Source organism: Anomaloglossus baeobatrachus, chromosome 5 (genome assembly GCF_048569485.1).
Source record: "Anomaloglossus baeobatrachus isolate aAnoBae1 chromosome 5, aAnoBae1.hap1, whole genome shotgun sequence".
In the NCBI taxonomy this organism is placed as follows: domain Eukaryota; kingdom Metazoa; phylum Chordata; class Amphibia; order Anura; family Aromobatidae; genus Anomaloglossus; species Anomaloglossus baeobatrachus.
In genome coordinates this window covers 333,591,075-333,659,892 of record NC_134357.1, presented here as the reverse complement: position 1 = coordinate 333,659,892, position 68,818 = coordinate 333,591,075, and the positions used below count along the sequence as shown (strand labels likewise).

The 68,818-nt window shown below is 47.1% G+C and overlaps 1 protein-coding gene and 1 long non-coding RNA gene across 2 annotated transcripts; one reads left to right on the top strand and one right to left on the bottom strand.

Moving 5' to 3' along the window:
• Nucleotides 1–10,988: 10,988 nt before the first annotated feature.
• TGIF2 (TGFB induced factor homeobox 2) lies at nucleotides 10,989–16,045 on the bottom strand. Its single transcript, XM_075347548.1, has 3 exons — nucleotides 16,005–16,045; nucleotides 12,591–12,823; nucleotides 10,989–12,185 (listed from the first exon to the last, which is right to left on the bottom strand). The coding sequence occupies exons 2-3, from the start codon at nucleotides 12,813–12,815 to the stop codon at nucleotides 11,493–11,495; spliced, it is 918 nt and encodes a 305-aa protein (XP_075203663.1). The 5' UTR covers nucleotides 12,816–12,823; nucleotides 16,005–16,045; the 3' UTR covers nucleotides 10,989–11,492.
• Nucleotides 16,046–16,473: 428 nt separating this feature from the next.
• Nucleotides 16,474–63,897, top strand: LOC142310081 (uncharacterized). The gene is made up of 3 exons (XR_012754080.1): nucleotides 16,474–16,577; nucleotides 58,319–58,469; nucleotides 63,819–63,897. It is a non-coding gene; the product is annotated as an uncharacterized LOC142310081 (long non-coding RNA).
• The last annotated feature ends 4,921 nt before the right edge of the window (nucleotides 63,898–68,818 follow it).

The window sequence follows — 68,818 nt, the reverse complement described above, 5'->3', positions numbered from 1 at the left end:
TGTGGTAGCCCCCACACCACACACTGGTCCTCCCCCTGCAGCACCCTGCTCTCTGCTTATCCCTGCAGAGGGCAACAGATCCCAGCTCACAGGCTGGTTACTTGTAGAGGCATTGTCACACCTTTCTCTGACCCCCTCCCCTGTCACAGCTGCAGCTGTGTGTGTGTCTATGGTGTCTATGCAAGCAGAAATATCAGAGTTCACTCCCTCCTCCCTTACATCATTCATAGATAACACATTAACATTGTCCGGAGGCATGTCAGTACTGGCTGAAGGTTCAGCCCTTGGTTGGGGCCCAAACTGGGAGGTTATCTGCCCCAAATCTGTCCCAAGTAGCACGTTTGCAGGGATCCGATCAGTTACCCCCACCTCCCTCACCCCCCGCCCTGCGCCCCAGTCCACATAAATGTCAGCAACAGGCAGCGCCGGGTCAGTGCCTCCAATCCCGGAGACAGCGAGGGTTTTTCCAGGGATCAAGTCTTGGGGGGACACCATCTCAGGCCGCACCAGAGTCACCTCCGAGGCGCTGTCTCGCAGTCCTATGGTCACAGACTGGCCGACGGTGACAGGTTGGAAGCTGTCCAGGGACCTACCACCACCCCCACCCACACAATACACCTTGGGCGGCCCTTGGGACGGGGACGGAGCCGGGGCCTTGGGACGCTGAGGGCACATGGCCTTGAAGTGTCCAGGTAGGTTGCACTGGTGGCACCGTCTTGGTTCCGCCACGGGCCTGGAGAGGGGAGTTGAGGGGGACACCCCCTGCAGTCTAGGGGCAGGTGGGGCAGTCGCCGAATTCATCTTACCCCCTCTCCAGGTGCTGCTGGTGGCCGCTCTCCTGGCCTCAGGGGCCCGGTTGTTGGTGTAGTCATCGGCAAGGGCAGCTGTAGCCGTGGACCCCTTTGGCTTCTGGTCTCGGATGAACTGGCGGAGATCCTCAGGGCAGTTCCACAAGAGTTGCTCCGTGATGAACAAGTCCAGGATCTCCGGTCCGGTGGAAAGCTGCAGGCCTTGGGTCCAGTGGTCGGCAGCTCGGGCAAGTGCCCGCCTGTGGTCAGCCCAGGAGTCCTTTGGTCCCTTCTGTAGGCTCCGGAACTTCTTGCGGTAGGACTCTGGAGTGAGGTTGTACTGTTGGATCAGGGCCCGCTTGATGGTGTCGTAGCCCTGATCTGCCTCAGCAGGCAAGTCCCCAAGGACATCCAGGGCCTTACCCCTTAAACGGGGGGTCAGGTATTTGGCCCACTGGTCCTTGTCCAGATGGTGCTGCAAGCAAGTCCGTTCAAAAGCAGTCAAGAAAGAGTCCAAGTCTCCATCCTTCTCCAGCACTGGGAAGTCCTCAACACGGACCTTTGGAAGTTTGGTGTCTTGAAGGTCACGTGTGGCTGATGAGGGCCGGAGCTGAGCTAGCTGCAGCTGGTAGTCACGCTCTGCCTGGCGCTCTTCACGCGCTGCCTGCCGCTCCGCAGCCTCAGCCTCACGCGCTGCTTGCCGCTCTGCCCTGCGCTCTGCCAGGAGTCCCTTGTAGCCCTCCTGGTCTCCAGCCTGGAGAAGGGCCATAGCCATTTGAAGAAGGCTATCCGAGCCTCCCAGGCTCGGTGGAATGGCACGTGGTGATCTGCGGCCCGCTGCGGAGCCTGGTGATTCACTGTCCATTGCAGAGCGGAGGGCTGGCATCTGGCTCGTTGAGGAACCTTGGGTGAGCTCCTCCTCATCTTGTCCAGCAGTGCCAGGTTGCGCAATGTCCTCGGCAGAACGGTTTTCTGGCGTCGAGCTCCTGGAGGACTCGTGGGCAACCTCCTCATTGCTGTCCACAGCACCGTCCTCCCTCTCTTCGGCTCCTGCCTTAGCATTGGCCAGTTGCATAGCTCTGCTCCTGGTGCCATCAGCCATTCTTGCAGACTTTTGGTCACTGACACAGAACTGACACCTGATGCCTCCACACACCTTACAGTATCTGCACTCTGACACTCTAGTGTTGAGCTAGTCTGAAGACCCCAGCAGCCACAGCTGCTGCAGGCAGTCTTTAGTGTCTGGGAGTATGGGTCTCACACTCACACACACTATTATCTCGATCCCACCGCTATGCCACCAATATGTCACAAACCACCGGGGGGGTCACTCAGAAATCCCCCGCGCTGGCTACCAGTACGTCACAATCGGGGGGTAACAAGTGGGGGTCACCCCTCCTTTATACCTCCCGACCGACAGACAGATCACGTGATGCGCTCTCTAGCGCCCCTCTTATAGTCAGGCCAATTATGGAATTGCCCGACGATAAGCAAGGAGGCCGCTATACTACTTATGCCGATTATTGAAGGGTCCCCGGTGAGAGTAGGGTATATATTCCCCCGACCTCCGCGGGCGGAATATATAAAACCTCCCTGAATCTCACTGGCCTCCCCACAATAATCCTTGGCACAACTCGCTGCCACCAACCGATTTACGGTAACTATTAGCCGAACACACAGACGTGGGATTCAAGATCGAGATAACAGAACAGCCCAAGATTAATTATATAATTTAATCAGCCTAAAGCACACTAGAACTACAATATATACAATAGGGAATCTACAGAATATACATATGTCAGAGTACAGTTACAATCAAAGCATGGGTTACAAACAGGCATACACAGTTCCAGCAGTTACCTTGTTGCGTCTGGCCACAGGGGGGCGCTGTAGACCAGGTTTCCAGGAACTCCCTCACAGGTCTTTCCCAACCAGGCCCCCGAGCAGAAGAACACTGGAAAATGGCCGAAGTAGGGTTATCAACCTGGGCAGATCCAGGTCCCCTCCTACCTTAGTGACCTCACAGGGAAGCACTGCCACTCCCCCTGCATGGATCAGAATTATCCAGCAAAGGGGATATTGGCCATAACTTTGCCTGGGAGCGTCGTAGGCGGACGCCAATGCTCTCATTGCATTGTAACAGTTATGAATTTAGCTACAGAACGAGGGGACTCATGACCTGTCTGCCAGTTCCCCATTGGCTGATATCACGCCTGGGGCATTTCCCAATGTCCTGCTCCCATAAAAAGGGGGTGCCGGCATCGTCCACATGCGGAGACACCATTTTTATGGTTGCCATATTTATCGGAAATATGGCTTGCGAGATATGAACCATTTTTTACTGGAGTCGTTCTGTCTGGCTATTTCCATAGCCTTGCTAACTAGCTAGCAGCCCCCACTACAGGGTCACGGCAGGGAGTCATCCTGTGTCCATTGTCCCTAAGCCACCTAATTTCCATATCACAGGACATGGCCATGGGATTTGTTGCTAAACCAGTTGTGTGAAGGAAAGGGGGGGTGACACCAGGAGAGGGCTTCCTGACATACTTGAATATCATGATTTATCGTCATATCTCCGGATTTGCCTCACAGTTACCAGCCTCCGCAGCTCTCACGCTGCCAGTGCTGGCTCCTGCTCCCTGCACACGCTAAGCTAAGCGGTGTGCGCTGGTAACTAAGGTAAACATCGGGTAACCATACCCGATGTTTACCTTAGTTACCAGTGTCCGCAGCTTCCAGACGCCGGCTCCGTGCAAGCGCAGCGTCGCTTGCACGTCGCTGCTGGCTGGGGGCTGGTCACTGGTCGCTGGTGAGATCTGCCTGTTTGACAGCTCACCAGCGACCATGTAGCGATGCAGCAGCGATCCTGACAGGTCAGATCGCTGGTGGGATCGCTGCTGCGTCGCTAAAGTGTGACGGTACCCTAAGTGTCCTGGTATGCTAGTGTGTGTGTACTGACTGGCACAGTCATGTAGGACCCGAGCTGTTGCTGTGTTGTTATCTTATTTTGTGACACCTGGTTACTGCAAGGGAGTCACATAGGTCAGTGTGACTCTGCCCTTAGGTGTAAAGGGCACTATTTTGGTGGCAAGACTGTTAAAAAGGCATAAAAATTAAAAAAAATTCCAGTTTAAAAATTGCTAATTCTAAAGTGGTGCTTTAAAGGGTTATTCCCATCTCAAAGCTCCTGTCCCAATATGCAGTTGGAGTAATAATAATATTAATAATAATATTAGCAAATACCTTCAATTAGAAATGTAGTATAGTTCTGCTGATATAGCCAAGTCTCTTACCTCATGTACAGGGCATTGCAGCTTCGGTATCCATGGCTGTGTCTACTCATATAGTGCTTTAGTTGCTTGTGGTTGTATGGATACCTAAGCTGCAATGTCCTGCACATGAGGTAAGAAACATCGCTATATCAGGACAACTTACCACATTTATAATTGGAGGTATGTGCTACTATTAATGGGATAGGATCTTTGAGATGGGAATAGGCCTTTAACAATTTTTTATCACATGACTATTATAAGAGTATACAAATTCAGTATGAAAATTGCTAGTTTTATGCAATTTAAGAAATGTCCCATTTTTTTAAGAACTAAACACAAATTGTACCCACCACTAACAACAATGTGTCACGAAAAATGATTCTCAGAATCACTGTGATTGGGAAAAGCATTCAAGTTCTCATCAAATAAAGAGACACAGGTCAGAATTGAATAATGGGGCTGTTAGTAAGGTGAAAACAGGCTTCTTCAGTAAGATCGAACACCATTTTTAGTTATATAAAGTTATTTTTTTCTTTTGTACTGGTTCTTCATGTTACTTATATTTTGGCAAGTAAGGTGCAGGTAAGGTATGGGGAAAATTTGAACTAAGAAGAGGCTGTAAAACCCAATGGTGGTGAACGTTTGTGGTCATTCGGGAGTGAGGATCTTCAATATTGCTATATAGTGAGGAGTAATTTTTCTGTAGACAAGTAAAATGATTAGCACATTATTAAATGAGATCAAGTTGTCTCAAGGGTATAATAACCACTTAAGACCCTGTGCGCACTAGAAAATGGAATTTTCTTAAGAAAATTCCACAGGCTCTGAAAGATTACCGCTCTCGCGGTAAGAAAAATGCACCTGATAACCGCATGCGGTTTTACCGCGGTTTGCCGCGGGTTAGTACATGTGTTTTAACTCATTATATGCAATAAAGCACATTGAAGAAAAAAAAAAGTGTCATTTTCTTCTGATAGATAGATAGATAATAGGTGGATGGATAGAAAGATAGATAATAGAGGGACAGATAGATAGATAGATAGATAGATAGCATGATAGATAGAGGGATAGCTATAGATAGATAGCGGTATAGATAGTGGGATAGATAGATAGATAGTGGGATAGATAGCATCATAGATAACGGGATAGATATAGATAGATAGATAGATAGATAGATAGAGGGATAGATAGACAGATAGATAGATAGATAGAGAGAGGGATAGATAGAGGATAGATAGATAGTGGGATAGATAGATAGAGTGATAGATAGAGGGATAGATAATTATAGTATTTTTCCAAAAATAAGACACTGTCTTATATTTTTTTTGCCTCCCAAAAAAGCACTAGGACTTATCGTTGGAGGTCTTATTCTTGGAGAAACACGGTTGGGGGGTAACTTTACCCCCAAAAAAGCAAGCCCCCCCACTTCCCAGGAGACTCATACTCACCAGACCCAGACGTCTGCGTGGCTCCCAGGTCCTCTTGTGATCTCCGGTAGTTGCTGCACGCCGTTCTCCCCTGCTGCTGGCTGACACGCTAACACACAAAGCCGATCGCAGACAAACACAGCAAATCACACACACAGCCGATCGCAGACACACACAGCCGATCGCAGACACACAGCAGATCGCAGACACACACAGCAAATCACACACACAACCGATTGCAGACACACACAGCAGATCACAGAAACACACAGTAAATCACACATACAGCAGATCCCAGACACACACAGCAAATAACACACACAGATCGCAAACACACACAGCCAATCACACACACATCAGATCGTAGAGACACACAGCAGATCACACACACAACCGATTGCAGACACACACAGCAGATCGCAGACACACACAGCAAATCACACATACAGCAGATCCCAGACACACACAGCAAATCACACACACAGCAGATCCCAGATACACACAGCAAATCACACACACAGCAGATCGCAAACACACACAGCAAATCACACATACAGCAGATCCCAGACACACACAGCAAATCACACACACAGCAGATCCCAGATACACACAGCAAATCACACACACAGCAGATCGCAAACACACACAGCAAATCACACACACATCAGATCGTAGAGACACACAGCAGATCACATGCACACCAGATCGCAGACACACACAGCAGATCGCAGACACACACAGCAAATCGCAGACACACAGCCGATCAGACACACACAACAAATCACACAAACAGCAGATCCCAGATACACACAGCAAATCACACACAGCAGATCGCAAACACACACAGCAAATCACACACACATCAGATCGTAGAGACACAGATCACACGCACAGCAGATCGCAGACACACACAGCAGATCGCAGACACACAGCAAATCGCAGACACACACAGCCGATCACAGACACACACAAATCACACACACAGCAGATCCCAGACACACACAGCAAATCACACACACAATAGATCCCAGACACACACAGCAAATCACACACACAGCAGATCGCAGACACACACAGCAAATCACACACAGCAGATCACAAACACACACAGCCAATCCCAGACACACACAGCCGATCACACGCACAGCAGATCGCAGACACACACAGCAGATCGGAGACACATACAGCCGACCGCAGATACATACAGCAGATCGCAGACACACACAGCCGATCGCAGACACACACAGCAGATCGCAGACACATACAGCCCAATCGCAGACACATACATCTGATCGCAGACACAGCCGATCGCAGACACACATATCAGATCGCACACACACAGCAGATCACATACATAGCCGATCGCACACACACGCACACATCACATCAAGCGCTTCCGGTTGCAGGGAATGATGAGAGCAAGTCATGTGTCCGGCTGTAGGTCCTGTTCTGCAAGTCCTTGCGCTCCACCGCGCAGCCTCTCAGGATTCTGCCGGCGAAAGGAGATCGGTGTCGCTGGATGTGGCGAGTGTGTATGCGATCCGATGCGTGTGCGATCCGATGTTTGTGTGTGAGATCGGATGCGTGTGTGTGAGATCTGATTGTGAGTGTGTGAGAGATCTGATGTGTGCAGGTGTGCGATCACGGCAGGTCAGGCCGCTCAGTGTCGGGTGAGTGATTGCGGGGTGCCGCTGTCTATAATGAAGTGTCCTGCAGTATCTTTATTTTTTAGCTGCACAGACACTTCATTACTGAACCGCGACTAGGGCTTATTTTCGGGGGGAGGGCTTTTTTTTTCTAAAAACACGGTAGATGGATAGATGGATGGATAGATAGATAATGAAGGGATAGATAGATAGAATGATAGATCGATAGAGGGATAGATAGATAAATAGAGGGATAAGTAGATAGATAGATAAGAGAGATATATATTAGCTTAATTTCTGTTTGTGTTCCCCCCCCCCCCCCAGTATTTCTTACACAGCAGTGACCCTGCAGCAGGGTCACTGCTGGTCGCTGACATCACTCTTAACTGCTGGTGAGGCCCTGAAGTTCTCGCGAGCGGTAATGTGTTGATATCACTGACCGTGAGAAATTACCTGGAGTTACCCCTGCAGTCTCATTACGAGGCTGCATTGAGTACTATGTGTCAGGCGCGGCTGGATCAGTCTGCAAGCATCGTGGGACCTCTGTGGATTATGCTGGAGCTGTGTTTGGGGGGGGGGTTAATAAAGTGGTGACAGAGGGGGCTTTTTGTGTTTTATTTCAAATAAAGGATATTTTCTGTGTGTCTTTATTTACTTTTCTTACAGGTTAATCATTGTGGGTGTCTCAGACGTTGACATGATTAACCTAGGACTTAGTGGCAGCTATGGGCTGTCATTAATTCCTTATTACCCAGATTGCCACTGCATCACGGCAATCTGGAAGAGCCGGTAACACGTCGGGACTGTCGCATCTAATGGATGCAACATTCTCGGGGCAGCGGCGGGCTGATATTTTTGGCTGAGGGCGGGGGGGCATTAACCATGGCCCTCGCCCTACCCAGCTTGACAATACCGGGTCTCCGCTGTGTGCTTACCTTGGACGGTAAAAATATGTGCGTTTGATTTCTATATGCATTGTATGTTTGTATGTGTGATATGTATGAGTGTGATATGTGTGTGTTTGCTCTGCTCAACTTCCGCTTCCTCTCCTAATAACATCACTTCCTTGCAAAATGCAGGGTTGTGATGAACATTATGTCTCGAAAAACGCGAGACACCGCGAGAATAGTGCTGGAAAACGCAATGAAACACATTTAATTTGCAGCCTGCATTATTCCATGACTACATTACAGTCAATGGAGTGAAACACCACAGGTACCTGCAGAAAAGAAGTGACATGTAATTCTTTTTGCTGCAGAAAACATGCAGCAAAACCTGGAGGTGACAAAAACCGCATTGTGCGTACAGCATTTTTTTTTACCATAGGTATTGCTGGGGAAGGACTGCAAAAAGGTTATGAACTTTTACTGCAGCAAAAGCGCGGTAAAAAACGCAGCGTGCGGACAGGGCCTAAGAGATTTCTGAATTTACGCTGCTATTTTGTAGCTGCCGTTTCAACAAAGGCTTTCTTTCTGTACACAGAGAATACTTTTTAATCATGCAAATCTTTATTTGAATCCAAATTAATTAAAACAAAAAAATACAAAACATTTCATTTAAGGGAGTACCAATTAGATGAAATTGGGCAGTAACACACATGTAACAATTACATTTACCAGCACACTAGCAAAATTCCTTCTCCGGGATCTACTATACACTAAATACTACATAAAGTCCGACTACATACGGTACATAAAAACGTTCAAATTTGATTTGTCTTATAAAGCTTAAACATTTAGTTTTTCAGTTATGCTATCGGGCACACTGCACAAAGTATGCTAGAAATTTTCATAATGAAAAGTAAATTTGGCAGAAAGGGCAAAGGTGTGCCTTAGTTTGGCAGTGAACTTCACGTTGGGAGGTAAGTGGGAAGAGGAAAGAATAAGGGATAAAGGAATGGAAAGGGTAAGGAAATAGGGGGCAATAAAAGAAGTTTGAACATTTAAGACACTTATTTTTTTTCCTTACAAATATATAGGAACCTAAACAACATTTTTTTTTATAAAGTGATAAGATTGTTCGTTTGTGTTTTCATACGTGCAAGACGCACAAATGAAAAATGTACATAAAAAAGTATTGGTATGCAAGATGTATAAATTGTACAAAAATTTGCTAAAAATTGCACAAATGAAAAATGTACATAAAAAAGTATTGGTATGCAAGATATAAAAATTCTACAAAAATTTGCTAAAAATTCGCAAAACCAGTAGGAAGCTGAAAAATTGAAGAACCTAGCTTACAAATAACATTTTATATATATATATATATATATATATATATATATATAGATATATATATATATATCTATATATCTCTCTATATATAGATATATATATATATATATATATAGATATATATATAAATAATCAAAAGGTGAAAAATTTGTTGTACCACTCACTGAGATGCATACTGCAGAGAGCAGTCGTGGTCACAAAAAAAAACAAGAACAAACCCAAAACTTTGGAAAAATAGGTTTGTGTAAATATTGCACCATCTACTGGTTATACCATTAAAGTAATCATAGAGGATAAATCTAATAATTTGCACACATTACTCGATATAAAATGTAAAAAAAAAAATTCTATTTTGACATTTTTTTTAGCCCTATAAGAAGTGAAGGCAGGCATCTCAGAAGCGAATGGAAAGTAATTTTAAATAATACTGTTTTTTCTATTCTTTATGGGATAAGTAGATTTGGGTCTGAATACCAATAGCATTGGAATATAAAAATCAAGGCAGTACTACTCTATCAATACTGAACACTTAAGAGGTTATAGAACAGCAATTTACATTCACATTTTAGAAAGAAAAGGAGAAAAAAAATCTGAACAAACAAAATCTAGAAGGAAGCTCTATTAATGAGAATGAGTCACCCCATAACCATCTAACACCTAATAATAACCAAACGGCAATGTATGACAGGGAGAAGGCTGGACCAAAGCCATGTGCAAGTGACCTACTCCTAAAGGCCGCTTTACACGCTACAACATCGCTAAAGCGTTCTCGGAGTCACGGATTTTGTGACACACATCCGGCCGCTTTAGCGATGTCGTTGTGTGTGACACCTATTAGCGATTTTGAATCATTGCAAAAACGTTCAAAATCGCTAATCGGTGACATGCCCCCCTATTCTCAATTATCGTTGCTGCTGCAATGACGTTGTTCATCGGTCCTGTGGCTGCACACATCGCTGTGTGTGACACCGCAGGAACGAGGAACCTCACCTTACCTGCGTCCCGCCTGCAATGAGGAAGGAAGGAGGTGGGCGGGATGTTCGTCCCGCTCATCTCCACCCCTCCGGTTCTATTGGGCGGCCGCTTAGTGACGTCGCTGTGACGCCAAACGAACCGCCCCCTTAGAAAGGTGGCGGATCGCTGGTCACAGCGACATCGCTAGGCAGGTAATGTAGTGTGACGGGTCCACTCGATTTTGTGCGCCACGGGCAACGATTTGCCCGTGTCGCACAAACGATGGGGGCGGGTACACACACTAGCGATATCGGTAACAATATCGCAGCGTGTAAAGCGGCCTTTAGGCTATGGGCGCACATTGCGTAATTTCATGCATTTACGCTGCGTATTGCACTGCAGCGTAAACGCATGTGCCCTGCGTCCCCTGCACAATCTATGAAGATTGTGCATAATCCAGCAGCATGTTGCGTTTGAGAGAGCAGCGATTTGCATACTGAAATTTTGATCCAAATCGCTGCGCTCAAAAAAGCAACATGTCACTTATTTTGTGCGCTTTAGATGCTGCTCCCACTCTGTCTATGGGAGAGGCAGCATCCCGAGCGCATGAAACGGCATCTATGCTGCAGACACACTGCATTCATTACGCAGTGTTCCTGCAGCGATTTGAAGCGCACATGCATTGCCAAATCGCTGCAGAATTTGCAGCATAGATACTACGCAACGTGCGCACATAGCCTAATGCAGTTAGTAATTTTACATTGCCCGATTAAAAAATTATCAATAAAGTGCAGAGGGGGGTAGCAGCATATTTGCAGAACACTATGCTGTAAGGGTTCATATAACATGGCCGCCCCACCTGCAGTGTTCCAAGGTGCCTATGCTCCATTATATAGATTCCAACCACAGAATAAGCAGCTGGGGATTGAATATGTAATGTAAACTGCAAGTACTTCAAGTCCATAAGAAAAAAAATATTTTTGACCTTCCATCCCATCTGCAAAAAGCCCTCACAGAAAAGATGAGTTTGTGCATTCTCTGCAGATAATAAAAGGAGTTTGTTCCATTTTAGTCCAGCCTGTCCTCAAAGGAATCAATATTCTTAAGAGAAAAGTCACAGGGAAAAAACCCAACAGGAAGCGGAGAGACTCCTTATGTAGAGGTAAAGGAATTACGGTTCCTCTGTATCACTCTTGTCATTGGGAGAGTACTCAACAATACCTTTTTCCTCTAATTTCAGTTTATGTAAAATTTTGGCACATACTTTCGCCAGGATAGCCAATGAGCCCTTTCTCCTTTTCTTTTTATCAGGCTCTGAACAAGTTTGTGCCACATCATCTGCAAAATTGAATTCTGGAGATGCCGAAAATTCTGGAGATATAGACCATTCAGGAGATGTTGACATATCTGGGAAGGTGAATATTTTTGGGTAGGTGAACATTTTTGGGTAGGTGAACATTTCTGGGGAGGTAGACATTTCCGGGGAGGTAGACATTTCCGGGGAGGTAGACATTTCCGGGGAGGTAGACATTTCCGGGGAGGTAGACATTTCTGCAGGTGAACACTTTGCTTTTATGCCAGGGGTCACTTTCGGCACTAAAACATCATGACTCACTGTAGTAACAGCATGAAAGGAATTTGGAATGGGGATTAGTACAGTGGGGACAACGAGAACACTAGGAATGGTTGGCTGTTCCACTTGCGTAATAGGTGAGAAGCCAGTTGTTTTATGCAGTCGTCGAGGAGGAGATTCAGGGCTCTTTTGTCCTTTTCGAGAGAGTGTATACTGACTTGGATCAATACCATCCTTTTCAAGCATCTGTGGCAAGGTCCGTCTCCGAGCATTGATAAACCAGTTGCAAACCTACAAGAGAAAAGAGGAACAAGATCAGTTAAACCATTCAACGATCCAACAATTAAGTGTTCCAGATGCCATTCTGTACAAGTCATGAGAGATCTAGAAAGCACTGCCAAGACTATAGAACATCCCCTTTACTGGAGTAAGGCAAAGCCCCCATCCTACATTGCAAAGGCAAGAGAGGCACTGTTTAAGGCAAAAATAATCTTTCTGCTACAAGGCCAAAATCTTGATGTTTTTAAAAGTACTGTCAGGTGACAGAAATCCATTCCAGCCCCCACCACTTTTGTCTCATGGTTAGCAGACTCTTAGGCACACAACTTCCTAACATTAGTTACAGAATGGTATCCGGGCCCCTAGAAAACAGTTTTCACTGTGACTATTGCTATACAGCTCCTTTTGAGGTTGTACCTGTAGTGACGTGAGGCCGGTCTGTGCAGCCAAGGTAGCTTTCTCTGCATCTGTCGGATATGCATTGAATCTGTGCCCATATAACCAGTCACGTAAGATTTTCACAGCCTCTTTCGGCAGATTTCCTCTGCGCTTCCTCTTACAACCGGCTACTTCCATGTCTACGCTGCTGTCATCGTCTTCAGGCTCACTGTCAGAAGAGACATGTTCCGGTCTTTCGGCCATAATTGGTCCTGTGGTGAGAAACATTGGTCAAACAAGGGAAGAAAAATAAACAGCATGAAAACTGTAGTTTATACAGTGCAGAAATGGTCAATCTACTAGGACTGAAAGACATTACTGCCCAAACACTAAAGTTCAGTTTATTTCTCAAAATGGCCACCCACAGGGAGTGGTGCGGGCCTTATTTACACAGAAAATGGTCATCCTATTTAGTATTATCTGTAAACTCTGGTAAGAAGCCTATTCACCTTAACACATTCCTCTTCTCACCTCTCCTCATTGGTAGCACCGTTCCCCATGCCAAATAGTGAGGATAGCTACTTGAAGAGGTTATTATAGGTTGCTTAGGTAGGACATATGGAGTCAATAGTCCAATATGCCGCACAAAAAAGACTTAGGCTATGTGCGCACTTGCGTAGTGTCCATGCTGAAAATTCTGCAGTGATTTGGCAGCTCATGTGCGCTTCAAATCGCTGCAGAAACACTGCGTAATGGATGCAGTGTGTCTGCAGAATAGATGCCGTTTCATGCGCTCGGGATGCTGCCTCTTCCATAGACAGAGTGGGAGCAGCATCCAAAGCGCACGATAGAAGTGACATGCTGCTTTTTTGAGCGCAGCGATTTGGATCAAAATTTCAGTATGAAAATCGCTGCACTCTCAAACGCAACGTGCAGATGGATTATGCAGTCTTCATAGATTGTGCTGGGAACGCAGGACACAAGCATTTACGCTGCAGTGCAATACGCAGAGAAATTACGCAATGTGCACACATAGCTGAAGGATGCGCCATTAATATTTGATAAATATGCGTCCTATCATGTGTATATACCATAAAACATGGGAATAACTGACTGGTCAAATTATTAGGGGAGAGAACTGTACAGACAGTTAAAGCGTAACCATCGTTTTAATTATTATTTAACAAATTATGAAAATTCTCAATTCTGAGGTAAAATCTGTATTCAGTGAAGACTTTCTCATTACTAAGATAGGAGATGGTAGTTTGCTGCTGATGAGATTCTATCTCCTCTTAGCTCCTCCCTCCTCTATTGACATAGAGTCTCATCAGTAGCATAGGCCATCTCCTATCTTAGTAATGAGAAAGTCTTCACTGAATACAGATTTTACCTCAGAATTGAGAATTTTGATAATGACTGATCAATGCTGGCAGAGAAAGAAGCACATTTGTCTCATAAGATGTGTACTATGGATTTATAAAATAAAAACCACAGTTATGCTTTAAACTTGCAGGAGTCCTAATGAGAAGCAGCTATATAGACATTTTCTCGCATTGCACTCCTCTATAATGTACGCCAGTGTGAGCGCGTCCTACGGGTTCACTTCACCTTGCATATAAAATGGACAAGTGCAATGGGAGAAAAAAATCTCATTGCATTCTGACTGATGAGTTACCGTAGTGCGGACCTGAGAGTGTACTGCACATGGTCACGTAAAAAAAAAAAAAAAAAAACTGTTTTGCCTAGCATCTGTATGACATGAGTTTGTTTTCTCATCAGCTATTATTCTACATTCATTTACAGGAGCGTTTACAGTGTCCTATGCTACAGAATCCTTAAATATTGTGATGGTCTGTGTGACGGCAGATTTTTTTCTCTCACACCCATAGACTTGCATTGGCGACTCTGGGCCAGATTACTCGTCCACTTACAACACGCTGTCATTTGTTCCTCAGACCGATTATAGCGGAGGGAAAAAACTCGCAGATCAGCACGGACTTACTGGTCCGAGTGCAATGAGGTTTTTTCCCTCACATCGCACTTGTCTGCTTTATACGCAAATGGGAGAGTGTTAAAACGGGTGAGACTCGCCATGCAAGTTTATAGGTGCAAGAAAAAAAAAAAAACGACGGCACACAGACCATCCGTTTTTATGGATACATTAGAATAGAACACTGTAAATTATTGTAACAGTTTCTAATAATAATAATAATAATAATAATAACAGTTTCTAATAATAGTTTCTGAGAAAAAAAATATGACATAAATGCTAGGCGTGAAAAAATAAATAAATTATATATATATATATATATATATATATATATATATATATATATATATATTGCGCACATGACATATGGAATACCAAACAGATTTCACTCCTGCAACTTTTCTGGATGAGAATGGGACCAATACTTTATACATAAATGGAAGTCAGCCCTAAATATATATTAAAATATATTCCCACCTGGCAGATTTGTTGTAAAAATTGTGTCCATTTAATTGAAAGAGGCTCGTATGACCCCTGTCATATAAACAGCACCAATATCTAGTTATATCATCTCTGCAACAAATCTTGTGATTTGGACCAAAGGAGAGATTATAATTACTATAATATAAAAATATACATAATAATAATTATTATTTTCAGTTTTATATCTATTATGTGCACATTATTTATTATAATATATGTAATAATAATACTTCCTTTGCTCCAAATGACAAGGATACATTAATCTTTATTAATTCAATAATAATAGTAATAATAATAATAATATGCACATAATACATTTGAAAGTAAAAATACATACAATACATATACAAATTAAATTTTATATATATATATATATATATATATATAACATGTAAAAGTGAAATAATACATATAAAAGTGAAATAACACAATAAATAGTAATACATATAAAAATGAAAATAAAACAGCATGAGGTTCTGGTCACTGTCACAGAATGGACATGGAGTAAAAACAAAAAAACTAAAAAAAAATGTAAATATATAATTAGAATGAAACTCATGGACAAAATGGTGACTGTGCTGAAGTAACTAAACAACCTTTGCATATAAGACAATAGGCTGAAGACCCCCAGTCTGTGTCTGATCAATGCAGAGAATAAAGGCTTCTCCCTCCAAAACAAGCAAGAAAAGAGCAAGGACCTTCCTACAAACTCAAGACAGAGCAATGGATGTCCCCCCCTAAAAAGATGGGGGAGGAGGGCTGAGTACTGCACAGGGCATGTGGGCACACAATATACACAGAATATACATCTGATGGGTCTATCTATGGTGGGAGCCGTCAGCCCAGATTTATCACCAGCACCACAGCAGCACAGCAGTACTTCAGCAATACAATACATGGGATGTAAAGCACATGGCGCTGTCCATACTCGGGGTATACTAGGGATCCATCACCCTTTGAAACCCCCTCCCTGTACTTACTGATCACCTCCACAGTATAGGGCCAATCTGCACTATGTGGGGGGCGGGATCCCCAGAACTGGCTCCTTCACAGTAAACTTTTCCCACTGACAGACTGTTTCTTTGTTTCAAAGAGAAACAGGAACTTGTAGAGTCTCCCTCCTCCTCCTCCTCTGCCTCCAGCTGTCACTTCAGACTCCAATAAAGCACAGCCCCCAATGTGCAGGGCAGGTAGGAGCCATCACGGGCCGGAGTTACTTGTGTGGTCTTTGTTCTATGGAGGACACTGGCCTCTGTAGTATCCTGTCACTACGTGCAGAGGGGCCGAGCACCATCTATTGTCCCCATCAGCCTCTCCACAATCACTGACAAGATGGCAGGAATAAGGAGAAGTCTCCCAACAAATCTCCAGCCCCAAAGCTGAGCAGTGACATTTCCACACGTGTTTCTCCCACTTCTCGGGATAACTTAGCACAGCTTACTATCACATTGGATGGAAGAAGTTCCATACTTACAGGTTAAGGCTCAGCAGCTGCTTCGGTCTCTGCGGTTGTTGGATCCTTGGTCCTGGTGGTCCTTGGTCCTGGGGGACAGGTGAGATCAGTCACGAATTGTGAGCGCTGTATTTTAGGGACGGTGGGTGACAGCTTTTATCTCCTTACTGCCCAGGTTGTGGGTGGGACAATGTTTGAATCCCGAGCTGTGATTGGCCGGCGCTCCGGGGGGGCTTGTGGTGTCAATTGTGCTGTTATTTGTTGTCTCCTGACTGAAACTTAATTCTAATGCAATTTAGATACAAGTAAAATATATCTTTGTACCGTGTTAGCCAGTAGAGATAAAAAAAATTGTTTAAAAGAACAGAGAGTCCTCAGTGGTTGATACCTTTTAATGGCTAACTGAAAAGATGGTAATAATTGCAAGCTTTCGAGACTACTCAGGTCTCTTCATCAGGCATGGTATAACACAAAATCTGAAGAGTCACGTATTTATACACAACAGGACTTAGAATAGTGCAGTAAAAAAAAAAAAAAAAAAGAACAAGTTATATGAAACAGAACTATCTCTATGGCAGGGGGACAAGCTGTTCTAGCCATAATGTTGTGTTATACCATGCCTGATGAAGAGACCTGAGTAGTCTCGAAAGCTTGCAATTATTACCATCTTTTCAGTTAGCCATTAAAAGGTATCAACCACTGAGGACTCTCTGTTCTTTTAAACAATTTTTTTTAATGCAATTTAGTCAGATAAGCTTCTATACAATTTAGCTGCACTGTCAGCCGCCAAGTCTTGTTATGCAAACAACACTTGGTGTCCTGTTCCCCACACTATTCTCTGTGCATACAGTGAGGGGGGCAGGGGCCGCCATTCCTGCATCCTAGGCATACGTGATTTTAAGACTTCTGACACCTCTGACACTTGTCCTGTGTGTGGCACACATGAGTCAAATGTGTGTTTACCATGAGATGCCGTCACTTTCCCTGTCATGGATACAGTATCTGTCAGGGTTATAGACACAGTCACTGGCACACAACCCTCCAAAATCCTCCTCAAAACTCGCAGAAAACGCTTCATGTTCGGCTTTACTTTGTTTTTTTTTTTTTTATTTTTTTGTCATTTATTTTCCTCATAAAAGACATCAAAAACAATTGGAGGGGGTAAAACTGTGTGACTTCCCAAATTAGGTACCCTCCAATTAACTTGCTACAATATTTTTTTCTAGCATATCATACATCTGTCCTTTTTGAGGGAAATTTTAAGTACCCATATAGAGTGTATTCAGACAGTGTATATATTTATATTTATCCTAAGAATTATTTATTTATATATATATATATATATATATATATATATATATATATATATATATATATATATATATATATATATATATATATATATACATAGTATTAATGTATATCTGTAGTACCCGGGCGTTGCCCAGGATAGTAACTGTCTCTTTGTCACTCTCCCTATCTGTCTGTCTGTCTTTCTGTGTGTGTGTGTGTCTCTGTGTGTGTCTGTCTTTGTCTGTGTGTCAGTCTCTATCCATGTCTGTCTGTCTGTCTGTCTGTGTCTATCTCTCTGTCTGTCTCTGTATCAGTCTCTCTGTCTGTCTCTCTATCTCTGTGTCTGTCTCGTTCCAGGTCTGTCTCTTTCCTTCTGTGTCTCTTTTCTCCCTCTCTCTCTGTCTCTTTCCATCCTCTGTCTCTTTCGCCCTCTGTCTCTTTTCCCCCTATGTCTCTTTTCCCCCTCTGTCTCTTTCCCCCTCTGTCTCTTTCCCCCTCTGTCTCTTTCCCCCTCTGTCTCTTTTGCTCCTCTGTCTCTTTGCCCTCTCTGTCTCTTTTCCCCTCTGTCTCTTTCCCCCTCTGTCTCTTTCTCCCTCTGTCTCTGTCTCTTTCCCCGTCTGTCTCTTTCTCCCTCTGTCTCTGTCTCTTTCCCCGTCTGTCTCTTTTCCCCTCTGTCTCTTTTCCCCTCTGTCTCTTTTCCCCGCTGTCTCTTTTGCTCCTCTGTCTCTTTGCCCTCTCTGTCTCTTTTCCCCTCTGTCTCTTTCCCCCTCTGTCTCTTTCTCCCTCTGTCTCTGTCTCTTTCCCCGTCTGTCTCTTTCTCCCTCTGTCTCTGTCTCTTTCCCCCTCTGTCTCTTTCCCCGTCTGTCTCTTTCTCCCTCTGTCTCTGTCTCTTTCCCCCTCTGTCTCTTTCTCCCTCTGTCTCTGTCTCTTTCCCCGTCTGTCTCTTTCTCCCTCTGTCTCTCTCTTTCCCCGTCTGTCTCTTTTCCCCTCTGTCTCTTTTCCCCTCTGTCTCTTTTCCCCTCTGTCTCTTTTCCCCCTCTGTCTCTTTCCCCCTCTGTCTCTTTTCCCCGCTGTCTCTTTTCCTCCTCTGTCTCTTTTCCCTCTCTGTCTCTTTCTCCCTCTGTCTTTTTCCCCCTCTGTCTCTTTTCCCCTCTGTCTCTTTTCCTCCTCTGTCTCTTCTCCCCCTCTGTCTCTTTTCCCTCTCTGTCTCCTTTCCCCTCTGTTTCCTTTCCCCTCTGTCTCTTTCACCCCCTCTGTCTCTTTTCCGCCTCTGTCTCTTTTCCCTCTCAGTCTCTTTCCCCCTCTGTCTCTTTCCCCCTCTGTCTCTTTTCCCCGCTGTCTCTTTTCCCTCTCTGTCTCCTTTCCCCTCTGTCTCCTTTCCCCTCTGTCTCTTTCACCCCCTCTGTCTCTTTTCTTCCTCTGTCTCTTTTCCCTCTCTGTCTCTTTTCCCCTCTGTCTCTTTCCCACTCTGTCTGTTTCCCCCTCTGTCTCTTTTCCCCGCTGTCTCTTTTCCTCCTCTGTCTCTTTTCCTTCTCTGTCTCTTTCCCCCTCTGTCTTATTCCCCCTCTGTCTCTTTTCCCTCTCTGTCTCTTTCCCCCTCTGTCTCTTTCTCCCTCTGTCTCTTTCTCCCTCTGTCTCTGTCTCTTTCCCCCTCTGTCTCTTTCCCTCTCTGTCTCTTTCCCTCTCTGTCTCTTTCACCCTCTGTCTCTTTCCCCCTGTCTCTTTTCCCCGACTGTCTCTTTCCCCCTCTGTCTCTCTCCCTCTCTGTCTCTTTTCCCCGACTGTCTCTTTCCCCCTGTCTCTTTTCCCCCTCTTTTCCTCCTCTGTCTCTTCTCCCTCTCTGTCTCTTTTCCCCTGTCTCTTTCCTCCTTTGTCTCTTTCCCCCTCTGTCTCTTTCCCCCTCTGTCTCTTTCCCTCTCTCTCTTTCCCCCCTCTGTCTCTTTCTCCCTCTGACTCTGTCTCTTTCCCCCTCTGTCTCTTTTCTCCCTCTGTCTCGTTTCCCCCTCTGTCTTTTTCCCTCGCTGTCTCTTTCCCCCTCTGTCTCTTTTCCCCACTCTCTCTTTCCCCCTCTGTCTCTTTCCCCTTCTGTCTCTTTTCCCCGCTGTCTCTTTTCCTCCTCTGTCTCTTTTCCCTCTCTGTCTCTTTTCCCTCTCTATCTCTGTCTCTTTCCCCCTCTGTCTCTTTTCCCTTTCTGTCTCTTTCCCCCTGTCTCTTTTCCCCCTCTTTTCCTCCTCTGTCTCTTCTCCCTCTCTGTCTCTTTTCCCCTGTCTCTTTCCTCCTTTGTCTCTTTCCCCCTCTGTCTCTTTTCCCCACTCTCTCTTTCCCCCTCTGTCTCTTTCCCCCTCTGTCTCTTTTCCCCTCTGTCTCTTTTCCTCCTCTGTCTCTTCTCCCTCTCTGTCTCTTTTCCCCTCTGTCTCTTTTCCTCCTCTGTCTCTTCTCCCTCTCTGTCTCTTTCCCCCTCTGTCTCTTCCCCCTCTGTCTCTTTTCCCCGCTGTCTCTTTCCCCCTCTGTCTCTTCCCCCTCTGTCTCTTTCCCCCTCTGTCTCTTTTCCCCTCTGTCTCCTTTCCCCTCTGTTTCCTTTCCCCTCTGTCTCTTCCCCCTCTGTCTCTTTCCCCCTCTGTCTCTTTTCCTCCTCTGTCTCTTTTCCCTCTCTGTCTCTTTCCCCCTCTGTCTCTTTCCCCCTCTGTCTTTTTCCCCCTCTGTCTCTTTTCCCTCTCTGTCTCATTCCCCCTCTGTCTCTTTCTCCCTCTGTCTCTGTCTCTTTCCCCCTCTGTCTCTTAAACCCCTCTGTCTCTTTTCCCCCTGTCTCTTTTCCTCCTCTGTCTCTTCTCCCTCTCTGTCTCTTTTCCCCTCTGTCTCTTTTCCTCCTCTGTCTCTTCTCCCTCTCTGTCTCTTTCCCCCTCTGTCTCTTCCCCCTCTGTCTCTTTTCCCCGCTGTCTCTTTCCCCCTCTGTCTCTTCCCCCTCTGTCTCTTTCCCCCTCTGTCTCTTTTCCCCTCTGTCTCCTTTCCCCTCTGTTTCCTTTCCCCTCTGTCTCTTTCACCCCCTCTGTCTCTTTTCCGCCTCTGTCTCTTTTCCCTCTCAGTCTCTTTCCCCCTCTGTCTCTTTCCCCCTCTGTCTCTTTTCCCCGCTGTCTCCTTTCCCCTCTGTCTCCTTTCTCCTCTGTCTCCTTTCCCCTCTGTCTCTTTCACCCCCTCTGTCTCTTTTCTTCCTCTGTCTCTTTTCCCTCTCTGTCTCTTTTCCCCTCTGTCTCTTTCCCACTCTGTCTGTTTCCCTCTCTGTCTCTTTCCCCCTCTGTCTCTTTTCCCCACTGTCTCTTTCCCCCTCTGTCTCTTTCCCCCTCTGTCTCTTTTCCCCGCTGTCTCTTTTCCTCCTCTGTCTCTTTTCCCTCTCTGTCTCTTTCCCCCTCTGTCTTTTTCCCCCTCTGTCTCTTTTCCCTCTCTGTCTCATTCCCCCTCTGTCTCTTTCTCCCTCTGTCTCTGTCTCTTTCCCCCTCTGTCTCTTAAACCCCTCTGTCTCTTTTCCCCCTGTCTCTTTTCCTCCTCTGTCTCTTTTCCCTCTCTGTTTCTTTTCCCCTCTCTCTCTTTCCCATTCTGTCTGTTTCCCTCTCTGTCTCTTTCCCCCTCTGTCTCTTTTCCCCACTGTCTCTTTCCCCCTCTGTCTCTTCCCCCCTCTGTCTCTTTTCCCCGCTGTCTCTTTTCCTCCTCTGTCTCTTTTCCCTCTCTGTCTCTTTCCCCTTCTGTCTCTTTCCCCCTCTGTCTCTTTTCCCTTTCTGTTTCTTTTCCCCTCTGTCTCTTTCCACCTCTGTCTCTTCCCCTCTCTGTCTCTTCCCCCTCTCTGTCTCTTACCCCCTCGGTCTCTCTCCCCCCTTTGTCTCTTTCTCCCTCTGTCTCTTTCCCCCTCTGTCTCTTTTCCCCTCTGTCTCTTTTCCTCCTCTGTCTCGTTTCCCTCTCTGTTTTCCCTTCTGTCTCTTTCCCCCTCGGTCTCTTTCCCTCTCTGTCTCTTTCCCTCTCTGTCTCTTTCACCCTCTGTCTCTTTCCCCCTGTCTCTTTTCCCCGACTGTCTCTTTCCCCCTCTGTCTCTCTCCCTCTCTGTCTCTTTTCCCCGACTGTCTCTTTCCCCCTGTCTCTTTTTCCCCTCTTTTCCTCCTCTGTCTCTTCTCCCTCTCTGTCTCTTTTCCCCTCTGTCTCTTTCCTCCTTTGTCTCTTTCCCCCGCTGTTTCTTTTCCCCTCTCTCTCTTTTCCCCTCTGTCTCTTTCCCCCTCTGTATCTTCCCCTCTCTGTCTCTTTCCCCCTCTGTCTCTTTCCCTCTCTCTCTTTCCCCCCTCTGTCTCTTTCTCCCTCTGACTCTGTCTCTTTCCCCCTCTGTCTCTTTTCCCCTCTGTCTCTTTTCTCCCTCTGTCTCGTTTCCCCCTCTGTCTCTTTCCCTCTCTGTCTCTTTCCCCCTCTGTCTCTTTTCCCCACTCTCTCTTTCCCCCTCTGTCTCTTTTCCCTCTCTGTCTCTTTCCCCCTCTGTCTCTTTCTCCCTCTGTCTCTGTCTCTTTCCCCCTCTGTCTCTTAAACCCCTCTGTCTCTTTTCCTCCTCTGTCTCTTTTCCTTCTCTGTTTCTTTTCCCCTCTCTCTCTTTTCCCCTCTGTCTCTTTCCCCCTCTGTATCTTCCCCTCTCTGTCTCTTTCCCCCTCTGTCTCTTTCCCTCTCTCTCTTTCCCCCCTCTGTCTCTTTCTCCCTCTGACTCTGTCTCTTTCCCCCTCTGTCTCTTTTCCCCTCTGTCTCTTTTCTCCCTCTGTCTCGTTTCCCCCTCTGTCTCTTTCCCTCTCTGTCTCTTTCCCCCTCTGTCTCTTTTCCCCACTCTCTCTTTCCCCCTCTGTCTCTTTCCCCCTCTGTCTCTTTCCCCTTCTGTCTCTTTTCCCCGCTGTCTCTTTTCCTCCTCTGTCTCTTTTCCCTCTCTGTCTCTTTTCCCCTCTGTCTCTTTTCCCTTTCTGTCTCTTTTCCCCTCTGTCTCTTTCCCCCTCTGTCTCTTTCCCCCTCTGTCTCTTTTCCCTTTCTGTCTCTTTTCCCCTCTGTCTCTTTTCCCCTCTGTCTCTTTTCCCCTCTATCTCTTTCCCCCTCTGTCTCTTTCCTTCTCTGTCTCTTCCCCCTCTGTCTCTTACCCCCTCTGTCTCTCTCCCCCCTCTGTCTCTTTCTCCCTCTGTCTCCTTCCCTCTCTGTCTCTTTTCCCCTCTGTCTCTTTTCCTCCTCTGTCTTGTTTCCCTCTCTGTCTCTTTTCCCTTCTGTCTCTTCCCCCCTCTGTCTCTTTCCCTCTCTGTCTCTTTCACCCTCTGTCTCTTTCCCCCTGTCTCTTTTCCCCCTCTGTCTCTTTCCCCCTCTCTCTCTTTCCCCCTCTCTCTCTTTTCTCGTCTGTCTCTTTCCCTCTCTGTCTCTTTCCCCCTCTGTCTCTTTCCCTCTCTCTCTTTCCCCCCCTCTGTCTCTTTCTCCCTCTGTCTCTTTCCCCCTCTGTCTCTTTTCCCCTCTGTCTCTTTCCCCCCTCGTTCTCTTTTCCCCCTCTGTCTCTTTCCCACTCTGTCTCTTTTCCCCACTCTCTCTTTCCCCCTCTGTCTCTTTCCCCCTCTGTCTCTTTCCCCCTCTGTCTCTTTTCCCTTTCTGTTTCTTTTCCCCTCTGTCTCTTTCCACCTCTGTCTCTTCCCCTCTCTGTCTCTTCCCCCTCTCTGTCTCTTACCCCCTCGGTCTCTCTCCCCCCTTTGTCTCTTTCTCCCTCTGTCTCTTTCCCCCTCTGTCTCTTTTCCCCTCTGTCTCTTTTCCTCCTCTGTCTCGTTTCCCTCTCTGTTTTCCCTTCTGTCTCTTTCCCCCTCGGTCTCTTTCCCTCTCTGTCTCTTTCCCTCTCTGTCTCTTTCACCCTCTGTCTCTTTCCCCCTGTCTCTTTTCCCCGACTGTCTCTTTCCCCCTCTGTCTCTCTCCCTCTCTGTCTCTTTTCCCCGACTGTCTCTTTCCCCCTGTCTCTTTTTCCCCTCTTTTCCTCCTCTGTCTCTTCTCCCTCTCTGTCTCTTTTCCCCTCTGTCTCTTTCCTCCTTTGTCTCTTTCCCCCGCTGTCTCTTTTCCCCACTCTCTCTTTCCCCCTCTGTCTCTTTCCCCCTCTGTCTCTTTTCCCTTTCTGTCTCTTTTCCCCTCTGTCTCTTTCCCCCTCTGTCTCTTTTCCCTTTCAGTCTCTTTTCCTTTCTGTCTCTTTTCCCCTCTGTCTCTTCCCCCTCTGTCTCTTTCCCTCTCTGTCTCTTTCCCTCTCTGTCTCTTTCAACCTCTGTCTCTTTCCCCCTTTCTCTTTTCCCCCACAGTCTCTTTCCCCCTGTCTCTTTTCCCCCTCTGTCTCTTTCTCCCTCTGTCTCTTTCCCCCTCTGTCTCTTTCCCCCTCTGTCTCTTTCCCCCTCTGTCTCTTTCCCCTTCTGTCTCTTTTCCCCGCTGTCTCTTTTCCTCCTCTGTCTCTTTTCCCTCTCTGTCTCTTTTCCCTCTCTATCTCTGTCTCTTTACCCCTCTGTCTCTTTTCCCTTTCTGTCTCTTTTCTCCTCTGTCTCTTTCCCCCTCTGTCTCTTTCCCCCTCTGTCTCTTTTCCCTTTCAGTCTCTTTTCCCCTCTGTCTCTTTTCCCTTTCTGTCTCTTTTCCCCTCTGTCTCTTTCCCCCTCTGTCTCTTTTCCCTTTCTGTCTCTTTTCCCTTCTGTCTCTTTTCCCCTCTGTCTCTTCCCCCTCTGTCTCTTTCCCTCTCTGTCTCTTTCCCTCTGTTTCTCTTTCAACCTCTGTCTCTTTCCCCCTGTCTCTTTTCCCCCACTGTCTCTTTCCCCCTGTCTCTTTTCCCCCTCTGTCTCTTTCTCCCTCTGTCTCTTTCCCCCTCTCTCTCTTTTCCCCTCTCTCTCTTTTCCCCCTCTGTCTCTTTTCCCCTCTGTCTCTTTCTCCCTCTGTCTCTGTCTCTTTCCCTCTCTGTCTCTTTCCCCCTCTGTCTTTTTCCCCCTCTGTCTCTTTCCCCTTCTGTCTCTTTTCCCCGCTGTCTCTTTTCCTCCTCTGTCTCTTTTCCCTCTCTATCTCTGTCTCTTTCCCCCTCTGTCTCTTTTCCGTTTTTGTCTCTTTCCCCCTCTGTCTCTTTCCCCCTCTGTCTCTTTCCCCCTCTGTCTCTTTTCCCTTTCTGTCTCTTTTCCCCTCTGTCTCTTTTCCCCTCTATCTCTCTCCCCCTCTGTCTCTTTCCTTCTCTGTCTCTTCCCCCTCTGTCTCTTACCCCCTCTGTCTCTCTCCCCCCTCTGTCTCTTTCTCCCTCTGTCTCTTTCCCTCTCTGTCTCTTTTCCCCTCTGTCTCTTTTCCTCCTCTGTCTTGTTTCCCTCTCTGTCTCTTTTCCCTTCTGTCTCTTCCCCCCTCTGTCTATTTCCCTCTCTGTCTCTTTCCCTCTCTGTCTCTTTCACCCTCTGTCTCTTTCCCCCTGTCTCTTTTCCCCTCTGTCTCTTTTCCCCCTCTGTCCCTTTTCCCCTCTGTCTCTTTCTCCCTCTGTCTCTGTCTCTTTCCCCCTCTGTCTCTTTTCCCCCTCTGTCTCTTTTCCCCTCTGTCTCTTTCTCCCTCGGTCTCTGTCTCTTTCCCCCTCTCTCTCTTTTCCCCTCTGTCGCTTTTCCTTCTCTGTATCTTTTCCCTCTCTGTTTCTTTTCCCCTCTGTCTCTTTACCCTTCTGTCTCTTTCCCTCTCTGTCTCTTTCCCCCTCTGTTTCTTTTCCCCGCTGTCTCTTTCCCCCTCTGTCTCTTTTCCCCGCTGTCTCTTTTCCTCCTCTGTCTCTTTTCCCTCTCTGTCTCTTTCCCCCTCTGTCTCTGTCTCTTTCCCCCTCTGTCTTTTTCCCCCTCTGTCTCTTTCCCCCTCTGTCTCTTTTCCCCTCTGTCTCTTTTCCCCTCTGTCGCTTTTCGTCCTCTGTATCTTTTCCCTCTCTGTTTCTTTTCCCCTCTGTCTGTTTCCCCCTCTGTCTCTTTCCCTCTCTGTCTCTTTCCCACTCTGTCTCTTTTCCCCACTCTCTCTTTCCCCCTCTGTCTCTTTCCCCCTCTGTCTCTTTCCCCCTCTGTCTCTTTTCCCTTTCTGTTTCTTTTCCCCTCTGTCTCTTTCCACCTCTGTCTCTTCCCCTCTCTGTCTCTTCCCCCTCTCTGTCTCTTACCCCCTCGGTCTCTCTCCCCCCTTTGTCTCTTTCTCCCTCTGTCTCTTTCCCCCTCTGTCTCTTTTCCCCTCTGTCTCTTTTCCTCCTCTGTCTCGTTTCCCTCTCTGTTTTCCCTTCTGTCTCTTTCCCCCTCGGTCTCTTTCCCTCTCTGTCTCTTTCCCTCTCTGTCTCTTTCACCCTCTGTCTCTTTCCCCCTGTCTCTTTTCCCCGACTGTCTCTTTCCCCCTCTGTCTCTCTCCCTCTCTGTCTCTTTTCCCCGACTGTCTCTTTCCCCCTGTCTCTTTTTCCCCTCTTTTCCTCCTCTGTCTCTTCTCCCTCTCTGTCTCTTTTCCCCTCTGTCTCTTTCCTCCTTTGTCTCTTTCCCCCGCTGTCTCTTTTCCCCACTCTCTCTTTCCCCCTCTGTCTCTTTCCCCCTCTGTCTCTTTTCCCTTTCTGTCTCTTTTCCCCTCTGTCTCTTTCCCCCTCTGTCTCTTTTCCCTTTCAGTCTCTTTTCCTTTCTGTCTCTTTTCCCCTCTGTCTCTTCCCCCTCTGTCTCTTTCCCTCTCTGTCTCTTTCCCTCTCTGTCTCTTTCAACCTCTGTCTCTTTCCCCCTGTCTCTTTTCCCCCACAGTCTCTTTCCCCCTGTCTCTTTTCCCCCTCTGTCTCTTTCTCCCTCTGTCTCTTTCCCCCTCTGTCTCTTTCCCCCTCTGTCTCTTTCCCCTTCTGTCTCTTTTCCCCGCTGTCTCTTTTCCTCCTCTGTCTCTTTTCCCTCTCTGTCTCTTTTCCCTCTCTATCTCTGTCTCTTTACCCCTCTGTCTCTTTTCCCTTTCTGTCTCTTTTCTCCTCTGTCTCTTTCCCCCTCTGTCTCTTTCCCCCTCTGTCTCTTTTCCCTTTCAGTCTCTTTTCCCCTCTGTCTCTTTTCCCTTTCTGTCTCTTTTCCCCTCTGTCTCTTTCCCCCTCTGTCTCTTTTCCCTTTCTGTCTCTTTTCCCTTCTGTCTCTTTTCCCCTCTGTCTCTTCCCCCTCTGTCTCTTTCCCTCTCTGTCTCTTTCCCTCTGTTTCTCTTTCAACCTCTGTCTCTTTCCCCCTGTCTCTTTTCCCCCACTGTCTCTTTCCCCCTGTCTCTTTTCCCCCTCTGTCTCTTTCTCCCTCTGTCTCTTTCCCCCTCTCTCTCTTTTCCCCTCTCTCTCTTTTCCCCCTCTGTCTCTTTTCCCCTCTGTCTCTTTCTCCCTCTGTCTCTGTCTCTTTCCCTCTCTGTCTCTTTCCCCCTCTGTCTTTTTCCCCCTCTGTCTCTTTCCCCTTCTGTCTCTTTTCCCCGCTGTCTCTTTTCCTCCTCTGTCTCTTTTCCCTCTCTATCTCTGTCTCTTTCCCCCTCTGTCTCTTTTCCGTTTTTGTCTCTTTCCCCCTCTGTCTCTTTCCCCCTCTGTCTCTTTCCCCCTCTGTCTCTTTTCCCTTTCTGTCTCTTTTCCCCTCTGTCTCTTTTCCCCTCTATCTCTCTCCCCCTCTGTCTCTTTCCTTCTCTGTCTCTTCCCCCTCTGTCTCTTACCCCCTCTGTCTCTCTCCCCCCTCTGTCTCTTTCTCCCTCTGTCTCTTTCCCTCTCTGTCTCTTTTCCCCTCTGTCTCTTTTCCTCCTCTGTCTTGTTTCCCTCTCTGTCTCTTTTCCCTTCTGTCTCTTCCCCCCTCTGTCTATTTCCCTCTCTGTCTCTTTCCCTCTCTGTCTCTTTCACCCTCTGTCTCTTTCCCCCTGTCTCTTTTCCCCTCTGTCTCTTTTCCCCCTCTGTCCCTTTTCCCCTCTGTCTCTTTCTCCCTCTGTCTCTGTCTCTTTCCCCCTCTGTCTCTTTTCCCCCTCTGTCTCTTTTCCCCTCTGTCTCTTTCTCCCTCGGTCTCTGTCTCTTTCCCCCTCTCTCTCTTTTCCCCTCTGTCGCTTTTCCTTCTCTGTATCTTTTCCCTCTCTGTTTCTTTTCCCCTCTGTCTCTTTACCCTTCTGTCTCTTTCCCTCTCTGTCTCTTTCCTCCTCTGTTTCTTTTCCCCGCTGTCTCTTTCCCCCTCTGTCTCTTTTCCCCGCTGTCTCTTTTCCTCCTCTGTCTCTTTTCCCTCTCTGTCTCTTTCCCCCTCTGTCTCTGTCTCTTTCCCCCTCTGTCTTTTTCCCCCTCTGTCTCTTTCCCCCTCTGTCTCTTTTCCCCTCTGTCTCTTTTCCCCTCTGTCGCTTTTCGTCCTCTGTATCTTTTCCCTCTCTGTTTCTTTTCCCCTCTGTCTGTTTCCCCCTCTGTCTCTTTCCCTCTCTGTCTCTTTCCCACTCTGTCTCTTTTCCCCACTCTCTCTTTCCCCCTCTGTCTCTTTCCCCCTCTGTCTCTTTCCCCCTCTGTCTCTTTCCCCCTCTGTCTCTTTTCCCTTTCAGTTTCTTTTCCCCTCTGTCTCTTTCCACCTCTGTCTCTTCCCCTCTCTGTCTCTTCCCCCTCTCTGTCTCTTACCCCCTCGGTCTCTCTCCCCCCTTTGTCTCTTTCTCCCTCTGTCTCTTTCCCCCTCTGTCTCTTTTCCCCTCTGTCTCTTTTCCTCCTCTGTCTCGTTTCCCTCTCTGTTTTCCCTTCTGTCTCTTTCCCCCTCGGTCTCTTTCCCTCTCTGTCTCTTTCCCTCTCTGTCTCTTTCACCCTCTGTCTCTTTCCCCCTGTCTCTTTTCCCCGACTGTCTCTTTCCCCCTCTGTCTCTCTCCCTCTCTGTCTCTTTTCCCCGACTGTCTCTTTCCCCCTGTCTCTTTTTCCCCTCTTTTCCTCCTCTGTCTCTTCTCCCTCTCTGTCTCTTTTCCCCTCTGTCTCTTTCCTCCTTTGTCTCTTTCCCCCGCTGTCTCTTTTCCCCACTCTCTCTTTCCCCCTCTGTCTCTTTCCCCCTCTGTCTCTTTTCCCTTTCTGTCTCTTTTCCCCTCTGTCTCTTTCCCCCTCTGTCTCTTTTCCCTTTCAGTCTCTTTTCCTTTCTGTCTCTTTTCCCCTCTGTCTCTTCCCCCTCTGTCTCTTTCCCTCTCTGTCTCTTTCCCTCTCTGTCTCTTTCAACCTCTGTCTCTTTCCCCCTGTCTCTTTTCCCCCACAGTCTCTTTCCCCCTGTCTCTTTTCCCCCTCTGTCTCTTTCTCCCTCTGTCTCTTTCCCCCTCTGTCTCTTTCCCCCTCTGTCTCTTTCCCCTTCTGTCTCTTTTCCCTCTCTGTCTCTTTTCCCTCTCTGTCTCTTTTCCCTCTCTATCTCTGTCTCTTTACCCCTCTGTCTCTTTTCCCTTTCTGTCTCTTTTCTCCTCTGTCTCTTTCCCCCTCTGTCTCTTTCCCCCTCTGTCTCTTTTCCCTTTCAGTCTCTTTTCCCCTCTGTCTCTTTTCCCTTTCTGTCTCTTTTCCCCTCTGTCTCTTTCCCCCTCTGTCTCTTTTCCCTTTCTGTCTCTTTTCCCTTCTGTCTCTTTTCCCCTCTGTCTCTTCCCCCTCTGTCTCTTTCCCTCTCTGTCTCTTTCCCTCTGTTTCTCTTTCAACCTCTGTCTCTTTCCCCCTGTCTCTTTTCCCCCACTGTCTCTTTCCCCCTGTCTCTTTTCCCCCTCTGTCTCTTTCTCCCTCTGTCTCTTTCCCCCTCTCTCTCTTTTCCCCTCTCTCTCTTTTCCCCCTCTGTCTCTTTTCCCCTCTGTCTCTTTCTCCCTCTGTCTCTGTCTCTTTCCCTCTCTGTCTCTTTCCCCCTGTCTTTTTCCCCCTCTGTCTCTTTCCCCTTCTGTCTCTTTTCCCCGCTGTCTCTTTCCCCCTCTGTCTCTTTTCCGTTTTTGTCTCTTTCCCCCTCTGTCTCTTTCCCCCTCTGTCTCTTTCCCCCTCTGTCTCTTTTCCCTTTCTGTCTCTTTTCCCCTCTGTCTCTTTTCCCCTCTATCTCTCTCCCCCTCTGTCTCTTTCCTTCTCTGTCTCTTCCCCCTCTGTCTCTTACCCCCTCTGTCTCTCTCCCCCCTCTGTCTCTTTCTCCCTCTGTCTCTTTCCCTCTCTGTCTCTTTTCCCCTCTGTCTCTTTTCCTCCTCTGTCTTGTTTCCCTCTCTGTCTCTTTTCCCTTCTGTCTCTTCCCCCCTCTGTCTATTTCCCTCTCTGTCTCTTTCCCTCTCTGTCTCTTTCACCCTCTGTCTCTTTCCCCCTGTCTCTTTTCCCCTCTGTCTCTTTTCCCCCTCTGTCCCTTTTCCCCTCTGTCTCTTTCTCCCTCTGTCTCTGTCTCTTTCCCCCTCTGTCTCTTTTCCCCCTCTGTCTCTTTTCCCCTCTGTCTCTTTCTCCCTCGGTCTCTGTCTCTTTCCCCCTCTCTCTCTTTTCCCCTCTGTCGCTTTTCCTTCTCTGTATCTTTTCCCTCTCTGTTTCTTTTCCCCTCTGTCTCTTTACCCTTCTGTCTCTTTCCCTCTCTGTCTCTTTCCCCCTCTGTTTCTTTTCCCCGCTGTCTCTTTCCCCCTCTGTCTCTTTTCCCCGCTGTCTCTTTTCCTCCTCTGTCTCTTTTCCCTCTCTGTCTCTTTCCCCCTCTGTCTCTGTCTCTTTCCCCCTCTGTCTTTTTCCCCCTCTGTCTCTTTCCCCCTCTGTCTCTTTTCCCCTCTGTCTCTTTTCCCCTCTGTCGCTTTTCGTCCTCTGTATCTTTTCCCTCTCTGTTTCTTTTCCCCTCTGTCTGTTTCCCCTTCTGTCTCTTTCCCTCTCTGTCACTTTCCCCCTTTGTCTCTTTTCCCCGCTGTCTCTTTCCCCCTCTATCTCTTTCCACCTCTGTCTCTTTTCCCCCTCTGTCTCTTTCTCCCTCTGTCTCTGTCTCTTTCCCCCTCTGTCGCTTTTCCTCCTCTGTATCTTTTCCCTCTCTGTTTCTTTTCCCCTCTGTCTCTTTCCCCTTCTGTCTCTTTCCCTCTCTGTCTCTTTCCCCCGCTGTCTCTTTCCCCCGCTGTCTCTTTCTCCCTCTGTCTCTTTCCCCCTGTCTCTTTTCACCCTCTGTCTCTTTCTCCCTCTGTCTCTGTCTCTTTCCCCGTCTGTCTCTTTTCCCCTCTATCTCTTTTCCCCCTCTCTCTTTCTCCCTCTGTCTCTGTCTCTTTCCCCCTCTGTCTCTTTTCCCCTCTGTCTCTTTTCTTCCTCTGTCTCTTCCCTCTCTGTCTCTTTTCCCCTCTGTCTCTTTTCCCCTCTGTCTCTTTTCCCTCTCTGTCTCTTTCCCCCTCTGTCTCTTTCCCCCTCTGTCTCTTTTCCCCTCTGTCTCTTTCCCCCTCTGTCTCTTTCCCCCTCTGTCTCTTTCCCCTTCTGTCTCTTTTCCCTGCTGTCTCTTTTCCTCCTCTGTCTCTTTTCCCTCTCTGTCTCTTTCCCCCTCTGTCTCTTTCCCCCTCTGTCTCTTTTCCCCTCTGTCTCTTTCCCCCTCTGTCTCTTTCCCCTTCTGTCTCTTTTCCCTGCTGTCTCTTTTCCTCCTCTGTCTCTTTTCCCTCTCTGTCTCTTTTCCCTCTCTATCTCTGTCTCTTTCCCCCCTCTGTCTCTTTTCCCTTTCTGTCTCTTTTCCCCTCTGTCTCTTTCCCCCTCTGTCTCTTTTCCCTTTCTGTCTCTTTTCCCCTCTGTCTCTTTTCCCCTCTGTCTCTTTTCCCCTCTATCTCTTTCCCCCTCTGTCTCTTTCCTTCTCTGTCTCTTTTCCCTCTCTGTCTCTTTTCCCTCTCTATCTCTGTCTCTTTCCCCCTCTGTCTCTTTTCCCTTTCTGTCTCTTTTCCCCTCTGTCTCTTTCCCCCTCTGTCTCTTTTCCCTTTCTGTCTCTTTCCCCCTCTGTCTCTTTCCTTCTCTGTCTCTTCCCCCTCTGTCTCTTACCCCCTCTGTCTCTCTCCCCCCTCTGTCTCTTTCTCCCTCTGTCTCTTTCCCCCTCTGTCTCTTTTCCCCTCTGTCTCTTTTCCTCCTCTGTCTTGTTTCCCTCTCTGTCTCTTTTCCCTTCTGTCTCTTTTCCCCCCTCTGTCTCTTTCCCTCTCTGTCTCTTTCCCTCTCTGTCTCTTTCACCCTCTGTCTCTTTCCCCCTGTCTCTTTTCCCCCACTGTCTCTTTCCCGCTGTCTCTTTTCCCTCTCTGTCTCTTTCTCCCTCTGTCTCTTTCCCCCTCTCTCTCTTTTCCCCTCTGTCTCTTTTCCCCCTCTGTCTCTTTTCCTTTCTGTCTCTTTCTCCCTCTGTCTCTGTCTCTTTCCCCCTCTGTCTCTTTTCCCCCTCTGTCTCTTTTCCCCTCTGTATCTTTCTCCCTCGGTCTCTGTCTCTTTCCCCCTCTCTCTCTTTTCCCCTCTGTCGCTTTTCCTCCTCTGTATCTTTTCCCTCTTTGTTTCTTTTCCCCTCTGTCTCTTTCCCCTTCTGTCTCTTTCCCTCTCTGTCTCTTTCCCCCTCTGTTTCTTTTCCCCGTTGTCTCTTTCCCCCTCTGTCACTTTTCCCCGCTGTCTCTTTTCCTCCTCTGTCTCTTTTCCCTCTCTGTCTCTGTCTCTTTCCACCTCTGTCTCTTTTCCCCCTCTGTCTCTTTCCCCCTCTGTCTCTGTCTCTTTCCCCCTCTGTCTCTTTTCCCCCTCTGTCTCTTTCTGTCTCTTTCTCTTTCCCCCTCTGTCTCTTTTCCCCTCTTTCGCTTTTCGTCCTCTGTATCTTTTCCCTCTCTGTTTCTTTTCCCCTCTGTCGCTTTCCCCTTCTGTCTCTTTCCCTCTCTGTCTCTTTCCCCCTCTGTCTCTTTCCCCCTCTGTCTCTTTCCCCCTCTGTCTCTTTCCACCTCTGTCTCTTTCCCCTTCTGTCTCTTTCCCTCTCTGTCTCTTTCCCCCTCTGTCGCTTTTCCTCCTCTGTATCTTTTCCCTCTCTGTTTCTTTTCCCCTCTGTCTCTTTCCCCTTCTGTCTCTTTCCCTCTCTGTCTCTTTCCCCCGCTGTCTCTTTCTCCCTCTGTCTCTTTCCCCCTGTCTCTTTTCACCCTCTGTCTCTTTCTCCCTCTGTCTCTGTCTCTTTCCCCGTCTGTCTCTTTTCCCCTCTCTCTTTTCCCCCTCTCTCTTTCTCCCTCTGTCTCTGTCTCTTTCCCCCTCTGTCTCTTTTCCCCTCTATCTCTTTCCCCCTCTATCTCTTTCCCCCTCTGTCTCTTTCCTTCTCTGTCTCTTTTCCCTCTCTGTCTCTTTTCCCTCTCTATCTCTGTCTCTTTCCCCCTCTGTCTCTTTTCCCTTTCTGTCTCTTTTCCCCTCTGTCTCTTTCCCCCTCTGTCTCTTTTCCCTTTCTGTCTCCTTCCCCCTCTGTCTCTTTCCTTCTCTGTCTCTTCCCCCTCTGTCTCTTACCCCCTCTGTCTCTTACCCCCTCTGTCTCTCTCCCCTCTCTGTCTCTTTCTCCCTCTGTCTCTTTTCCCCTCTGTCTCTTTTCCTCCTCTGTCTTGTTTCCCTCTCTGTCTCTTTTCCCCTCTGTCTCTTTTCCCCCTCTGTCTCGTTTCCCCCTCTGTCTCTTTCCCTCTCTGTCTCTTTCCCCCTCTGTCTCTTTTCCCCACTCTCTCTTTCCCCCTCTGTCTCTTTCCCCCTCTGTCTCTTTCCCCCTCTGTCTCTTTTCCTCCTCTGTCTCTTTTCCCTCTCTGTCTCTTTTCCCTCTCTATCTCTGTCTCTTTCCCCCTCTGTCTCTTTTCCCTTTCTATCTCTTTCCCCCTCTGTCTCTTTCCCCCTCTGTCTCTTTTCCCTTTCTGTCTCTTTTCCCCTCTGTCTCTTTTCCCCTCTATCTCTTTCCCCCTCTGTCTCTTTCCTTCTCTGTCTCTTCCCCCTCTGTCTCTTACCCCCTCTGTCTCTTACCCCCTCTGTCTCTCTCCCACCTCTGTCTCTTTCTCCTTCTGTCTCTTTCTCCCTCTGTCTCTTTTCCCCTCTGTCTCTTTCTCCCTCTGTCTCTGTCTCTTTCCCCCTCTGTCTCTTTTCCCCTCTGTCGCTTTTCGTCCTCTGTATCTTTTCCCTCTCTGTTTCTTTTCCCCTCTGTCTCTTTCCCCTTCTGTCTCTTTCCCTCTCTGTCTCTTTCCCCCTCTGTCTCTTTTCCCCGCTGTCTCTTTCCCCCTCTGTCTCTTTCCACCTCTGTCTCTTTTCCCCCTCTGTCTCTTTCCCCCTCTGTCTCTGTCTCTTTCCCCCTCTGTCGCTTTTCCTCCTCTGTATCTTTTCCCTCTCTGTTTCTTTTCCCCTCTGTCTCTTTCCCCTTCTGTCTCTTTCCCTCTCTGTCTCTTTCCCTCTCTGTCTCTTTCCCCCGCTGTCTCTTTCCCCCGCTGTCTCTTTCTCCCTCTGTCTCTTTCCCCCTGTCTCTTTTCACCCTCTGTCTCTTTCTCCCTCTGTCTCTGTCTTTTTCCCCGTCTGTCTGTTTTCCCCTCTATCTCTTTTCCCCCTCTCTCTTTCTCCCTCTGTCTCTGTCTCTTTCCCCCTCTGTCTCTTTTCCCCTCTGTCTCTTTTCTTCCTTTGTCTCTTCCCTCTCTGTCTCTTTTCCCCTCTGTCTCTTTTCCCCTCTGTCTCTTTTCCCCTCTGTCTCTTTCCCTCTCTGTCTCTTTCCCCCTCTGTCTCTTTCCCCCTCTGTCTCTTTTCCCCTCTGTCTCTTTTCCCCTCTGTCTCTTTCCCCCTCTGTCTCTTTCCCCCTCTGTCTCTTTTCCCTCTCTGTCTCGTTTCCCCCTCTGTCTCTTTCCCCCTCTGTCTCTTTTCCCCACTCTCTCTTTCCCCCTCTGTCTCTTTCCCCCTCTGTCTCTTTCCCCTTCTGTCTCTTTTCCCTGCTGTCTCTTTTCCTCCTCTGTCTCTTTTCCCTCTCTGTCTCTTTTCCCTCTCTATCTCTGTCTCTTTCCCCCTCTGTCTCTTTTCCCTTTCTGTCTCTTTTCCCCTCTGTCTCTTTCCCCCTCTGTCTCTTTTCCCTTTCTGTCTCTTTTCCCCTCTGTCTCTTACCCCCTCTGTCTCTCTCCCCCCCTCTGTCTCTTTCTCCTTCTGTCTCTTTCCCCCTCTGTCTCTTTTCCCCTCTGTCTCTTTTCCTCCTCTGTCTTGTTTCCCTCTCTGTCTCTTTTCCCTTCTGTCTCTTCCCCCCTCTGTTTCTTTCCCTCTCTGTCTCTTTCCCTCTCTGTCTCTTTCACCCTCTGTCTCTTTCCCCCTGTCTCTTTTCCCCCAATGTCTTTCCCCCTGTTTCTTTCCCCCCTCTGTCTCTTTCTCCCTCTCTCTCTTTTCCCCTCTCTCTCTTTTCCCCCTCTCTCTCTTTTCCCCTCTGTCTCTTTCTCCCTCTGTCTCTGTCTCTTTCCCTCTCTGTCTCTTTCCCCCTCTGTCTCTTTTCCCCGCTGTCTCTTTCCCCTTCTGTCTCTTTTCCCCGCTGTCTCTTTTCCTCCTCTGTCTCTTTTCCCTCTCTGTCTCTTTTCCCTCTCTATCTCTGTCTCTTTCTCCCTCTGTCTCTTTTCACTTTCTGTCTCTTTTCCCCTCTGTCTCTTTCCCCCTCTGTCTCTTTTCCCTTTCTGTCTCTTTCCCCCTCTGTCTCTTTCCTTCTCTGTCTCTTCCCCCTCTGTCTCTTACCCCCTCTGTCTCTCTCCTCCCTCTGTCTCTTTCTCCCTCTGTCTCTTTCCCCCTCTGTCTCTTTTCCCCTCTGTCTCTTTTCCTCCTCTGTCTTGTTTCCCTCTCTGTCTCTTTTCCCTTCTGTCTCTTCCCCCCTCTGTCTCTTTCCCTCTCTGTCTCTTTCCCTCTCTGTCTCTTTCACCCTCTGTCTCTTTCCCCCTGTCTCTTTTCCCCCTCTGTCACTTTTCCCCGCTGTCTCTTTTCCTCCTGTCTCTTTTCCCTCTCTGTCTCTGTCTCTTTCCCTCTCTGTCTCTTTCCCCCTCTGTCTCTTTTCCCCCTCTGTCTCTTTCTCCCTCTGTCTCTGTCTCTTTCCCCCCTCTGTCTCTTTTCGCCTCTGTCGCTTTTCGTCCTCTGTATCTTTTCCCTCTCTGTTTCTTTTCCCCTCTGTCTCTTTCCCCTTCTGTCTCTTTCCCTCTCTTTCTCTTTCCCCCTCTGTCTCTTTTCCCCGCTGTCTCTTTCCTCCTGTCTCTTTCCACCTCTGTCTCTTTTCCCCCTCTGTCTCTTTTCCCCCTCTGTCTCTGTCTCTTTCCCCCTCTGTCGCTTTTCCTCCTCTGTATCTTTTCCCTCTCTGTTTCTTTTCCCCTCTGTCTCTTTCCCCTTCTGTCTCTTTCCCTCTCTGTCTCTTTCCCCCACTGTCTCTTTTCCTCGCTGTCTCTTTCTCCCTCTGTCTCTTTCCCCCTGTCTCTTTTCACCCTCTGTCTCTTTCTCCCTCTGTCTCTTTCCCCCTCTGTCTCTTTTCCCCTCTATCTCTTTTCCCCCTCTGTCTCTTTCTCCCTCTGTCTCTTTCTCCCTCTGTCTCTTTCTCTTTCCCCCTCTGTCTCTTTTCCCCTCTGTCTCTTTTCTTCCTCTGTCTCTTCCCTCTCTCTCTCTTTTCCCCTCTGTCTCTTTTCCCCTCTGTCTCTTTCCCTCTCTGTCTCTTTCCCCCTCTGTCTCTTTCCCCCTCTGTCTCTTTCCCCCTCTGTCTCTTTTCCCCTCTGTCTCTTTTCCCCTCTGTCTCTTTTCCCCCTCTGTCTCTTTTCCCCCGTCTGTCTCTTTTCCCCCGTCTGTCTCTGTCTATTTCCCCCTCTGTCTCTTTTCCCCTCTGTCTCTTTTCCTCCTCTGTCTCTTTTCCCTCTCTGTCTCTTTTCCCCTCTATCTCTTTCCCCCTCTGTCTCTTTTTCCCTCTGTCTCTTTGCACCCTCTGTCTCTTTCTCCCTATGTCTCTGTCTTTTTCCCCCTCTGTCTCTTTTCCCCTCTGTCTCTTTTCCCCTCTGTCTCTTTTCCTCTTTTTCTCTTTTCCCCTCTGTCTCTTTTCCCCTCTGTTTCTTTCCCTCTCTGTCTCTTTCCTCCTCTGTCTCTTTCCCCCTCTGTCTCTTTTCCCCTTTGTCTCTTTTCCCCCTCTGTCTCTTTTCCCCCTCTTTCTCCCTCTGTCTCTGTCTCTTTCCCCCTCTGTCTCTTTTCCCCTCTGTCTCTTTTCCTCCTCTGTCTCTTTTCCCTCTCTGTCTCTTTTCCCTCTGTCTCTTTCCCCCTCTGTCTCTTTCCCCCTCTGTCTCTTTCCCCCTCTGTCTCTTTCCCCCTCTGTCTCTTTTCCCTTTCTGTCTCTTTTCCCTCTGTCTCTTTTCCCCTCTGTCTCTTTTCCCCTCTATCTCTTTCCCCCTCTGTCTCTTCTCCTTCTCTCTGTCTCTTCCCCCTCTGTCTCTTACCCCCTCTGTCTCTCTCCCCCCTCTGTCTCTTTCTCCCTCTGTCTCCTTCCCTCTCTGTCTCTTTTCCCCTCTGTCTCTTTTCCTCCTCTGTCTTGTTTCCCTCTCTGTCTCTTTTCCCTTCTGTCTCTTCCCCCCTCTGTCTCTTTCCCTCTCTGTCTCTTTCACCCTCTGTCTCTTTCCCCCTGTCTCTTTTCCCCCTCTGTCTCTTTCCCCCTCTCTCTCTTTCCCCCTCTCTCTCTTTCCCCCCCTCTGTCTCTTTCTCCTCTGTCTCTTTCCCCCTCTGTCTCTTTTCCCCTCTGTCTCTTTCCCCCCTCGTTCTCTTTTCCCCCTCTGTCTCTTTCCCTCTCTGTCTCTTTCCCACTCTGTCTCTTTTCCCCACTCTCTCTTTCCCCCTCTGTCTCTTTCCCCTCTGTCTCTTTCCCCCTCTGTCTCTTTCCCCCTCTGTCTCTTTTCCCTTTCTGTTTCTTTTCCCTCTGTCTCTTTCCACCTCTGTCTCTTCCCCTCTCTGTCTCTTCCCCCTCTCTGTCTCTTACCCCCTCGGTCTCTCTCCCCCCTTTGTCTCTTTCTCCCTCTGTCTCTTTCCCCCTCTGTCTCTTTTCCCCTCTGTCTCTTTTCCTCCTCTGTCTCGTTTCCCTCTCTGTTTTCCCTTCTGTCTCTTTCCCCCTCGGTCTCTTTCCCTCTCTGTCTCTTTCCCTCTCTGTCTCTTTCACCCTCTGTCTCTTTCCCCCTGTCTCTTTTCCCCGACTGTCTCTTTCCCCCTCTGTCTCTCTCCCTCTCTGTCTCTTTTCCCCGACTGTCTCTTTCCCCCTGTCTCTTTTTCCCCTCTTTTCCTCCTCTGTCTCTTCTCCCTCTCTGTCTCTTTTCCCCTCTGTCTCTTTCCTCCTTTGTCTCTTTCCCCCGCTGTCTCTTTTCCCCACTCTCTCTTTCCCCCTCTGTCTCTTTCCCCTCTGTCTCTTTTCCCTTTCTGTCTCTTTTCCCCTCTGTCTCTTTCCCCCTCTGTCTCTTTTCCCTTTCAGTCTCTTTTCCTTTCTGTCTCTTTTCCCCTCTGTCTCTTCCCCCTCTGTCTCTTTCCCTCTCTGTCTCTTTCCCTCTCTGTCTCTTTCAACCTCTGTCTCTTTCCCCCTGTCTCTTTTCCCCCACAGTCTCTTTCCCCCTGTCTCTTTTCCCCCTCTGTCTCTTTCTCCCTCTGTCTCTTTCCCCCTCTGTCTCTTTCCCCCTCTGTCTCTTTCCCCTTCTGTCTCTTTTCCCCGCTGTCTCTTTTCCTCCTCTGTCTCTTTTCCTCTCTGTCTCTTTTCCCTCTCTATCTCTGTCTCTTTACCCCTCTGTCTCTTTTCCCTTTCTGTCTCTTTTCTCCTCTGTCTCTTTCCCCCTCTGTCTCTTTCCCCCTCTGTCTCTTTTCCCTTTCAGTCTCTTTTCCCCTCTGTCTCTTTTCCCTTTCTGTCTCTTTTCCCCTCTGTCTCTTTCCCCCTCTGTCTCTTTTCCCTTTCTGTCTCTTTTCCCTTCTGTCTCTTTTCCCCTCTGTCTCTTCCCCTCTGTCTCTTTCCCTCTCTGTCTCTTTCCCTCTGTTTCTCTTTCAACCTCTGTCTCTTTCCCCCTGTCTCTTTTCCCCCACTGTCTCTTTCCCCCTGTCTCTTTTCCCCCTCTGTCTCTTTCTCCCTCTGTCTCTTTCCCCCTCTCTCTCTTTTCCCCTCTCTCTCTTTTCCCCCTCTGTCTCTTTTCCCCTCTGTCTCTTTCTCCCTCTGTCTCTGTCTCTTTCCCTCTCTGTCTCTTTCCCCCTCTGTCTTTTTCCCCCTCTGTCTCTTTCCCCTTCTGTCTCTTTTCCCCGCTGTCTCTTTTCCTCCTCTGTCTCTTTTCCCTCTCTATCTCTGTCTCTTTCCCCCTCTGTCTCTTTTCCGTTTTTGTCTCTTTCCCCCTCTGTCTCTTTCCCCCTCTGTCTCTTTCCCCCTCTGTCTCTTTCCCCCTCTGTCTCTTTCCCCCTCTGTCTCTTTTCCCTTTCTGTCTCTTTTCCCCTCTGTCTCTTTTCCCCTCTATCTCTCTCCCCCTCTGTCTCTTTCCTTCTCTGTCTCTTCCCCCTCTGTCTCTTACCCCCTCTGTCTCTCTCCCCCCTCTGTCTCTTTCTCCCTCTGTCTCTTTCCCTCTCTGTCTCTTTTCCCCTCTGTCTCTTTTCCTCCTCTGTCTTGTTTCCCTCTCTGTCTCTTTTCCCTTCTGTCTCTTCCCCCCTCTGTCTATTTCCCTCTCTGTCTCTTTCCCTCTCTGTCTCTTTCACCCTCTGTCTCTTTCCCCCTGTCTCTTTTCCCCTCTGTCTCTTTTCCCCCCTCTGTCCCTTTTCCCCTCTGTCTCTTTCTCCCTCTGTCTCTGTCTCTTTCCCCCTCTGTCTCTTTTCCCCCTCTGTCTCTTTTCCCCTCTGTCTCTTTCTCCCTCGGTCTGTCTCTTTCCCCCTCTCTCTCTTTTCCCCTCTGTCGCTTTTCCTTCTCTGTATCTTTTCCCTCTCTGTTTCTTTTCCCCTCTGTCTCTTTACCCTTCTGTCTCTTTCCCTCTCTGTCTCTTTCCCCCTCTGTTTCTTTTCCCCGCTGTCTCTTTCCCCCTCTGTCTCTTTTCCCCGCTGTCTCTTTTCCTCCTCTGTCTCTTTTCCCTCTCTGTCTCTTTCCCCTCTGTCTCTGTCTCTTTCCCCCTCTGTCTTTTTCCCCTCTGTCTCTTTCCCCCTCTGTCTCTTTTCCCCTCTGTCTCTTTTCCCCTCTGTCGCTTTTCGTCCTCTGTATCTTTTCCCTCTCTGTTTCTTTTCCCCTCTGTCTGTTTCCCCCTCTGTCTCTTTCCCTCTCTGTCTCTTTCCCACTCTGTCTCTTTTCCCCACTCTCTCTTTCCCCTCTGTCTCTTTCCCCCTCTGTCTCTTTCCCCCTCTGTCTCTTTTCCCTTTCTGTTTCTTTTCCCCTCTGTCTCTTTCCACCTCTGTCTCTTCCCCTCTCTGTCTCTTCCCCCTCTCTGTCTCTTACCCCCTCGGTCTCTCTCCCCCCTTTGTCTCTTTCTCCCTCTGTCTCTTTCCCCCTCTGTCTCTTTTCCCCTCTGTCTCTTTTCCTCCTCTGTCTCGTTTCCCTCTCTGTTTTCCCTTCTGTCTCTTTCCCCCTCGGTCTCTTTCCCTCTCTGTCTCTTTCCCTCTCTGTCTCTTTCCCTCTCTGTCTCTTTCACCCTCTGTCTCTTTCCCCCTGTCTCTTTTCCCCGACTGTCTCTTTCCCCCTCTGTCTCTCTCCCTCTCTGTCTCTTTTCCCCGACTGTCTCTTTCCCCCTGTCTCTTTTTCCCCTCTTTTCCTCCTCTGTCTCTTCTCCCTCTCTGTCTCTTTTCCCCTCTGTCTCTTTCCTCCTTTGTCTCTTTCCCCCGCTGTCTCTTTTCCCCACTCTCTCTTTCCCCCTCTGTCTCTTTCCCCCTCTGTCTCTTTTCCCTTTCTGTCTCTTTTCCCCTCTGTCTCTTTCCCCCTCTGTCTCTTTTCCCTTTCAGTCTCTTTTCCTTTCTGTCTCTTTTCCCCTCTGTCTCTTCCCCCTCTGTCTCTTTCCCTCTCTGTCTCTTTCCCTCTCTGTCTCTTTCAACCTCTGTCTCTTTCCCCCTGTCTCTTTTCCCCCACAGTCTCTTTCCCCCTGTCTCTTTTCCCCCTCTGTCTCTTTCTCCCTCTGTCTCTTTCCCCCTCTGTCTCTTTCCCCCTCTGTCTCTTTCCCCTTCTGTCTCTTTTCCCCGCTGTCTCTTTTCCTCCTCTGTCTCTTTTCCCTCTCTGTCTCTTTTCCCTCTCTATCTCTGTCTCTTTACCCCTCTGTCTCTTTTCCCTTTCTGTCTCTTTTCTCCTCTGTCTCTTTCCCCCTCTGTCTCTTTCCCCCTCTGTCTCTTTTCCCTTTCAGTCTCTTTTCCCCTCTGTCTCTTTTCCCTTTCTGTCTCTTTTCCCCTCTGTCTCTTTCCCCCTCTGTCTCTTTTCCCTTTCTGTCTCTTTTCCCTTCTGTCTCTTTTCCCCTCTGTCTCTTCCCCCTCTGTCTCTTTCCCTCTCTGTCTCTTTCCCTCTGTTTCTCTTTCAACCTCTGTCTCTTTCCCCCTGTCTCTTTTCCCCCACTGTCTCTTTCCCCCTGTCTCTTTTCCCCCTCTGTCTCTTTCTCCCTCTGTCTCTTTCCCCCTCTCTCTCTTTTCCCCTCTCTCTCTTTTCCCCCTCTGTCTCTTTTCCCCTCTGTCTCTTTCTCCCTCTGTCTCTGTCTCTTTCCCTCTCTGTCTCTTTCCCCCTCTGTCTTTTTCCCCCTCTGTCTCTTTCCCCTTCTGTCTCTTTTCCCCGCTGTCTCTTTTCCTCCTCTGTCTCTTTTCCCTCTCTATCTCTGTCTCTTTCCCCCTCTGTCTCTTTTCCGTTTTTGTCTCTTTCCCCCTCTGTCTCTTTCCCCCTCTGTCTCTTTCCCCCTCTGTCTCTTTTCCCTTTCTGTCTCTTTTCCCCTCTGTCTCTTTTCCCCTCTATCTCTCTCCCCCTCTGTCTCTTTCCTTCTCTGTCTCTTCCCCCTCTGTCTCTTACCCCCTCTGTCTCTCTCCCCCCTCTGTCTCTTTCTCCCTCTGTCTCTTTCCCTCTCTGTCTCTTTTCCCCTCTGTCTCTTTTCCTCCTCTGTCTTGTTTCCCTCTCTGTCTCTTTTCCCTTCTGTCTCTTCCCCCCTCTGTCTATTTCCCTCTCTGTCTCTTTCCCTCTCTGTCTCTTTCACCCTCTGTCTCTTTCCCCCTGTCTCTTTTCCCCTCTGTCTCTTTTCCCCCTCTGTCCCTTTTCCCCTCTGTCTCTTTCTCCCTCTGTCTCTGTCTCTTTCCCCCTCTGTCTCTTTTCCCCCTCTGTCTCTTTTCCCCTCTGTCTCTTTCTCCCTCGGTCTCTGTCTCTTTCCCCCTCTCTCTCTTTTCCCCTCTGTCGCTTTTCCTTCTCTGTATCTTTTCCCTCTCTGTTTCTTTTCCCCTCTGTCTCTTTACCCTTCTGTCTCTTTCCCTCTCTGTCTCTTTCCCCCTCTGTTTCTTTTCCCCGTTGTCTCTTTCCCCCTCTGTCTCTTTTCCCCGCTGTCTCTTTTCCTCCTCTGTCTCTTTTCCCTCTCTGTCTCTTTCCCCCTCTGTCTCTGTCTCTTTCCCCCTCTGTCTTTTTCCCCCTCTGTCTCTTTCCCCCTCTGTCTCTTTTCCCCTCTGTCTCTTTTCCCCTCTGTCGCTTTTCGTCCTCTGTATCTTTTCCCTCTCTGTTTCTTTTCCCCTCTGTCTGTTTCCCCCTCTGTCTCTTTCCCTCTCTGTCTCTTTCCCACTCTGTCTCTTTTCCCCACTCTCTCTTTCCCCCTCTGTCTCTTTCCCCCTCTGTCTCTTTCCCCCTCTGTCTCTTTTCCCTTTCTGTTTCTTTTCCCCTCTGTCTCTTTCCACCTCTGTCTCTTCCCCTCTCTGTCTCTTCCCCCTCTCTGTCTCTTACCCCCTCGGTCTCTCTCCCCCCTTTGTCTCTTTCTCCCTCTGTCTCTTTCCCCCTCTGTCTCTTTTCCCCTCTGTCTCTTTTCCTCCTCTGTCTCGTTTCCCTCTCTGTTTTCCCTTCTGTCTCTTTCCCCCTCGGTCTCTTTCCCTCTCTGTCTCTTTCCCTCTCTGTCTCTTTCACCCTCTGTCTCTTTCCCCCTGTCTCTTTTCCCCGACTGTCTCTTTCCCCCTCTGTCTCTCTCCCTCTCTGTCTCTTTTCCCCGACTGTCTCTTTCCCCCTGTCTCTTTTTCCCCTCTTTTCCTCCTCTGTCTCTTCTCCCTCTCTGTCTCTTTTCCCCTCTGTCTCTTTCCTCCTTTGTCTCTTTCCCCCGCTGTCTCTTTTCCCCACTCTCTCTTTCCCCCTCTGTCTCTTTCCCCCTCTGTCTCTTTTCCCTTTCTGTCTCTTTTCCCCTCTGTCTCTTTCCCCCTCTGTCTCTTTTCCCTTTCAGTCTCTTTTCCTTTCTGTCTCTTTTCCCCTCTGTCTCTTCCCCCTCTGTCTCTTTCCCTCTCTGTCTCTTTCCCTCTCTGTCTCTTTCAACCTCTGTCTCTTTCCCCCTGTCTCTTTTCCCCCACAGTCTCTTTCCCCCTGTCTCTTTTCCCCCTCTGTCTCTTTCTCCCTCTGTCTCTTTCCCCCTCTGTCTCTTTCCCCCTCTGTCTCTTTCCCCTTCTGTCTCTTTTCCCTCTCTGTCTCTTTTCCCTCTCTATCTCTGTCTCTTTACCCCTCTGTCTCTTTTCCCTTTCTGTCTCTTTTCTCCTCTGTCTCTTTCCCCCTCTGTCTCTTTCCCCCTCTGTCTCTTTTCCCTTTCAGTCTCTTTTCCCCTCTGTCTCTTTTCCCTTTCTGTCTCTTTTCCCCTCTGTCTCTTTCCCCCTCTGTCTCTTTTCCCTTTCTGTCTCTTTTCCCTTCTGTCTCTTTTCCCCTCTGTCTCTTCCCCCTCTGTCTCTTTCCCTCTCTGTCTCTTTCCCTCTGTTTCTCTTTCAACCTCTGTCTCTTTCCCCCTGTCTCTTTTCCCCCACTGTCTCTTTCCCCCTGTCTCTTTTCCCCCTCTGTCTCTTTCTCCCTCTGTCTCTTTCCCCCTCTCTCTCTTTTCCCCTCTCTCTCTTTTCCCCCTCTGTCTCTTTTCCCCTCTGTCTCTTTCTCCCTCTGTCTCTGTCTCTTTCCCTCTCTGTCTCTTTCCCCCTCTGTCTTTTTCCCCCTCTGTCTCTTTCCCCTTCTGTCTCTTTTCCCCGCTGTCTCTTTCCCCCTCTGTCTCTTTTCCGTTTTTGTCTCTTTCCCCCTCTGTCTCTTTCCCCCTCTGTCTCTTTCCCCCTCTGTCTCTTTTCCCTTTCTGTCTCTTTTCCCCTCTGTCTCTTTTCCCCTCTATCTCTCTCCCCCTCTGTCTCTTTCCTTCTCTGTCTCTTCCCCCTCTGTCTCTTACCCCCTCTGTCTCTCTCCCCCCTCTGTCTCTTTCTCCCTCTGTCTCTTTCCCTCTCTGTCTCTTTTCCCCTCTGTCTCTTTTCCTCCTCTGTCTTGTTTCCCTCTCTGTCTCTTTTCCCTTCTGTCTCTTCCCCCCTCTGTCTATTTCCCTCTCTGTCTCTTTCCCTCTCTGTCTCTTTCACCCTCTGTCTCTTTCCCCCTGTCTCTTTTCCCCTCTGTCTCTTTTCCCCCTCTGTCCCTTTTCCCCTCTGTCTCTTTCTCCCTCTGTCTCTGTCTCTTTCCCCCTCTGTCTCTTTTCCCCCTCTGTCTCTTTTCCCCTCTGTCTCTTTCTCCCTCGGTCTCTGTCTCTTTCCCCCTCTCTCTCTTTTCCCCTCTGTCGCTTTTCCTTCTCTGTATCTTTTCCCTCTCTGTTTCTTTTCCCCTCTGTCTCTTTACCCTTCTGTCTCTTTCCCTCTCTGTCTCTTTCCCCCTCTGTTTCTTTTCCCCGCTGTCTCTTTCCCCCTCTGTCTCTTTTCCCCGCTGTCTCTTTTCCTCCTCTGTCTCTTTTCCCTCTCTGTCTCTTTCCCCCTCTGTCTCTGTCTCTTTCCCCCTCTGTCTTTTTCCCCCTCTGTCTCTTTCCCCCTCTGTCTCTTTTCCCCTCTGTCTCTTTTCCCCTCTGTCGCTTTTCGTCCTCTGTATCTTTTCCCTCTCTGTTTCTTTTCCCCTCTGTCTGTTTCCCCTTCTGTCTCTTTCCCTCTCTGTCACTTTCCCCCTTTGTCTCTTTTCCCCGCTGTCTCTTTCCCCCTCTATCTCTTTCCACCTCTGTCTCTTTTCCCCCTCTGTCTCTTTCTCCCTCTGTCTCTGTCTCTTTCCCCCTCTGTCGCTTTTCCTCCTCTGTATCTTTTCCCTCTCTGTTTCTTTTCCCCTCTGTCTCTTTCCCCTTCTGTCTCTTTCCCTCTCTGTCTCTTTCCCCCGCTGTCTCTTTCCCCCGCTGTCTCTTTCTCCCTCTGTCTCTTTCCCCCTGTCTCTTTTCACCCTCTGTCTCTTTCTCCCTCTGTCTCTGTCTCTTTCCCCGTCTGTCTCTTTTCCCCTCTATCTCTTTTCCCCCTCTCTCTTTCTCCCTCTGTCTCTGTCTCTTTCCCCCTCTGTCTCTTTTCCCCTCTGTCTCTTTTCTTCCTCTGTCTCTTCCCTCTCTGTCTCTTTTCCCCTCTGTCTCTTTTCCCCTCTGTCTCTTTTCCCTCTCTGTCTCTTTCCCCCTCTGTCTCTTTCCCCCTCTGTCTCTTTTCCCCTCTGTCTCTTTCCCCCTCTGTCTCTTTCCCCCTCTGTCTCTTTCCCCTTCTGTCTCTTTTCCCTGCTGTCTCTTTTCCTCCTCTGTCTCTTTTCCCTCTCTGTCTCTTTCCCCCTCTGTCTCTTTCCCCCTCTGTCTCTTTTCCCCTCTGTCTCTTTCCCCCTCTGTCTCTTTCCCCTTCTGTCTCTTTTCCCTGCTGTCTCTTTTCCTCCTCTGTCTCTTTTCCCTCTCTGTCTCTTTTCCCTCTCTATCTCTGTCTCTTTCCCCCCTCTGTCTCTTTTCCCTTTCTGTCTCTTTTCCCCTCTGTCTCTTTCCCCCTCTGTCTCTTTTCCCTTTCTGTCTCTTTTCCCCTCTGTCTCTTTTCCCCTCTGTCTCTTTTCCCCTCTATCTCTTTCCCCCTCTGTCTCTTTCCTTCTCTGTCTCTTTTCCCTCTCTGTCTCTTTTCCCTCTCTATCTCTGTCTCTTTCCCCCTCTGTCTCTTTTCCCTTTCTGTCTCTTTTCCCCTCTGTCTCTTTCCCCCTCTGTCTCTTTTCCCTTTCTGTCTCTTTCCCCCTCTGTCTCTTTCCTTCTCTGTCTCTTCCCCCTCTGTCTCTTACCCCCTCTGTCTCTCTCCCCCCTCTGTCTCTTTCTCCCTCTGTCTCTTTCCCCCTCTGTCTCTTTTCCCCTCTGTCTCTTTTCCTCCTCTGTCTTGTTTCCCTCTCTGTCTCTTTTCCCTTCTGTCTCTTTTCCCCCCTCTGTCTCTTTCCCTCTCTGTCTCTTTCCCTCTCTGTCTCTTTCACCCTCTGTCTCTTTCCCCCTGTCTCTTTTCCCCCACTGTCTCTTTCCCGCTGTCTCTTTTCCCTCTCTGTCTCTTTCTCCCTCTGTCTCTTTCCCCCTCTCTCTCTTTTCCCCTCTGTCTCTTTTCCCCCTCTGTCTCTTTTCCTTTCTGTCTCTTTCTCCCTCTGTCTCTGTCTCTTTCCCCCTCTGTCTCTTTTCCCCCTCTGTCTCTTTTCCCCTCTGTATCTTTCTCCCTCGGTCTCTGTCTCTTTCCCCCTCTCTCTCTTTTCCCCTCTGTCGCTTTTCCTCCTCTGTATCTTTTCCCTCTTTGTTTCTTTTCCCCTCTGTCTCTTTCCCCTTCTGTCTCTTTCCCTCTCTGTCTCTTTCCCCCTCTGTTTCTTTTCCCCGTTGTCTCTTTCCCCCTCTGTCACTTTTCCCCGCTGTCTCTTTTCCTCCTCTGTCTCTTTTCCCTCTCTGTCTCTGTCTCTTTCCACCTCTGTCTCTTTTCCCCCTCTGTCTCTTTCCCCCTCTGTCTCTGTCTCTTTCCCCCTCTGTCTCTTTTCCCCCTCTGTCTCTTTCTGTCTCTTTCTCTTTCCCCCTCTGTCTCTTTTCCCCTCTTTCGCTTTTCGTCCTCTGTATCTTTTCCCTCTCTGTTTCTTTTCCCCTCTGTCGCTTTCCCCTTCTGTCTCTTTCCCTCTCTGTCTCTTTCCCCCTCTGTCTCTTTCCCCCTCTGTCTCTTTCCCCCTCTGTCTCTTTCCACCTCTGTCTCTTTCCCCTTCTGTCTCTTTCCCTCTCTGTCTCTTTCCCCCTCTGTCGCTTTTCCTCCTCTGTATCTTTTCCCTCTCTGTTTCTTTTCCCCTCTGTCTCTTTCCCCTTCTGTCTCTTTCCCTCTCTGTCTCTTTCCCCCGCTGTCTCTTTCTCCCTCTGTCTCTTTCCCCCTGTCTCTTTTCACCCTCTGTCTCTTTCTCCCTCTGTCTCTGTCTCTTTCCCCCTCTGTCTCTTTTCCCTTTCTGTCTCTTTTCCCCTCTGTCTCTTTTCCCCTCTATCTCTTTCCCCCTCTATCTCTTTCCCCCTCTGTCTCTTTCCCCCTCTGTCTCTTTTCCCTCTCTGTCTCTTTTCCCTCTCTATCTCTGTCTCTTTCCCCCTCTGTCTCTTTTCCCTTTCTGTCTCTTTTCCCCTCTGTCTCTTTCCCCCTCTGTCTCTTTTCCCTTTCTGTCTCTTTCCCCCTCTGTCTCTTTCCTTCTCTGTCTCTTCCCCCTCTGTCTCTTACCCCCTCTGTCTCTTACCCCCTCTGTCTCTCTCCCCTCTCTGTCTCTTTCTCCCTCTGTCTCTTTTCCCCTCTGTCTCTTTTCCTCCTCTGTCTTGTTTCCCTCTCTGTCTCTTTTCCCCTCTGTCTCTTTTCCCCCTCTGTCTCGTTTCCCCCTCTGTCTCTTTCCCTCTCTGTCTCTTTCCCCCTCTGTCTCTTTTCCCCACTCTCTCTTTCCCCCTCTGTCTCTTTCCCCCTCTGTCTCTTTCCCCCTCTGTCTCTTTTCCTCCTCTGTCTCTTTTCCCTCTCTGTCTCTTTTCCCTCTCTATCTCTGTCTCTTTCCCCCTCTGTCTCTTTTCCCTTTCTATCTCTTTCCCCCTCTGTCTCTTTCCCCCTCTGTCTCTTTTCCCTTTCTGTCTCTTTTCCCCTCTGTCTCTTTTCCCCTCTATCTCTTTCCCCCTCTGTCTCTTTCCTTCTCTGTCTCTTCCCCCTCTGTCTCTTACCCCCTCTGTCTCTCTCCCACCTCTGTCTCTTTCTCCTTCTGTCTCTTTCTCCCTCTGTCTCTTTTCCCCTCTGTCTCTTTCTCCCTCTGTCTCTGTCTCTTTCCCCCTCTGTCTCTTTTCCCCTCTGTCGCTTTTCGTCCTCTGTATCTTTTCCCTCTCTGTTTCTTTTCCCCTCTGTCTCTTTCCCCTTCTGTCTCTTTCCCTCTCTGTCTCTTTCCCCCTCTGTCTCTTTTCCCCGCTGTCTCTTTCCCCCTCTGTCTCTTTCCACCTCTGTCTCTTTTCCCCCTCTGTCTCTTTCCCCCTCTGTCTCTGTCTCTTTCCCCCTCTGTCGCTTTTCCTCCTCTGTATCTTTTCCCTCTCTGTTTCTTTTCCCCTCTGTCTCTTTCCCCTTCTGTCTCTTTCCCTCTCTGTCTCTTTCCCCCGCTGTCTCTTTCCCCCGCTGTCTCTTTCTCCCTCTGTCTCTTTCCCCCTGTCTCTTTTCACCCTCTGTCTCTTTCTCCCTCTGTCTCTGTCTTTTTCCCCGTCTGTCTGTTTTCCCCTCTATCTCTTTTCCCCCTCTCTCTTTCTCCCTCTGTCTCTGTCTCTTTCCCCCTCTGTCTCTTTTCCCCTCTGTCTCTTTTCTTCCTTTGTCTCTTCCCTCTCTGTCTCTTTTCCCCTCTGTCTCTTTTCCCCTCTGTCTCTTTTCCCCTCTGTCTCTTTCCCTCTCTGTCTCTTTCCCCCTCTGTCTCTTTCCCCCTCTGTCTCTTTTCCCCTCTGTCTCTTTTCCCCTCTGTCTCTTTCCCCCTCTGTCTCTTTCCCCCTCTGTCTCTTTTCCCTCTCTGTCTCGTTTCCCCCTCTGTCTCTTTCCCCCTCTGTCTCTTTTCCCCACTCTCTCTTTCCCCCTCTGTCTCTTTCCCCCTCTGTCTCTTTCCCCTTCTGTCTCTTTTCCCTGCTGTCTCTTTTCCTCCTCTGTCTCTTTTCCCTCTCTGTCTCTTTTCCCTCTCTATCTCTGTCTCTTTCCCCCTCTGTCTCTTTTCCCTTTCTGTCTCTTTTCCCCTCTGTCTCTTTCCCCCTCTGTCTCTTTTCCCTTTCTGTCTCTTTTCCCCTCTGTCTCTTACCCCCTCTGTCTCTCTCCCCCCTCTGTCTCTTTCTCCTTCTGTCTCTTTCCCCCTCTGTCTCTTTTCCCCTCTGTCTCTTTTCCTCCTCTGTCTTGTTTCCCTCTCTGTCTCTTTTCCCTTCTGTCTCTTCCCCCCTCTGTTTCTTTCCCTCTCTGTCTCTTTCCCTCTCTGTCTCTTTCACCCTCTGTCTCTTTCCCCCTGTCTCTTTTCCCCCAATGTCTTTCCCCCTGTTTCTTTCCCCCCTCTGTCTCTTTCTCCCTCTCTCTCTTTTCCCCTCTCTCTCTTTTCCCCCTCTCTCTCTTTTCCCCTCTGTCTCTTTCTCCCTCTGTCTCTGTCTCTTTCCCTCTCTGTCTCTTTCCCCCTCTGTCTCTTTTCCCCGCTGTCTCTTTCCCCTTCTGTCTCTTTTCCCCGCTGTCTCTTTTCCTCCTCTGTCTCTTTTCCCTCTCTGTCTCTTTTCCCTCTCTATCTCTGTCTCTTTCTCCCTCTGTCTCTTTTCACTTTCTGTCTCTTTTCCCCTCTGTCTCTTTCCCCCTCTGTCTCTTTTCCCTTTCTGTCTCTTTCCCCCTCTGTCTCTTTCCTTCTCTGTCTCTTCCCCCTCTGTCTCTTACCCCCTCTGTCTCTCTCCTCCCTCTGTCTCTTTCTCCCTCTGTCTCTTTCCCCCTCTGTCTCTTTTCCCCTCTGTCTCTTTTCCTCCTCTGTCTTGTTTCCCTCTCTGTCTCTTTTCCCTTCTGTCTCTTCCCCCCTCTGTCTCTTTCCCTCTCTGTCTCTTTCCCTCTCTGTCTCTTTCACCCTCTGTCTCTTTCCCCCTGTCTCTTTTCCCCCTCTGTCACTTTTCCCCGCTGTCTCTTTTCCTCCTGTCTCTTTTCCCTCTCTGTCTCTGTCTCTTTCCCTCTCTGTCTCTTTCCCCCTCTGTCTCTTTTCCCCCTCTGTCTCTTTCTCCCTCTGTCTCTGTCTCTTTCCCCCTCTGTCTCTTTTCGCCTCTGTCGCTTTTCGTCCTCTGTATCTTTTCCCTCTCTGTTTCTTTTCCCCTCTGTCTCTTTCCCCTTCTGTCTCTTTCCCTCTCTTTCTCTTTCCCCCTCTGTCTCTTTTCCCCGCTGTCTCTTTCCTCCTGTCTCTTTCCACCTCTGTCTCTTTTCCCCCTCTGTCTCTTTTCCCCCTCTGTCTCTGTCTCTTTCCCCCTCTGTCGCTTTTCCTCCTCTGTATCTTTTCCCTCTCTGTTTCTTTTCCCCTCTGTCTCTTTCCCCTTCTGTCTCTTTCCCTCTCTGTCTCTTTCCCCCACTGTCTCTTTTCCCCGCTGTCTCTTTCTCCCTCTGTCTCTTTCCCCCTGTCTCTTTTCACCCTCTGTCTCTTTCTCCCTCTGTCTCTTTCCCCCTCTGTCTCTTTTCCCCTCTATCTCTTTTCCCCCTCTGTCTCTTTCTCCCTCTGTCTCTTTCTCCCTCTGTCTCTTTCTCTTTCCCCCTCTGTCTCTTTTCCCCTCTGTCTCTTTTCTTCCTCTGTCTCTTCCCTCTCTCTCTCTTTTCCCCTCTGTCTCTTTTCCCCTCTGTCTCTTTCCCTCTCTGTCTCTTTCCCCCTCTGTCTCTTTCCCCCTCTGTCTCTTTCCCCCTCTGTCTCTTTTCCCCTCTGTCTCTTTTCCCCTCTGTCTCTTTTCCCCCTCTGTCTCTTTTCCCCCGTCTGTCTCTTTTCCCCCGTCTGTCTCTGTCTATTTCCCCCTCTGTCTCTTTTCCCCTCTGTCTCTTTTCCTCCTCTGTCTCTTTTCCCTCTCTGTCTCTTTTCCCCTCTATCTCTTTCCCCCTCTGTCTCTTTTTCCCTCTGTCTCTTTGCACCCTCTGTCTCTTTCTCCCTATGTCTCTGTCTTTTTCCCCCTCTGTCTCTTTTCCCCTCTGTCTCTTTTTCCCGTCTGTCTCTTTCTCCCTCTGTCTCTGTCTCTTTCACCCTCTGTCTCTTTTCCCCTCTGTCTCTTTTCCTCTTTTTCTCTTTTCCCCTCTGTCTCTTTTCCCCTCTGTTTCTTTCCCTCTCTGTCTCTTTCCTCCTCTGTCTCTTTCCCCCTCTGTCTCTTTTCCCCTTTGTCTCTTTTCCCCCTCTGTCTCTTTTCCCCCTCTTTCTCCCTCTGTCTCTGTCTCTTTCCCCCTCTGTCTCTTTTCCCCTCTGTCTCTTTTCCTCCTCTGTCTCTTTTCCCTCTCTGTCTCTTTTCCCCTCTGTCTCTTTCCCCCTCTGTCTCTTTCCCCCTCTGTCTCTTTCCCCCTCTGTCTCTTTTCCCCCTCTGTCTCTTTTCCCCCTCTGTCTCTTTTTCCCCTCTGTCTATCTTTCCCTGTCTACCTTCCTCTTTCTGTCTCTTTGACTGTCTCTTTCTCTCTGTCTCTATCCCTGTCTGTCAGTCTCTGTCTGTGCCTATGTCTGTTTCTCTCTTTCTGTCTCTCTATCCGTCTCCCCACCAACATCTTATTACCTCACACATAAGCTTCTTATACTAACAATTTATTTTGTTCCTATAGCAACCACTCACAGCTCCTATTAATAAGCTGTAGCTCCTTTCTCCATTGACTTTAATTGAGACAGATGTTTTGGAGAGTAACTGTAAAGCGTGGGGTTACTTTTTCCTTTCAAAACATAGTCTATGTCATTCCCTGAGTCACATGGGGTGTCTGCAAACTTTCGTGTTTGTAAATGCGATGGTGCGAATTCCTTTAGCGGACATACATACACACACACACATACACACACATACAGACATACACTAAGCTTTATATATTAGATATACAGCTATGGCAAAAATTAAGAGACCACTGCAATTTATAGAGTAAGTTAGTCTTCTCTGATGAGTCTAATTTTCGGCTTTGGCCAATACCTGGTCATCTAATGATTAGACGGAGACCTGAAGAGGCGTACAAGCCACAGTGTCTTGCACCCACTGTGAAATTTGGTGAAGGATCGGTGATGACCTGGGGATGCTTCAGCAAGGCTGGAATTGGGCAGATTAAACTTTGTGAAGGACCTATAAATCAAGCCGAAAAATTGTTGCTTCCTTTTGATCAGGCAATGTACCCCAACTCTGAGGACTGTTTTTTCCAGCAGGACAATGCACCATGCCACACAGCTAGGTCAATCAATGTGTGGATGAAGGACCACCACATCAAAACCCTGTCATCGCCTGCCCAATCTCCAGACCTGAACCCCATTGAAAACCTCTGGAATGTAATCAAGAGGAAGATGGATAGTCACAAGCCATCATACAAAGAAGAACTGCTTAACTTTTTGCACCAGGAGTGGTATAAGGTCACCCAAAAGCAGTGTAACAGACTGGTGGAAAGCAGCCAAGACGCATGAAATCTGTGATTAAAAATCATTGTTATTTCACAAAATATTGATTTCTGAACTCTTCCTGAGGTAAAACATTATTAGTATTGTTGTTTCTAAATGATTATGAACTTGATTTCTTTGCATTATTTGAGGTCTGAAAGCAATGCATTGTTTGTTATTTTGACCATTTCTCATTTTCAGAAAATAAATACAAAATGTAGTGCTTGGAAATTCAGAGACATGTTGTCAGTAGTTAATATAATAAAAGAACAATGTCACCTTTCATTTCATTTTTACATTTAAAAAATATACCTATAAAGAGAAAAATCTGAAAAACTGACAATTTTGCAGTGGTCTCATAATTTTTGCCATATATATATATATATATATATATATATATATATATGTAATTCAGAGGATGAATATAAATCCATATACACTCTCTGATATATATATATATATATATATATATATATATATATATATATATATGTATATATATATATGTATATATATATATATATATTTTATTTATTTATTTATTTTTCAGAGAGTGTAACTGACAGGGTACTTAAAGTTCTCCCTATATGTAGCTCTTAGGAAAAAAGTAAGTGAAAATCTCTACAAAACCTCTTCAGAAAAAAATTCTCCCCAAAGGGGATTGTTTTATTGAAGAAACTCATTCATCATCGTTAAACTCCTCACAAAATTCAGCTACTAAATTAATATCTCAGGGCTCGCACACGCTACTGTATAAATCGGACGCGTTCTATCCAATTTTTTTCATCAGATAGCCCTGGGAGCAATGTTATTCTATAGTATAAGCTGAATGGAAAAAGCGCAATAGGGTCTTACCCAACAGACATATAAGAGTAATAAGGGAATGTGTCACACAAGCAGAATTAAAGCCTGTAATCAGCTACTGCAGGGTCCATGAGCTAAAAAACCTGAAGCCAATCAGGAACAAAATGGTGTGGAACTGTAAGGCTACGTGCCCACGTAGCGTCGAGGTCCTTGCATTTCTAAACGCACCCTCTGGCAGTAATTGATTTTGTCAAAGTTGCTTATGACCACAAAATAGCGCTAAAAACGCATGCGTATTTACCGCATTTTTGATGCGTTTTTAGCGCTTTTTGCGTGCTTTTCCACCTGCGTTTTGAGAGATGCGTTTTGAACATCAGGACACTGATAAATAAAGTTTAATCTGTCAAACACAGTGAAAAAAGAGAAAAAAACCCCCAAACATATTAATATAAAGAATTAAACAAGAAAATGGACATATTTCATTAAATTATAGCGGTAATATACTATTTATTGAAAAAATAGAAATAACTTCTTATTTCTCATTAATTTAAATGTCGGCTTATGTGTGTAAAGGGACATATGAAATCATTATTTTGATGTCCAAAAAGCATGTTTTCTGCACCTAAAAAGCAGGTAAAACGCTGGAATTTTGATGTTTCTTGGTTACTCCCTGTTTCTCATTGACTTCTATGTTATCTAAACGCATCTCAAATGGCAAAAACAATTGACATGCTGCTTTTTTAAACGCATGGTTTTTGCCACAAAATATGCAAATTAAACGCAGCATTTTGAACTGCATAGTGGGCACAAGAAATCCCTATTTCTCATAGGCCTTGTGCGCACTAGGCGTTTTTGCCGCGTTTTTAGCGGCGTTTTTTACCGCGTTTTTGTGCTGAATACGCAGTGACATTGCTTCCCCAGCAATGTCAATGGGTTTTCAGAAGTGCTGTCTGCACACAGCGTTTTTTTTTAGCTGCGTTTTTGTGGTGACCACAAAAACGCAGCATGTCAATTATTTCTGCGTTTTTCACTGCGTTTTTCACCCATTGAGTTCAATGAGATGTTCAAAACGCAATGAAAAAGGCACATTGCAAATATAGCTGCGTTTCTATGACTAAAAACGCAGCTATAAACGCAAGGGGTGGGTACTACAGTGACGTGTACAGGAAGAGGATTCCTTCTGTTGGTAAACACAGAAGCATGAATCCTCCCGGTACCGTCACCGCTGCGTCCACCTCCCGTTCTGTGCACGTCAGCTCCGTGCGGCGCCATGTCTGGGCGGGAGGTGGAGGCAGCGGCGAAAACCAAAGTGAACAGTAGAAAAAAAAAATGTCATATATACTCACCTGTCTGCAGGGTCCCGGTGCCATGTCCGCTCCTGTCCCGGTCCCGCCGCTCTGGCTGTGTGCAGTCTCCCCGGGGCAGGACCTTGCTTGCAGGACCTGGCGGTGGATCACCTGATGCAGTCACCTGACGCATCAGCTGATCGTAATTCTCGCGGTGTCGCCCGGCCGGCTATCAGCTGATCCTGCCGTCAGGGGACTTCATCAGCTGATTACCGGCAGCTCCGGCAGCGATCGGACAGGATCAGACTCCCGCCCCATCGCTCCAGGAGCTGCCGGTAATCAGCACATAAGTGAGTATTATTTTTTTTTTTCTACTGATGCATCAGCTGATTGTATAACCGGCTTTTATACAATCAGCCGATGTGTTATGTGATTCAGGCACTTGATCCTGACACATCATCTGATCGCTTTGCCTTCCAGCAAACCGATCAGATGATATTGGATCCGGATTGGACGGCGCGGGACCCTGACCCAGGATTACTGCGGAGGGGGGTTTATTTCAATAAAGATGGAGTCACTAATTGTGTTGTGTTTTTATTTCTAATAAAAATATTTTTCTGTGTGTTGTTTTTTTTTTTTTTTATCATTACTAGAAATTCATGGTGGCCATGTCTAATATTGGCGTGACACCATGAATTTCGGGCTTAGGGCTAGCTGATAATATACAGCTAGCCCTAACTCCATTATTACCTAGCTAGCCACCCGGCATCAGGGCAGCTAGAAGAGTTGGATACAGCGCCAGAAGATGGCGCTTCTATGAAAGCGCCATTTTCTGGGGTGGCTGCGGACTGCAATTCGCAGTGGGGGTGCCCAGAGATCTTGGGCACCCTGCACTGTGGATTCCAATCCCCAGCTGCCTAGTTGTACCCGGCTGGACTCAAAAATTAGGCGAAGCCCACGTCATTTTTTTTTTTTAATTATTTCATGAAATTCATGAAATAATTAAAAAAAAAGGGCTTCTCTATATTTTTGGTTCCCAGCCGGGTACAAATAGGCAGCTGGGGGTTGGGGGCAGCCCGTACCTGCCTGCTGTACCCGGCTAGCATACAAAAATATGGCGAAGCCCATGTCATTTTTTTTTTCTTTTTGGGCAAAAAACTGCATACACTAGTGAATGGAGGATGCTGAGCCTTGTAGTTCTGCAGCTGCTGTCTGCTCTCCTGCATACACTAGTTCTGCAGCTGTCTGCTCTCCTGCATACAATGAACATTTTGAAGAAGGAAATGACATCAGACCTTTTTTTTTTTTTTTTTTTCATCAACAATCTTTAATGGCATTGTGCACTGATTAAAAACGCAGTGAGCAAAAACGCAGCAAAAAACGCACCAAATCGCGGCAAAAACGCATGCGTTTTTGACGCGTTTTTTAGCCGCGGGTGCGTTTTTTGAGACAAAAACGCACATAAAAACGCAGCGTGAAAAAAACGCCTAGTGCGCACATACCCATAGACTTTGCAGGGAAATCAAAACGCATGCACTAAAAAGGTGCAGTTCAAAACGCTGCAGAAACGCATGAAAAAACGCAACGTGGGCACATAGCCTTAGGCTAAGACCCACTTTGCTTTTTACCTGCTTTTTCAACTGCAGCGTTTAATGCCAAAATGGATGTGTTCTGCTTTTCAAGCTTAGTCTATGGGAATTTGGGTTTCTTGTGCACACTATGCAGTTCAAACTGCAGCTTTTATGTGGCAGAAATTTGGGCAAAAACTCTGCTTTGCAGTTCTAAACGCAAATGGCAAAAACAATTGACATGTCAATTGTTTTTGCCATTTGCGTTTAGAACTGCAAAGCAGAGTTTTTGACCAAATTTCTGCCACAAAAAGACTGCAGTTTGAACTGCATAGTGTGCACAAGAAACCCAAATTCCCATAGACTAAGCTTGAAAAGCAGAACACAACCATTTTGGCATTAAACGCTGCAGTTGAAAAAGCAGCAAAAAAGCAGGTAAAAAGCAAAGTGGGGCCCTAGCCTTACTGCTCTGCTGAAAATATGACATAATCTGTCACGGGTGGAGGAGGGAACACTGCGCTCACCCACTGCTCGGGTCCAGCTGCTGCTGCTGCTATTGCTCGGTGGTGGCTCGAGCGGTGGGCCGGATCCTGGGGACTCGAGCGGCGTTCCTCGCCCGTGAGTGAAAGGGGGTGGTTTGGGTTTAGGGATATTGTCCGTGACGTCACCCACGGTTGTGGTGAGGTTGGTGACACCACCGCTGCTCTGGACGGGGATCCCGGGAGCGATGACAGGGAGCAGCTAGGATGTTGGTTCTTACCTCCGTGGGTAGGGGGGTTGGTTGTCCCGGGGCCCGGTGAGGGAGGTAGGGATGGATGGCAGGCGGGTTACGGGGCCTGGTGAGGTGCAGGGTCGCGGGGGCAGCGCTGTGCCGCAGGCACGGTGGTACTCACTTAGCCAATGACGAATGCAAAGTCTCCGGTAAAACAAACGGCTGGATGGACGGGTCCCACAGACGGCTGCGGTGTTTCTCCTCCCGGCAGGTTGATGGTGACTGCCTTTCCCTGCACCTGTGTTGTGTTACGGTTCCAATGGATTCCCACCGGTAACCCGCTCCCCAGCTTGGATGGAGGCTGAGGGAGCCCCTTTTGCCCGCAGGCTCTGGCCCTGGGAACTGTAGCCTTGGCGGTGACTGTGTTTCCCTCTACAGTTTGAGCGGTTGCCTTCAATCGGGTCTTGACTACTGGGAAACCCTGGAGGTTCCCTTCGCTAACGGATTTGACAAATTCAACGGCGACTCCTAGCCTTGTCAGGGTCCGTAAGCCCTGCCGGATGGTGCTGGCTTCTCTTTACTCTCCGATCTGGTACCGCCGGGCCACCGCCCATCCACGGTCCATACGGTTTGCTCCAATTAGCCTCTCCTGCAGACGGTCACCACCGTTTGCCAACCTTGCTGTTCCGTCCGGGCCACACACCCGGACCGCCTTCAGACTGCTCCTCTACCACTTTACTTCCTCTCACTTCAAAGACTTCAATCTGAACTCACTTCTTTTCCCACCTCCAGGACTGTGATCTCCTCGGTGGGCAGGGCCAACCGCCTGGCCCACCCCCTGGTGTGGACATCAGCCCCTGGAGGGAGGCAACAAGGATTTTGTGTTTGGCTTCGGTGTGCCTAACCGGGGTGTGGGGTGTGTTGGTGTAGTTCTGTGACGACCTGGCTTGTCCAGGGCGCCACAAATCCAGGAAAGTTGAATGAAGGTGTCACCCCACTTCTTCATCAGGAAATCCACCGATAGGATATGGGGCAGTGGTAATATACCGTAACCTACTTTTTTCACGAACAGAATCCGTCTGTGAAAAAAGTCAGAACTTGCTACGATTTCACTTCAAAATCGGATGGGTGCAAGAAAAAAATCAGACGCCATACGGAGCCACAATATAGCATCTGATTATTACGGATACATTACAGTTCTATAACATAGGAAGCTGTAAATGGTCTTGTAAGGGATTAATTACAAATTGTACATGGACAACACACGGATGAAAAGTAAGAAAAAGATTATCCCATTTTTCTGGATGAAAATTGGAATGATTTTTTTTAGACTGTCATCTGGCCTTAACTTTATAATGATAAAGGAATATCTCGCCATCCATAAAATCATTTCCACTGTGCCGTGATTAATGGCTTATTGTGTTTGTAATATACTTAATAGTCCTATAATGTTTCACTTTTCCAGGGGCCAGTGTTAGCTCTGGTTATCATTGATTACAACAAAAATCAATTTCTGCCTAATTAAATCACTGTAGTGTATGTACAGCAACTCTGCTTTATTGTGATGGCCCACCATTTTGGCAAATAAAAGAAAATGGTGGATAGCATTCACATAGTTGATCCAAAATTGAGTGATGTTTTGGAATCAGAAAGCCTCCTGTTACTATTTTGAACTACATAACAATCTCCATAGATTGTGTCTATTTATTTATCAGGGGAAAAGGAGTGATTCAATTTTATTTTATTTATTTTTTTTAAATGCCTCCTTTTTTTAATTTTTCTTTTAGACCTCACTGAAGAATATCACCTGAATTAATAGTTTTGATTTCTTCTTCTACATACTGGAATACTATAGGATTACAGTCCTAAAGTCCTAATTGTCTCATGGAAAGTCAAGTGGTTAAGCAAGGGTAAAGGCCCTGTGGCCAGACGCACAAGGTAACTGCTCGAACTGTGTATGCCTGTTTGTAAACCATGCTTTGATTGTAACTGTACTCTGACCTATGTATATTCTGTAGATCTCCTATTGTATATATTGTAGTTTCTAGTGTGGCTTCGGCCGATTAAATTATATAATTAATCTTGGGCTGTTCTGTTATCTCGATCTTGAATCCCACGTCTGTGTGTTCGGCTAATAGTTACCGTGAAGCGGTTGGTGGCAGCGAGTTGTGCCAAGGATTATTGTGGGGAGGCCAGTGAGATTCGGGGAGATTTTATATATTCCGCCCGCGGAGGTCGGGGGAATATATACCCTACTCTCACCGGGGACCCTTCAATAATCGGCATAAGTAGTATAGCGGCCTCCTTGCTTATTGTCGGGCAATTCCATAATTGGCGTGACTATAAGAGGGGCGCTAGAGAGCGCGTGACGTGCTCTGTCTGTCGGTTGGGAGGTATAAAGGAGGGGTGACCCCCACTTGTTACCCCCCGATTGTGACGTACTGGTAGCCAGCACGGGGAATTTCTGAGTGACCCCCCCGGTATTTGCTTTGGCAAAACTAATTTGTATTTGGTCCTGCCAATAAAGCTTATTTGATTTGATTTGATTTGATTTGAATACTTATAACCTGTGTCTCAATCAATCAATCAATCAATGATTAAAAGTTGCCTAAAATTTGGCAAAAAAGTTCTCAGACACGTTTTAATTGCCTATGTCCACAACCATCGAAATAGATGTGTATTACGGTAATTTCCAAAATATACCAAAAATGCCTCCATTCTAAGTGACTGTTGTGTAGGAAACTACAATTGACACTTTGTGCTCACCTAAAGTTCCTCTTTGTGTTATGTCTTGCATATTAGAGTTTCTAATCCTGTATGGTGCACAGATGAAGTACGGCTTGGCAGCCCGCTTGATCTAATAGTATGGGTGTCACCTAATAGGCTGCGGGCTTGTGACTGTGTATCTGCATGTGTGAACAGCGCTCTATGCAAGCCATCAGTTTGCAGTTTTATCATCCAGCAATCGCCCCCTCCATTCCATGGAAGTGTGTGTGTGATTTGCTCCTCCTGCACCTGTGATGCCTCCACTTAGTGGGGGGTTTAACTGTATCCTGCTAAAGTAATAGTTTTTGTCCTGGGCGATGTACACACTGCAGCCCATCTTTGCTGTAAGTAACACTTAATTTTTGGAGAATATTTAATCCTTTTTTTGTTGCTATTTTCACCTTAAGTCTTAGGCTGCTTTCACACTACGTTTTTTCAACATGCGTTATGAACATTTTTTTGTTGCAAAAGCGGATCCTGTTTTTCTAAAGAAAAACGCATGCAAACGCAAGTGTTATTTTACAGGATCGTGCCACTTGAAGTTTATGGTCGGGCATTGGGGTCATGTGATCGGGAGTCAGTGGAACTGAACGTGACAGACTGGAAATTCAGATGCCGCTGGGGAAAAAAAGAGGAGAGAGAGAAAGAGAGGAAGAGAGAGAGAGGAAGAGAGAGAGAGGAAGAGAGAGAGAAAGAGAGAGAGAGAAAGAGAGGGAAAGAGAGAGAGAGAAAGAGAGAGAAAGAGAGAGGAAGAGAGAGACCAAAAGAGAGAGAAAGAAAGAGATAAATAGAGAGTTAAAGAGAGCGAGAACGAGAGAGAGAGAAAGAGAGAGAAAGAGAGAAAGAAAGAGAGAGGGAGAAAGAGAGAGAGAAGAAGAGAGCGAGAAGAAGAAGAGAGAGAGAGAAGAAGAGAGAGAGCGAGAGAGAGAGGAAGAGAGAGAAAAAAAAGAGAGAGAAAGAAAGAGACAAAGAGATAGAGAGAAAGAAAGAGAGAGAGGAAGAGAGAGAACGAAAGAGAGAGAAAGAAAGAGATAAAGAGAGAGAAAGAGAGAGAGAAAGAGAATGAAAGAAAGAGAGAGAAAGAGAGAAATAAATAAAGAAAGAAACAAACTCACTCTCTGTGGTTTCTGGGCATGCTTAGTACACCAAACAGTATCCTGTTTATCAGCATGCCAGCGTTCACATGCGTTTGCGTGCTGTTTAGTCAGGATCCAGCAACTTGCAGTATTTGGACGCAGCTCAAAAATGCTACAAGTAGCGTTTTTAAACAATGTTAAAAAACTGCAAGTTGCTGGATTCTGACAAAACTGCATGCAAACGCATGTGAACGCATGTTGATGCAAGTCCATTTCAAATGCATTGAAATGAAAACGCATTTGTACTGGATCCACTTTTGCAGCAAAAAACGTTCAGGACGCATGTTAAAAAAACGTAGAGTGAAAGCAGCCATAGGCTGAACGTTTTTTTAACGCAAAAACGGATCCAGTGCAAATGCGTTTTCATTTCAATGCATTTGCAATGGACTCGCGTCAACATGCGTTCACATGCGTTTGCGTGCATTATAGTGAGGATCCAGTGACTTGCAGTTTTTTAACAGTATTTTAACAACTGCGTCCAAATACTGAAAATTGCTGGATCCTGACTATACTGCATGCAAACGCATGTGAACGCTGGCATGCTGATAGACAGGATCCTACTTGCTCTACTGGCTATGCCCAGAAACCAGCCTCGCGTGATCAATCTCTCTCTCCCTCTCTGTCTCTGTCTCTCTCCCCCTCCCTCTCCCTCTCCTCTCTCTCCCCCGCCTGAGAGCTGCGGACACTCGTAACCAAGGTAAATATCGGGTAACCAAGCAAAGCGCTTCTCTTAGTTACCCGATGTTTACGTTGGTTACATGTGCAGGGAGCAGGCTGCCCGGCTCCTAGCAGCTGTGGATGCCATAACCAAGGTAAATATCAGGTATCCAAGCAAGTTACCTGATGTTTACCTTGGTTACGAGCCTCCGCAGCTGTCAGATGCCGTCTCCCAGTCTATCACGTTCAGTTCCACTGACTCCCGATCACATGACTCCAATGTCCACCCATAAACTTAAAGTGACAGGATCCTGCAAAATAACACATGTGTTTACATGCGTTTTTATGCTGTAAAAGCAGGATCCGCTTTTACAGCAAAAAAATGTTCATGACGCATGTTAAAAAAACGTAGTGTGAAAGCACCCTTAGGCTATGTGCACACGCTGCGTTTTTTTGACGCTGCGTTTTTGTGCGTTTTTGGCCGCTAAAAACGCACAAAAACGCACCTGCGTCGAAAAAACGCGGCAAAAAACGCACGCGTTTTGCCGCGATTTGGTGCGTTTTTTTGCTGCGTTTTGCTGCGTTTTTGCTCACTGCGTCCTTATGCGTTTTTTATCAGTGAACAAAAAAAAAAAAAGGTCTGATGTCATTTCCTTCTTCAATGTGTTCTTCATTCTCCACTAGTGTATGCAGAAGAGCAGACAGCTGCAGAACTACAAGGCTCAGCATCCTCGATCCAATAGTGTATGCAGGACAGCAGACAGCAGCTGTCGAAATACAAGGCTCAGCATCCTCCATCCAATAGTGTATGCAGGAGAGCAGACAGCAGCTGTCGAACTACAAGGCTCAGCATCCTCCTTCCAGGACTGTATGCAGGATTTCTCTGCCCCCCCCAAAAAAAAAAAATGACGTGGGCTTCGCCATATTTTTGTATGCTAGCCGGGTACAGCAGGCAGGTACGGGCTGCCCCCAACCCCCAGCTGCCTATTTGTACCCGGCTGGGAACCAAAAATATAGAGAAGCCCTCTTTTTTTAATTATTTCATGAAATAATTAAAAAAAAAAATGACGTGGGCTTCGCCTAATTTTTTAGTCCAGCCGGGTACAACTAGGCAGCTGGGGATTGGAATCCACAGTGCAGGGTGCCCATGCTTTCTGGGCACCCCCACTGCGAATTGCAGTCCGCAGCCACCCCAGAAAATGGCGCTTTCATAGAAGCGCCATCTTCTGGCGCTGTATCCAACTCTTCCAGCTGCCCTGAAGCCGGGTGGCTAGCTAGGTAATAATGGAGTTAGGGCTAGCTGTATATTATCAGCTAGCCCTAAGCCCGAAATTCATGGTGTCACGCCAATATTAGACATGGCCACCATGAATTTCTAGTAAAGATAAAAAAAAAACACAACACACAGAAAAATATTTTTATTAGAAATAAAACACAACACAATTAGTGACTCCATCTTTATTGAAATAAACCCCCCTCCGCAGTAATCCTGGGTCAGGGTCCCGCGCCGTCCAATCCGGATCCAATATCATCTGATCGGTTTGCTGGAAGGCAAAGCGATCAGATGATGTGTCAGGTTAAAGGATGTGAATCCCATCACACATCAGCTGATTGTATAAAAGCCGATTATACAATCAGCAGATGCATCAGTAGAAAAAAAAAAAAAATAATACTCACTTATGTGCTGAATTACCGGCAGCTCCCGGAGCGATGGGGCGGGAGTCTGATCCCGTCTGATCGCTGCAGCAGCTGCCGGTAATCAGGGATGAAGTCTCCTGACGCATCCGCTGATACCGGCCGGGCGCCCGCGTCAGCCCGAGACTCGATCAGCTGATGCGTCAGGTGACTGCATCAGGTGATCCATCGCCAGGTCCTGCAAGCAAGGTCCTGCCCCGGGGAGACTGCACACAGCCGGAGCGGGAGCGGCGATACCGTGACAGGAGCTGGGAGCGGGCATGGCACCGCGAGGCTGCACACAGGTGAGTATAACTTTTTTTTTTTTTATTCTACTGTTAACTTTTGTTTTCGCAGCCGCTTCCACCTCCTGCCTGTACATGGCGCCGCACGGCAGCATACATGCACAGGACGGGAGATGGACGCGGCGGTGACGGTACCGGGAGGATTCCTGCTTCTGTCTATACTGACAGAAGGAATCCTCTTCCTGTACACGTCACTTTACTACCCACCTCCTGCGCTTATAGCTGCGTTTTTGGTCTTAGAAACGCACCAAAACGCAGCTATTTGCGTTTCTCATTGCGTCTTTCAACATCCCATTGAACTCAATGGATGAAAAGCGCAGTGAAAAACGCGGGAATAATTGACATGCTGCGTTTTTGTGGTCACCACAAAAACGCAGCTGAAAAAAAAACGCTGTGTGGGGACAGCAAAAATGAAAACTCATAGACTTTGCTGGGGAAGCAAAGTCATGCAGTTTTGAGGCCAAAAACGCACCCGAAAAACGCGCAAAAACGCCGAGAAAAACGCACCGTGTGCACATAGCCTTAGTTGAGTTTTTGAAGTGGAAACTAAGCAGAAACTCCATTTTTTTGAGGAGTTTTGACTTCTGTAGGAGGATTTCAGTAAGTTTCTGCACTGAAAACACCTCAAAGGACACAATGTGTTTTGCAATGGAAAAATACAATGTGGTTTTCAAGAGAATCCATGTCAAACATTTTCAATCTGTGTTTCGCCTCTTTTTTTAAGATAATTTTTTTATATTTTTTTGCAGCTCTTTGACTTCAATGACAACTTTGTGATAAATTCCAAATGAATCCGCATCAAAGAATTAACATTACTTTTTAATGGCAAAATGTTTTTTTAAAACTTCTTTGGAAAAAAATAACTTGCTGTATAAAATCACGTGTTTTTATTCTATCAAAACCAATAGAAAGCTTAATCAAAGAGTATCTGAGGCAGTCAAAGATTAAAAAAATCTGTGAATAGATTCTGATGGACATTTTCCAATTGAAATTAGTGCTGGTTCTTTGTGGTTTTACGGTGTTTGTACAGCACAGATACAAATGAATGTCTTCAGACCCTGAGATCGCTTATATCCTCTGGATTATTATTATTATTATTTATTAATTTATAGAGCACCATTAATTCCATGGTGCTGTACATGAGAAGGGGTTACATAGAGAATACATACACAAGTTACAGTAGACAGACTAGTACAGAGGGAAGAGGGCCCTGCCCTTGCAGGCTTACATTCTATATGGATTGTACAGTTAATGTACTGGTGACAATATACAAAATTAATTTTGAGGTAATTTTATAGGCGTCAAATCAAGTAAAGCCGCAGTAATTGCGTTTTCTTATTTCTAGATATTTTCTCCTTCAAGAATTGACTTGTAGAAGAAAATGTATTGGTCCCAGTTTAGTATGATGAGAAAATCCCATTCTTTAGCTCCATCAGATTCTACATCAGATTACATGATAGGTAAGAAGCAGAATAAATCTAATAATACAAACACACATTACTATTACAGGATTCATTTCTGAGGTAAATTTTTGGGAGCACAAACCAAGTACTTCTAAAAACAATTATCAAAATTGTATTTTCCATTTTCTGTATATTTTCCTCTTACAAAATGGACTTGTAGAAGAAAAATATTGGTCCCAGCTTAGAATGATGAGAATGTCCCATCCTTTACCCGATGCCAGCCTTTGGCTACTCCATACTCTACATTAGATTACATGAGAGGAAAGGGCCAGATTTACAAATACAAAGCAGAAATACAGGATCCACTTCTGAGGTAATTATTTTGAGGGCAAATCAACAGATTCTGAAAAAACATATGAAAACTGTATTTTCCTTATGTCTGTTTATTACCCCTCAAACGTGGACTTTCAGAAGAAGAAATATTGGACCCTACATCAGACTACATGTCATACAGTGCACATATTTAGTAATATATATATATTTCAGTATAATTACTGGATTAATTTCTGAGGTAAATTAATTTTGGGTAAACCAACCACTTCTGAAAAAAAGCAACTGTATCGCATTGTTGCCACATAATATCTTTCTTTATAACCCTAAAAAAGACAAATGCATATAAAAGGGATCATGGCTTTCTAGTGACCCAGAGTGCAATTGATTTATGTAAGTTATGTCTGAAGGGAAATGTGTAATCTATGGATTCGGGTATAGCACATGCCCTAAGCACATTCAGACCTCAGTTTTTCACATATGAGTTCTATCTGTGATAGAAATTTTACCCATTATAGTTTATGAGGAAGTTGACAGGTCTGTGGTTTTTTTGCAGACTGAGTGGCCTGCACCAAAACATGGAAACGTCCGATTTTCTTCTGAGCCAGGGATCAAACATGGCCAATAAGAGTCTATGGGTGCGTTGAAAAAATCAGACAGGACTCGGATGAGATCCGGGTGCAATCTCTGTGTTGTCCGATTTTTATGTTTGTTCGGTTGGAGAAGATTGCAAAAACTTTCACTATGCAAAAAAAACTAATGAAACTCTGTTGGTAAAAATTTACACAGTGATCACAGATTAATGAAAATCTGATCCATAACACTGATAGAAATTGGTCATTTTAGTGCATAAGAATGGGGCAGTTGAAAGTGCCACTGCAGTGCTGAAAAAAACCCGCTGTTATCCTGCAGATATAGAGTTAATCTGCAGGTTAATAACTTTCCAATGCTGTCCGGTCGCCTTACTGAAAGTGCAGGACAGCATTGCTTAAAGAGGAACTAACAGCACCTCATGCACACCTCTATGACTGAAAGCCGGTGACTCCCGAGAGGACTAAAATTTTCCTGGTAGTCACATTTTCAGTCCCATTTCTTTTAAGGCTATGTGCGCACTTTGCATGGAGTTAGTTGCAGTTCTAAACGCATCCTCTGGCAGAAATTGTCTTTGGCAAATTTAGTTTTGTCCACAAAAATGCTAAAATTATGCTTGCGTTTTTACCGCGTTTTGGCCGCGTTTTTACCACGATTTACATGCTTTTTCATTGCTTAAAGTCAGATGCGTTTTTAATACAAATATACTACTAAATAAAGTTTAAACATTCAAAAACTATGAAAAAAAAGGGAAAAAATGATTACAAATATCATGAATAAAATCATACACAAAATAGCTAATTTTATTAAAATGATAACTGTGTTCTAATATTTATGTGTAAAATAACATTAAATTATGGATTTTCATTAATTTAATTGTTGGACTGTGTGTGTGTGTGTGTAAAGGGACATATCATGCCCTTAATATAATGTCAAAAACGCATGCGTTTATTTTGTCAAAAAGATGCTTTCTGCATCAAAAAAGCATGTAAAACGCTAGGATTTTGATTTAGGATGCGTTTGGAAAATTCTCATTGACTCTAATGTTAGCAAAACGATGCCAAAATGGCAAAAACAATTGACATGTTGCTTCTTTAAACGCAGACATTTTGACAAATTTTCTGCAACTGAAACGCTACTTTTTTAACAGCATTGTGCGCACAAGAAAGCCCAGTTTCCCATAGACTTTGCTTGAAATCAAAACGCATGCATTTTTGTATTAAAACGCTGCAGTTCAAAATGCTGCGGAAACGCATGAAAAAAACGCAAAGTGCGCACATAGCCTAATAGCGCTTACAGACATGACAGGTTACCCTTAACTTTTATCACAATATCACACCATATATTATGATATTCCTGTAGTAAAATTGCTACATCATTCTGTGATACAGGCTGTGAATGCACCACCTCATGCAGTGTTACTAAAAAGGGTTATTTGGTTCAGAAAACGTTTTATTATAAATAGCCCATTAAAGGATTTTTTTAATTGTAGAAATGACCTTAAAAAAAATTCATGCAGAATAAAGTAGAATATAGGCAGGGTGAATGGAATGATTATCAGACTATTAAATGTATCAGGAGACCTCAAACCAACCCCCCATACAGCAGAAGTTGGGGAAAGAAGAATTTTGGATTTTGGATTTGAACATACTCAATTGTTTGTTCCAACAGAAGACAAGATAATCTACCTATCTACCTATATGGCAAGTCTTAGGGTATGTGCGCATGTTGCGTTCATAACAGTGCGGAAAAGAACGCACCCTCTAAACTGTAAACACTGCGTTTGCAAAAAAAATGCATCCAAAATGCATGCATTTTGGATGCATTTTGCAAGCATTTTACATGCGTTTTGGATGCATTTTTTGCAGTGCGGTCCCACGGCAAATGAGCTCTGTAATGCCCGCTGACAGCAGACAGAGTCGCGCGATGAGAATGAACTTGGATGAACTTCACCCAACTTCATTGTCATACCGCGGCTCTGTCTGTGTGTCGCGTCCTGATTAGCGGTCACCCATGAAGGACTCACTGGTGACCACTAATCCACTGAGGGACTGAAGTGAGCAGCGCGATCAGTGCTGCCGTCACTCAGGTTACCCGTGGCCAGCTGGAGTCCTCCACCCGAGACTGCAACTTACCTGTGATGTCATCACTGATCGCGCAGCTCACTTCAGTAACTCGGGCGACTTGCTGTCACAGTTGGAGGATCCGGCGGTGGCCATGGGTAACCTGACTGATGTCATCGCTGATCATGCAGCTCACTTCAGTTGCTGTGTGGAGCTGACAGAGAGCGGTCTGGTCTGTGACCGCTTCTGTCAGCTTCATGTAGCAGAGCTGAGAGCATCGTGCGACGTTGTGTAGATTACGCTAGACCTGGATGGGTATTTGGGGGTTAATAAAGTGGTGAAAGAGGCTGGTTTTTTTGTCTTTTATTCCAAATAAAGTATTTTTTCAAGTGTATGTGTTTATTTTCTTTAAATTACAGGTTAATCATGGAAAGTATCTCGGGAAGACGCCTGCCATGATTAACCTAGAACTTAATGGCAGCTATGGGCTGCTGCCATTAACTCCTTATTATTACCCCGATTGCCACCGCACCAGGGCTATTCGGGATGAGCCGGGTAAAGTCCCGGGACTGTTGCATCTAATGGATGCGGCAATTGCGGGCGGCTGCTGGCTGATATTGTTAGGCTGGGGGGCTCCCCATAACGTGGAGTTCCCCATCCTGAAAATAACAGCCTTCAGCCATGTGGCTTTACCCTGGCTGGTAGCAAAACTGGGGGGACCGCACGTAATTTTTTTTTAATCTTATTTAATTATTTTACTGCACGATATAGACCCGCCCACTGGCGGCTGTGATTGGTTGCAGTGAGACAGCTGTCACTCAGCGTGGGGGCGTGTCTGACTGCAACCAATCATAGGCGCCGGTGGGTGGGGAAAGCAGGGAATACGAGATTGAATAATGAGCGGCCGGCATTTTCAAAAGAGGAAAAGCCGCCGGAGCTTTGTGACAGCCGTGCAGCGCCGCGTTGGTGATCGGGGATCGGTGAGTATGAGAGAGGGGAGAGACCAATTGACGGACAGAGAGAGGGACAGACAAAGAGAGAGAGAGGGACAGACAGAGAAAGAGAGAGACAGACAGAGCGACCAACTGACAGAGAAAGAGACCGACCGAAAGACAGAGGGAGATTGACCGACATCCACAGACAGAGATTGACCGACATGGACAGAGAGAGACTGAAAAGACCTGCGTTTTGCTTGTCAAAAAAACATGCGGAACGCAACAAAAATGCAGTCCAAGCGCATTTTGGATGCGCTTTGACCCACATCATTGATTTCAATGGGTGGACAATGCAGCTACAATGCACAAAAGAAGGGACATGCTGCTTTTTTTTCTGCAGCGATTTTTGGCATCCAAAACGCATTTA

What these genes read in the sequence shown, in the direction of transcription:
- TGIF2 (XM_075347548.1), bottom strand. Translation starts at nt 12,815, where the DNA reads ATGGCCGAAAGACCGGAACATGTCTCTTCTGACAGTGAGCCTGAAGAC. An exon ending in CCGGCCTCACGTCACTACAG is followed by an intron (nt 12,186 to 12,590) that starts GTACAACCTCAA and finishes TTTCTCTTGTAG; the next exon opens with GTTTGCAACTGGTTTATCAA.